Here is a 69,653-nt window from a genome sequence, read left to right as displayed (position 1 = left end):
CCCAGAGATACCTCTCTGATACACGGAGTGACAAGTCCTAATCTCGATCTATGCCAACTCGACAAACACCATCGGAGACACCTATAGAGCATCTTTATAATCACCCAGTTACGTTGTGACGTTTGATAGCACACAAGGTGTTCCTCCGGTATTCGGGAGTTGCATAATCTCATAGTCTGAGGAACATGTACAAGTCATGAAGAAAGCAATAGCAGAAAAACTAAACGATCATTATCCTAAGCTAACGGATGAGTCTTGCCCATCACATCATTCTCTAATGATGTGATCTTGTTCATCAAATGACAACACATGTCTATGGCTAGGAAACTTAACCATCGTTGATTAACGAGCTAGCCAAGTAGAGGCACACTAGGGACACTTTGTTTGTCTATGTATCCACACATGTACTAAGTTTCCGGTTAATAAAATTCTAGCATGAATAATAAACATTTATCATGATATAAGAAAATATAAATAACAACTTTGTTATTGCCTCTAGGGCATATTTCCTTCAAGTGCTTTAACTTTTCGAAAGATGAGATGCTTAATATATTTGATGATTGCAACTTGAGTGAGTATATTCATCGTCCTTATGAACCCTCCATTGATCCCTTGCACCCAACCCCTAAAGAACCTAACATGCTTTGTAATTTGAGAACCGTAAATCTTTTTGTTAGAGGTCTTCCTAATCGTGCTCTTCATAGTATGAAAAAACTTGTATGTGCTTATACTTTGTAGAATGACTTAGAAAAACGACATCCAAATTATTCTCTTAAGAGATTCGATGAGAATCTACACAAGATTACCGTTTTCCGTAAGATCATCAAGCCCGATGATCCCAACTTTGATAAGTACTTTTTTGTACTTAGAGATCTTATTCTTGTTAGAGAAAATCCTACCACCCTTGCTAATATTATCACCAAAGCTATTCATATTCATTCTCTTGAAAAATGTCATGTTCATGCAACTAATGAGAATAATGATTTACGTGATCAAGAAGATGATGACATTGGTGAACATTGTTATTGTGATAAGAGCATTGACGATGATGATAAGGAGTATGAAAAGATATTGAGAAATCTTAGTCTCATGGTGAATGTTCGTAGAGATTATATGTTCGGTGGAAAGGAATGGATTCTTGGTTGTGGTTGCACCGATCACATGGCCGGCGACAAAGACATGTTCCGTGAGCTTGCTAACAATGATTGTCCACGCCAGTATGTGACTTTTAGAGACAACTCCAAGTACAACGTGCATGGCCTTGGTAAGGTGGGCATATCACATGATAGCTCACTCAAAAATGTTACATTGTCGAATCTCTTGGATACAGTCTACTTTTTGTATATAAACTTGCCGACTTTGATTTTAATGTTCTATTTACTAAAGTAGACTGTCAAGTTTTTTGTCGAGATAATAATATATGGTTTTCATCGATGTGCGCGTAGAGATGATTTATACATTGTTGATTTCACTAAAAAAAAAGAAACCTCACACATGTCTTATTGTAAAATATTCTAAAGGATGGTTATGATATAGAAAACTAGGACATGTTGGGACCTTGCAAATAATCTAATCAAAAGGTGATCATATTCTTGGTGTTAAAAATGTTACCTTTGACAAAAAATAGACTTTATAGTGTTTTTCAAGCAGAAAAAGTTGCCAATGAAAAATATCAATGCTACGAGGAGACCACTTAAACTAATCTTTTTGGTCCAAATGCTTACACTGGTACTCGCATTTTCCTGCATTTATTTCAGGCCTTTCGGTGTTGTGCGTTTAATGGGAGGAGACGTTCTCGTTGATCACAAATGTGTACGTGGCCACTTTGTCATACCAGGCCGTTTTCTCGAAGATGCTCATAGGGATATGATGTATGTATATGCGTTTATACTTTATATAGAGATAGATGTACGTGCGTATGTTTTTTATAGGGATGAGTGGATGTGCGTATGTATTGGGTTGAGAAAAAACGAGATGATTTTTATGAGACGACTGATAGTCGGCCCAATTACCGTTGATGAAGCTCAGTTGGCAGATACAACCAGATCAACGGGTGTGATCTCTTCTCTGCATTCCCAAATGTCCCTCGTCCGCCGCCGCCTCCTCTCCACCGCGGCGGCGGTTGCCGCTGCTCGCGGCCCACCGCCGGTTCGCGTCGCCTTGACGGACTCAGCCGGCCGTGGAGTCTTCGCTACCCGCCCCATCGCCAACGGCGAGGTCCTCCACTCGGCGCAGCCTCTCGTCACCCATCCGTCCCGCTCTCTCTTCCACGAGGTGAGCGCGCCCCCACTTGCTTCATATTGGCTACGAATGGAGCGAACTATATCGGATTGGTCTCCTCAGGTGTGCTACCGCTGCCTCAGGAGGAAAGCGGGGAAGGGCGGCGACTCCAGAGGGGACTGCTACTTCTGCAGCGACGCGTGTCGGGAGCATGCCGAGGTGAGGATGCCTTTGCACTGTTCCTCCTGCAGATTCAGTAGGTTTTAGTGGTTTGTACAGTTCCAGTAAGGACAGTCTATGCTACCTTGTTCTTCTGTGAGCAATGACTTTAGTCTTCACATTATTCTGAATAAAGAGATTGAGATATGCCATGACCGCTTAACTTTATTTTATGATGCTTCTTCGACTGTCAGACGGATAAAAGATACCATTGCTAATTCCGCTTCTTTCGGAAGAGCAAAATTACTGTCTCTTTTAGCGGCTAAGATGTGTGGTTTCATCCTGTTTAGGGATTCCATGGCATTGAAAAGAAGGCGGATTGGTCTTTGTTAGATGACCACTGTAGGTATGTTTGTTACTACATTTCATCTTGATGTTGATGTGCATCTCCTGACTTCTCTCTAATAACGTTGTCAGTTATATTCGTTTTGTTATTGTTACGATATTGCCGTTTTGCTTGACATTCGATTGTCAGTGTAGCATCCTGGCTTATCTGTCTTTATTCTTGTGTGCTCTGAAGTTCACGTGGTCTCAAGTACCCATACATGGTCAAGCGGCTAGCTTGCATGGTTATATCAGGAGATGTTGGTGCAGATTGTCTTGACATTCTTCAGCCAGCCCAATTGCACCAGGGTACACTTATTGAGGTAGCCCTTTTTTGCGAGCTGTCGAGCTAGTTTTTTTTACTGAGAATGGAGTTGATTTTTTCTTATGCTTCATATGTCCATCTTCACAGCTGTAACTATTATCATCGCAGAAAAAAGAATGTCATAGCATTCACATGTTTCTTTCCCTATGTTGTTGTACGGTTGGTCCTGACATGGATATAATTGGAATATAATAGATGGAAGAGGAGTTTGAATTGTTGAAGTCCACTTTTAGGAAGGCAGGGTTTCAGGAAGAACTCACAACTTGTATCCTTTTATATCTTATTTCACCCTCTCTATCATTTGGTTTTCCTGGAGTTTCTTTGACAGTATTAGTTTTGACCAAACAATGGTACATCAATGTACTTGCAAGAATACGTGTAAATGCATTCCGTATTGAATTGGTTGCAAGTTCATATGAGGATCTTCTATCCTCAGCAGTAGCGTCGGTAACATGTGATGCATCAGTTGGCAATGCTGTATATATGCTCCCCTCGTTCTACAACCATGACTGTGGTATGGCTCTTCACATGCTCCTGTTAACGGGAAAAGGGGATATTAATATTTACCATAATGGCTCTCATTATGACTTCTGAAGTTTTTATTTGAAAGCAAGGATATGACTTCTAAAGTTCTTATTTGAAAGCAAGGATTTAACTGCTGCATTTCCTTGTGACGTAGAATTTGTTGTTGTCTGTTGTGGCATATGAAGTGTTGATTGTGCTGTCTGAGTTTTCAGTATTATTTCAGTACTATGCAACTCCAAGTTATATCCACTAATCACTAATGTACTACTACCTCCGATCCATAATAAGTGTCGCAGTTTTGAACTAACCTTAGTTTAAAACTGCGACACTTATTTTGGATCGGATGGAGTATTTGTTTGCTTTCATTGCACTCGATGATGAAATACCTATATTGTTTTACATTCGAAACAAGATGAATTATCTTCCAATTGATGCATTAGAAAGAAGATTGCTAGTATAATGGTGACACACAACAATGGATGTAATTCCATCCTATAAGCAGCGATTTTTCTACTTGCTTGGGTATCACTTCCCTTTCTTTTCAAATTCAAATCCAAATATTCATATTCTTTTCCTGTCAACTTGCAGATCCAAATACTCACATAGTTTGGCTTGAAAACGCAGACGCTAAATTGACGACCCTTCGTGATATTGACGAAGGTATAGATAGGTGTAGCAGTACCTATGTAGCCTTTGTTCTCTTGACAACAGTTAAAGCAAAAACACTGATGGGTACCAATATCTTAATGCTGCTCTTTTGCATCTGTCATAGGTGAAGAGCTGCGCATCTGCTACATTGATACAAGCATGGATGTGAACGCCAGGCAGAAGATTCTCACTGAAGGATTTGGCTTCCAGTGCCGTTGCCAACGGTGCTTATCTGGGGACTAAAATTCATCGTTTACCTTAATGGTCGCTTCCCTCGACGTGCGTGACATCAGTTTCTGCTATGGTTCATTTAATTCACATAAGGTCGCCGACCATGAGGACTGCACCTCTGCATCTGATGAAGCCAGTAGGCGCCAACACTTGCAGGTTCCTGTATCAAGATATGCCCCCAGTGTGAAGTGAACTGGTAGAGTCCAAATACTAAACATTATTGATTAATACTACTTAATAGACAGTTTTATAGGTTGCCGTTGACCAAGTGCTAAAGATTGTAAGTTGACATTGTAAGATCATTAGGTCTTTGTTTAATGCCATTGTTGAAGTTTCACACATGTATTCAATCTTGATGCATTCGCTATATACTTCTGTCAAAGCTACCATGAGTTTTTCTTTTTTCAAAGGAAAGCTACCATCAGTTGTTTCTGAAAGAAATCTGTCTTCACATCCTCATTTCTTATGCAGGTTAAACATGAACAGTGAACCTGTTGAGCTATCTATGATGTGGAGAAAGAAGAATCAGTTAAAACATAATAAGTTCAGTTCCCTGGATAATAGGCAAACATAATATTTTAACTTCAACTGTACAGTGTCCTTTTGATTTGTAATGTTAAGATAGTTCAATCACTATCCTTCCAATTTGCAGAGAGCAGCTTCATCGTCGCTCCTGTTTTCAGTTTAATTTAATGATCAGTTGATGAATGGAATTGATTTTCATATTAACAGTTCTGTAGCTCCCACTCTCTACATACTTTTAGAGTTTCATTGACCCCGACAAACTGAGACATTGGGGAAACATGGGCCGCCTGCACATTTTCTAGTTATGCTTTCTGGGAAGATGTACTCGTCGAACTGAGGATGTCCGGCTCATACCGTGCCGAATTTTGTACACCAACAGTTGATACATACAGGTCTTTAAAAATGGTCAGTATAGTCCTAGTTAAGCAAGTTCAGCAATCTTATACGACACAGCAAGTCACTCAGAGAAGCACCAGAACATTGCAGCTATTTTACTCGAAATACCTCAAGACTCCGCAAAAGAAAGGCTTGCATAATGTTTATTTATTTAATTATTTTTATGGTAACATTATTCCCTTGATGATTGTGTCACCAACTTATTTTGTTTCTCTGTTTACATGATTCAGAAATAATTTGCAAGGATCAACAACCAAGCTTGTCCCAGTTGCATGCTCAGTTCAGGAGTCCAGATGCTCGGTAGGATTCGACGCTGTCCCCCAGGGTCTTCTCTACAGGCCTGAAGGTCCACCCTAGCTTCTGAAGTTTCTCTGAACTATAAACAAGATTTCCTTCCACTTCCGTAAAGCTACATAGAAATTTGGAGAGAAAAATAAGTTTCATCCAAGCTAAGCATGGAAAAGCAGGGGTGAAGGACACACATCGAGCAGCATTTGGTGATATGGTGAAACAACATTGGTTCATTAAAATTTTAAAGTCCATATCACAAACTACATGCTCACTGGCATGGATATGATTCTAGGAATGTGAATCTCTATTAGGCTTTAGTCAATTTGTCAATCCCCGTTCAAGTACTTGAATTCTACAATTAGTAATATCAGGAAAGACAAATGGATGTTGAATTCTTCTAGTACCTTTTCGAAGTGAACTGAAGGTTATTTATCCTTCCTTCTTAGGCAGTGCCAACTAACTCATGATATGTAGAACTAAAATAGCCATAGCGCTGGTAAGGTAAAAAAAGTTGCCTGCTGAGGAAGGCGCTTACCTTTTGGGATATGTGTAGGTTGGATACAAGGTCTTCAGTATGTTAACCATATCACAGACTTTTATTGCAGGTGCATTACATATGTACCGTCCGGACATCTCTGGATTCTCATACGCCAGAAGAATAGCATCAGCAACATCACGAACATCCACTATATCCCTGCTTTTATTTTCTACAGTATCATGTTCTCCTGCAAAAAGATAAGTGTTTTAGTAATACAGAAACAGAATTATAATCCTAAACTAGTTTGGTGAACAGCTTCATTTTTTTTGAGGGATGGTGAACAGCTTTATTTTAATGATATGCAGTTATTTTTTGCAATTTAGTATCTTTTTTTACCATGTGACACATGTGGTAACAATTCAAACAATTCAAATAAATAAGTAGTATCCTTTTTTTCAGTTGGAAAATGTGCAACCGAGTGCAGAGATCCTTTTTGATGTCCATAATTTTTATAGTATAATGAAAGCAAAGAGAAGACAGACATAACAACATAACACACCCACCTTTCAAATAGTTAAGGAGAATTTTACTGCTTGAATTTATTGTAGACTGCATCAAGGGTCCAATTACCAATGATGGGCATATAGTTACAATGTCCAACCCAGTTTTTGCTGCATAAGCAAAAGCCTCGCGCTCCGCCAGTGTTTTGGAAAGGTAATACCAATCCTGTCAAATAACAACACATGTTTGTTTTGAATGGGTGATCCAGAAAAAAATTATCTTTTATAAGAATAACAAGACAGGAGCAGTATCTTGTGTGGTTAGCGGAAGAATTTTGTATTAACCTAAAGTTGTGTTATGACCGGCATATTAGGGGCTTAGCCCAGTGGGTTGTGGCTCAAGTTATCTTATTGTTATTAGGGGTTTAGCCCAATTATCTTATCGTTATTAGGGTCGTTTGCTTAGGAGTCAAGTAAACCTCTTTATATAAGGAGAGGAGATGTATCAATCTAATCAAGCAAGAAGCAATCATTATTTGCTCGGCTTCCCTTAGGGAGCCGGGAGACCTAACCCTAGCCGCCTCTTGCGCCGCCGCCGCCTCTTCTCCACCACGCAAGGACGGCACCCAGCCGCCGGCCGCCGCGCCCTCGTCCTCGTCTTCCTCCATCTTTTCCCTACAATCTCCGCCCTAGAACCGGCAGAACCTAGCTCCTAACACCTTGGTATCAGGTAGCTCAGTTTCGATCATGTCTTCGCCGCCGCCCATCCCGTCGCTTCCGCTGCCGACCGTCACCACCACGCCGCTGGCCTTCTCCACCGCGCCGCTGGTCGCATCCTCCGGCGCCGCCACCACCCAGATGACGGCGCCCTCCACCGCACCACCGACCGCCGCCTACACTCCGGAGGAGATCACCGGGGTCCTCAACGATCTCGTCACCGTTGTCAAGGGGATACAACTATACCTAGCCGGCACCTACGGGCCGCCGCCGCCCTTGCCGCCGGCCGCCGCGACCTGGCCAGCCGCCCTGCCGTGGTATTCGGCACCCGCAGCGCCGACCGGTCCTCTACACCACCACTGGCCGCTTCAGCCGCCGTCCGCCGTCGCGCCCCAATGGCCGCAGTGGCCGGCGCCGGCCCTCGCTGCGTCACCCACGCCACCCGGGTCCTCGCCGCCACCGCCCTGGTAGCCCTGGCAGCCGCCGCACCCCGGGGCCACCGCGACGCTGGTCGGGCCGCTGCAACTACAGCCAGCCCCCCCCCCCCACCGCCCCGATCTGGCCACAATGGCCGACCGTTTCCAGGCAGCAGCAGCTGCCGCTGCCGGCGCCTCCGCCGCCCAGCACCGGGCTGACTACAACCGCGCCGGCGGGCGTGCCGATTCAGCAAGTGCGGTTCCCGCCCTCGCTGTCCCAGCTTCCGGCCTGGTTGGCCGGGACGTCACCGCCGTCAGTCTACACCATGGTCGCGGACCAGCCGGCGCCCTCCCTGTCGTACGACGGGCCCTCCGGCTCCGCAGGTTTCCACACTGGCTTCGACGGGCCACCGCTTTCCTGGGGACCACCTGTGCACACCGGACCAACGCCATCCTCTTCGCTACTCCGTACCGCCGAGCCGTACACTCACGTCGGTCATGCTCAGACACCGTCGCGCTTCGCCAAGCTCGCCTTCGCCACCTATGACGGTGCCGAGGACCCCCTCAACTGGCTCAACCAGTGCGAGCAGTTCTTCCGGGGGCAACGGACGCTCGCATCGGACCGCACCTGGCTCGCCTCTTATCACCTCCGCGGCGCCGCACAAACGTGGTACTACGCCCTCGAGCAGGACGAGGGCGGCATGCCCTCATGGGAGCTTTTTCGTGAGTTCTGCCTCCTTCGCTTCGGACTGCCGATACGTGGGAGCCGGCTGGCGGAGTTGGGCCGCCTTCCCTTCACCTCTACTGTGCAGGACTACACCGACCGCTTTCAGGCCCTGGCGTGCCACGCGTCCGGCGTGACGGCTCACCAGCGGGCCGAACTCTTCGTCGGTGGTCTGCCAGATCATATCCACATGGACGTCGAGCTGCAGGGACCTCAGGACCTCTAGACGGCCATGTACTACGCCCGCGCGTTCGAGCGCCGCGCGGTGGCCATCCAGCAGGCATCACCGTCCCGGGCTGCTGGGCCGCCACCCTCGCCGGATGTTCCCGCGCAGGATCGGCCTGCTCAGGCTTTCGCGGCACCCCTTGCCACGACCGTGGCGCGCCCGTTCCGCCGGCTCACCTCGGTCGAGCTACTCGAGCGTCGCCGCCAAGGGTTGTGCTTCAACTGCGACGAGACCTACATGCCTGGCCACGTCTGCCCCGACTCTTCTACTTGGAGGCGGCAGACTACATTGAGGAGGATGCCGTCGCCGCCGGGCTCAGCGACCTGGCCGCCCCAGCTGTCGCGGAGGTGTTTGACGCTGGTTGATCACCTCAAGGAGTTTAGCAAGCGCTTCCCCGCCTTACAGCTCGAGGACGAGCTGTTTGTGCGGGCGGGGAGAAGTGTTATGACTGGCATATTAAGGGCTTAGCCCAGTGGGCTGTGGCCCAAGTTATCTTATTGTTATTAGGGGTTTAGCCCAATTATCTTATCGTTATTAGGGTCGTTTGCTTAGGAGTCAAGTAAACCTCTTTATATAAGGAGAGGAGATGTATCAATCTAATCAAGCAAGAAGCAATCATTATTTGCTCGGCTTCCCTTAGGGAGCCGGGAGACCTAACCCTAGCCGCCTCTTGCGCCACCGCCGCCTCTTCTCCACCACGTAAGGACGGCGCCCAGCCGCCGGCCGCCGCGCCCTCGTCCTCGTCTGTTAGCGGCTAGGGTTCTGCCCGGTCTTGGCCGGAGACAGTAGGGAAAGGAGGGGGAAGGGCGAGGGCTTGAGCGCGGCGGCCGGCGGCGGGGCGCCGTCCTGGCGCGGTGCGGCGGTGGCGAGAGAAGGAGCCGGGCAATAGAAAGTCTTATTGCTTAATTCCCAAAATAGTCTTACAGCTCGTATATATAACCATAATCTGAAAATAAAACTAAGATAACTTGCGGGCGTAAGCCTGCCTGTTGGGCCTGCGGCCATAGACCTGGCCGGTCATAACATCTCTCCCCGCCTGCGCAAACAGCTCGTCCTCGAGTTGAAAGTCGGGGTAGTGCTGGCGGAACTCCTCGCCCTGCTCCCAAGTAGCGTCCTCCGCTGGTAGTCTAGTCCACCGGATCAACACGTACAGGAGCCTCGGCGCAGCTGAGCCTTCAGCGCCTTCTCTGGCTCAGGCGTCTCCTGTCCGTGATCGGTGGAAGGGCCGGCGGCGCCACGGGTGGCTCGCCGCGGAATGGCTTGAGCAGCCCGACATGGAAGACATCATGGATCCGCGCGCCTGTCGGAAGCTGCAGACGGTAAGCCACTTTCCCAATGCGTTCCAGGATCGCAAAGGGACCGGCATAGTGAGGACCGAGCTTCTTCCTCGCGCGTGGGTCCAAGGACTGCGTAGAGCGGTGAAGTAGACGCAGCCATACCCAATCACCCACCGCGTACTCCGCCTTGCGATGGTGGCCATCATAGTAACGTTTGGCCAACTGCTGGGCCTGCAGGAGTCGTTGCTGGACCTCCGCGAGCATCTCATCACGGCTCCTCAGAAGAGCCCGGCTACCTTGGTCCGTGCCGAGGCCGGATCAACCGGAAGGATCGGCGGGGGTGGCCGGCCATACACCACCTCAAAGGGCGTAGCACGGAGGGCGGAGTGATAAGAGGTGTTGTAGCAGTACTCCGCCCACGAAAGCCAGTCCACCCATGCGCGAGGGCGATCACCTGTAACACAACGCAAATACATGGCAATCACCTTGTTAACGATCTCAGACTGGCCGTCCGTCTGAGGGTGGAAGGCGGTGCTCAAGTGTAGCTTCACGCCCGCCAGCCGGAAAAGGTCACGCCACACGTGTCCCGTGAACACGGGGTCCCGATCACTGACGATCGAAGAAGGGAACCCGTGGAGACGGACAATGCCATCGAAGAAGGCCCGTGCGATAGATGCCGCTGAATATGGATGGCCAAGTGCGATGAAATGAGCATACTTGGAGAAGCGGTCGACCACCGTGAGAATGACGGACTTGCCGCCCACCTTGGGGAGGCCCTCGATGAAGTCCATGGAGATGTCCGCCCAAACCTGAGATGGGACCTCCAAGGGCTGAAGCATGCCAGCCGGCCGTAGAGTCTCCGTCTTGTTGCGCTGGCACGTCACACACGACCGAACCCAATCACGGACCAGGGCCCGATCACCAGGAATGTAGAAGTCAGCGCGGAGACGATGGAGCGTCTTCTGCACTCCCTCATGGCCCGCCGAGTGAGCGAGGCGCAGCACCTGCTAGCGAAGATCGTCGTGCGCCGGAACGAAGACCCGGCGCCCATGGAGAAGCAGGCCATCGGCGAGGCGCCACGGCTCCTCCAGCTCTCCCGCCGCTAGCTGCTGCTGCAGAAGGAGGGAGTTGGCCGCGGCAGCGGTCGCCCGGCGGATGTCGGCGTAGAGGGCGAAGGAGGGCCCGGTGATGATGTAGAAGGCCGCCCCCTCCGCCGCACCGTCGTCCACATTGCGTCACGCCGAGATAGGGCGTCGGCGACGGTGTTAAGGCGACCCGGCCGGTACTCGACGGTGAAGTCAAAGCCAAAGAGTTTACTGATCCATTGGTGTTGGGGCACCGTCGAGAGCCTCTGATCCAGCATGAACTTGAGGCTGTAATGGTCCGTGCGGATCCGGAAAGAGCGACCCCAAAGATAGGGCCGCCAATTGCGTACTGCCTGCACCAACCCAATGAGCGAGCTCATACGCCGCCAACTTGAGATGGCGTGCGGCAAAGGGGCGGCTGAAGAAAGCGAGGGGTCCCTCGCCCTGGTGTAGGACCGCATCGAACCCCGCACCGGAAGCGTCGCAGTCGACGATGAAGGGAAGGTCGAAATCCAGCATGAACTTGAGGCTGTAATGGTCCGTGCGGATCCGGAAAGAGCGACCCCAAAGATAGGGCCGCCAATGGCGTACTGCCTGCACCAACCCAATGAGCTCACGCTCATACGCTGCCAACTTGAGATGGCGTGCGGCAAAGGGGCGGCTGAAGAAAGCGAGGGGTCCCTCGCCCTGGTGTAGGACCGCATCGAACCCCGCACCGGAAGCGTCGCAGTCGACGATGAAGGGAAGGTCGAAATCCGGCATCTGCAGTACGGGTCCCGTTGTGAGGGCCCCCTTGAGGGCCTCGAATGCTGAAGTGGCCTCCGCATCCCAAGAGAAGGCGTCGCGACGGAGGAGACGCGTGAGCAGGGCCGCGATGAGGCCAAATTCCCGGATGAACTTCCGGTAGTACCCCGCGAGGCCAAGGAACCCGCGAAGAGCCCGCGGAGACTGCGGGATCGGCCAGGCGGCGACGGCCGCCACCTTGTCGGCGTCCATGGCCACTCCCTTGGCCGAGATGACGTGGCCGAGGTAAGCGACCGAAGGTGTCCCGAACGAGCACTTCGAGCGCTTAAGATGAAGATGATGCGCCCGAAGCTCGTTGAAGACGATGGCCACATGCTGGAGGTGCTCTGCCCAGGAGGCGCTGTAGATAAGAATGTCGTCAAAGAAAATGAGCACAAACCGACGTAAGTAGGGCCGGAGGACATCGTTCATCAAGGCCTGAAATGTCGCCGGGGCGTTGGAGAGGCCAAAGGGCATCACCAAGAACTCGAAGTGGCCGTGATGAGTCCGAAACGCCGTCTTGGCGATGTCGTCTGGATGCATGCGCACCTGATGATACCCCGACCAGAGGTCCAGCTTGGTGAAGAAGCGCGCCCCGTGTAGCTCGTCGAGAACCTCATCGACAACCGGAATAGGAAACTTGTCCTTCAATGTGAGAGCATTAAGGGCGCGGTAGTCGATGCAGAAACGCCACGTGCCATCCGACTTACGAACGAGGAGGATCGGTGTTGTAAACGGGGACGTGGAGATGCGGATGATGCCGGCGGCAAGCATGAGTGCACACTGTCGCTCCAACTCGTCCTTTTGCAGTTGTGGATACCGGTAAGGCCGTACGGCCACAGGGGCCGATCCCGGAAGGAGGTGAATATGGTGGTCGTAGATCCGGGCCGGTGGCAGACCCTGTGGCTCCTCAAAGAGATCCCGGTGCTGCTGCAGGAGTCCGTCCAACAGCGGATGCTCGGCCTCCGTGGTTGTCGCGGCCAGCTGAAGAGGGGGTGCGGGTGCGGCCCCCCTAATGCCCTCCCACCGAATGTGACGACCCAAACGCCAGAAGGTCATCGTCAGCGCGTCGAAGTCCCAAAGAATAGGACCCAACGTGCGCAAGAAGTCGACGCCGAGGATGAAGTCGAAGCAGCCCAAATCGATGCCGGCGTAGGTGATGGTGAAGTGCTCATCGCCGATAGTGATGGGCACGTCGCGGGCGAGCCCGTGGCAGCGTAGGCGGTCGCCATTAGCGACAGTGACCCGCAACTGCTCCCCTCCGGCCGGCTGGAGCGCAAGACGCCGCATGGTGGCCTCCGGCAGGAAATTATGCGTGGAACCTGTGTCCAGGAGGGCCACCAGGCGCTTGCCATGGATCATGACCGGTAAAAGCAGCGTCCGTTCATCACGGATGCCGGCCAGCGCATGAAGGGACACCACGAGGGCGGTAGCCGGGGCCGGGGCCGGTGCCGCTGCGGGCTCCGCAAGAGTCGGGGCGCCGAGGTCAGCCTCCGAGGTGTCATCCTCGGTCTCGTCCGTCGTTTCCAGGTAGAAGAGGCGCGGGCAAACATGGCCCGGCGCATAGGGCGCATCGCAGTTGAAGCACAGGCCCAAGCGCCTGCGTTCCAGCTGCTCCGCCTGAGTAAGGCGCCGAAACGGCCGCGTCGGGGCCGGGGTAGTGGCCGGGGCGGTGGTCGAGGACGACGGCGCTGCCGGGGAGGCGGACGACCCCCACGTGGCGCGGATGGCCGCGTCGACGTCAAAGCCTGGGCACGCTGCTCGAATGCCCGCGCATAGTACATGGCCGTCTGAAGGTCTTGTGGTCCCTTCATCTCGACGTCCACGCGGATGTGGTCGGGAAGGCCGCTGACGAAGAGCTCCGCCAGCTGTAAGGCTGTCACACCCGGCGCGTGGCACGCTAGAGCCTGGAAGCGGTCGGCGAAATCCTGCACTGTGGAGGTGAACGGTAGGCGGCCTAACTCGGCCAAGCGGCTCCCGCGTACCGGTGGTCCGAATCGAAGAAGACATAGCTCGCGGAAGCGATCCCATGGTGGCATGCCGCCCTCGTCCTGCTCGAGGGCGTAGTACCATGTCTGGGCGGCCCCGCGGAGATGGTAGGAAGCCAGCCACGTGCGCTCGGACGCGGGCGTGCGCTGTCCACGGAAGAACTGGTCACATTGGTTGAGCCAGTTAAGCGGGTCGTCCGAACCGTCGTACGTGGCGAAGTCGATTTTTGCGAACCGGGGCGGTTGCTGGTGTGGCGCGCCTGGGCCCACTGCCTCGGCGGTACGGAGGGCGGATGACGGCGCCCGGTCCAGGGTGGAAGGCTCGGCGTAGTGCCCTGTGACGCCCGACGCCTCGGGCTGCCACTGGACCCCTGACGGCGGCCGGGCCTCCGTGGGAGCCGACGGCGGCCCGTGGAGCCAGTCGGGAAGTGGCGATGGTGACGAAGGAAAGCGGACCTCCTGGATCGGAAGGCCGCTCGGCGAGGACCCGCCCGGGCCAGGGTTGGGCGGTGGCGGTGGTGGAACTGGCACCGTGGCCGCCGGAAGGGACGGCGCGGTGGAGGGTGGCGCGGACGGCGGGGTCCAGGTCGGCCACTGCGGTCCCTGGACGGTGGCGGGGGGCGCGGTTGGCGCCGAGAACGGCGTCGGCCACTGCGGCCAAGGCGGCGTCGAAGCCGCCGGGGCGGGAAGCGCCGGGAAGCCGCCGGTGAGGGCCGCCGGTACTGAGTACCACGGCAGCGCCTGCTGTCCCGCGGCCGCGGCCTGATGCAGCGGTGGAGGCGGTCCATACGGGTTGGCCAAGTAGAGGCAGATGCCCTGGACTGCCACGACTAGGTCATTGAGCACGCCGGCCATAGCCTACGGTGTGAATTGCGGCGGCGCTGGGGAAGGCGGCGGCGATGGTTGCTGGATGGGGAGGTGCGGCTGGCCCTGGCCCGGCGTGGTGCCGGGGGCGGAGGAGAGCGGCGCTGATAGGGAGGCCGTAGTACCCGGCGATGCGGTGGCGGTGGTGGAGGAATCGGTGGCAGCGGCGGTGGGGGAGGCGTGGTGGATCGGCGGCGGCGGTGGTGGGATTGGCGGGGAAGACATGGTCGAAACCCGGGTACCTGATACCAAAGTGTTAGCGGCTAGGGTTCTGCCCGGTCTTGGCCGGAGACAGTAGGGAAAGGAGGGGGGAGGGCGAGGGCTTGAGCGCGGCGGCCGGCGGCGAGGCGCCGCCCTGGCGCGGTGCGGCGGCGGCGAGAGAAGAAGGCGGCTAGGGTTTAGGGTTTCCGACTCCTCTGGGAGCCGAGCAATAGAAATAGTCTTATTGCTTAATTCCCAAAATAGTCTTACAGCTTGTATATATAACCATAATCTGAAAATAAAACTAAGATAACTTGCGGGCCTAAGCCTGCCTGTTGGGCCTCCTGTGGCCATAGACCTGGCCGGTCATAACATCGTCTTCCTCCATCTTTTCCCTACAATCTCCGCCCTAGAAACGGCAGAACCCTGGCTCCTAACAAGCTGAAAGCCAACTATTGCTGATGCTTCCCATTTGGAAAATCCTCTCTTGTGTGGTCTAGAGACATGGACGAGCTGAACCATGGTTCAGCAAATCCTCTCTCTTCCAAAACAAAGCGAAAAATAGAAATAGAGTGCATGAATAAAAAGTGACTTTGAGTCAAAACCAAATTTTGGCTTGTTTTAAGTCAGAGCCAGCCTATGAGTCAAAACTGAATTTTCGGTCAATGCCAACTATCAATAGAGTTTGCTGTGTTTGGCTTTTTCCCGCCTTCTTCGTACTCCCTCCGTCCGAAAATACTTGTCATCAAAATAAATAAAAAGAGATGTATCTAGAACTAAAATACATTTAGATATATCCCCTTTTATCCATTCTGATGACGAGTATTTCCGGACGGAGGGAGTATTTGGTTAGTTTGTTGGTATCGGCTAGCCTAGGCCTTGTTTTCTTTTCTTCCTAGTTTTGTCAGGTTTGCTTTGTAACTTTTGCGCCTTCTTTGCTGCCTCAAGATGATTAAGAGGCAATTGCAAGGATTTAATTCAATCGTGAGGTGCTGATGAGACATGTATGCAATGCTCAGATCAACAGTATCCCATCAACACAAAGAACAGGGTGAACTCAAGACATAAAAAGGAGTTCCATGAACGAAATATTTAACCGGAAAAGACAGTAAGTGTTCAAATGGGCTCTAGACACAGGGTGGACCCAATCTCGCTAAAAGATACAGATCTAGGGAGGATCAAGTCCAGCGAGCTAGTGAATGATTAGATAAGATCCTTTATGGACATTTGTTCTCAAGCTGGGATGTGGTGTTGCAATAGGCATGTGAGCGTAACGGGGTTTTTTGCAGCTAAATGCTTGCGTTCTACATTGAGCTTAGTGGCTTCTCTCGAATCAAAAAGTTTGATCTAAAACAGAGGTAAATGTCAACCTTAAACATTGACTCTTAATCCTATATATACATTCGAAGTGAAACATTGAGCCAAAAAACAGGAGTCTGTAATGTAATACTCCCTCCGTCCAAGAATACTTGTCATCAAGATGAATAAAAGGGGATGTATCTAGATGTATTTTAGTTCTGGATACACCCTTTTTTATCCATTTTGATGACAAATATTTCCGGACGGAGGGAGTATGATATATCACATAGGCTAAACAATCATACAACCACACAGGTGTTGCCTTACCCCATTCTTTCTGCAGTAGTCCTCGTCTGACCAGCTCTCTTCATCAAAGGCTTTGCCCTTGGGCCAGTTAGGATTAGCGACCACTGCAACACCTGAAGACACCATGACTACTCGCTTAACTTTCGCCTCATGGCAGGCCTTCAGCACATTCAGTGTGCCTGTTACAGCAGGAGCTATGATCTCTGCCTACAAAGCAGCAAGATTACATCATCAGAATAGATGATTATTTCTATAAATTAACTATGTGGTTACATGTAGATGATGGCACTGGTAAAAGAAAAGGAGTAATGTATGGCAGGTGAGCCTCAAACCAGATAACTATGTCTGCTAGACTGCTACCATAACAATGTTGCAGATCTCACACTTTATGGAGTATACATTCAGAATGTCTCCTGCCAGTCAGAGATCGTCCTTCCAGGGGATCTTTGGGCAACATCGTTGAGAAGATTTCTGTCTAAGGTCAAGTAGAGATACTTATGCTGGCAGACTGCATTCTACTAAGCCACTGTGTTGAACAGTTGTATGTTCATATTCGCCTCAGAATCACACAAATTATGCGATGCATGTTCTTGAGAATTCACCTCTGGGTCGGTTGATCGGCCAGAGGGGACAGGACAGGCGACATGGAAGACGCCCTCACAGCCGGCAATCGCCGCCGCTACACTGTCGTAGTCCAAAAGGTCGGCCTTGACCAGCTGCAACCTTTCCTCGGCACCGCCTAGCCCCTTGAGATGAGCATTCTTAGCATCACCTGCAGCAAAAATAAAAATAAAAATGGGAGCTTAGCCAGAGCTGCAAAACCACGAATAACAAGTATGCTCAACTTCTTCAAGTTTTCAGAATTACGAATGTAGGATCTTCTAACGCTTGTGATTCGTTCTAAGTTTTGCTCTGTGAGAACAGATTAAAGACAGAAATTGCCGGAGGATCAAACTTTAGGATCTCAAAATGGCAAAATTGCTTCAGCTGACTTCAAGTTCCAACAACCACGTATGGTCGGCTCGGCTGGCCTGCTTCGCCGCATTTCGTATCAACAGCAACCATCTACCGATCTGATCGTCGAGCGGTCGAGGGCAAGCCAAGGGAAATTAAAATGGGAGCGACGGGGAAGGAAGGCCAGGGCGCGCTCTTACCGGGATCGCGCGCCGTGCCGCGGACGGTGTAGCGGGCCTTGGGGTCGGAGAGGAGGAGCTTGACGAGCCACGAGGCGACGAAGCCCCCTGCGCCGGTCACGCACACAACGCTCGTCGTCTTCGCCGCCGCCGCCTCCATGCTCCCGTCCCTCTCTCTCTCTCTCTCTCTCTCTCTCTGCGCGCCTCTACAGCTCTACTGCTCACTCTCTCTGCCGTGCGCTGTTTGCTTGTTCCTTCCGCGTCTCGCCGCGCGCCGCGCTGGCCTCGTGCGGGGTTTTATATTTTTGATGAAACAAGATCAGAGTCTTTCGGCTTTGGTCCTTGGTTTTGCGAATTTTATGTGTGTAGTCCTCGACCTTTCCTGTATTTGTGTGTCCGCAACCTCGCTGTCGATCGATGGCATGGGATGGGAGCGTCGTCTCCCGTGATAAAAATATTCCACTGTACAACCACGCCTAATCATCCGGCCGCATACCGATTCTTCATGATCTAATTTTCCTTTTAAAAAATGCAACGTCTTAAAAAGGAACACCAAGTACAACGTAACGTGTTGTGCACACGCTACCACACGCACAAGTTAAACGATGGCACCCATTTTTCTCTTACCTAAAAAAACTTGGTATCAACACCGACACATAAGTTTGGCTTCTGGGTGCACATGCACCAGCCAAAAACATTAACATCAGATTTTTAAAAAAAATGAACAATTCTATTTTTTAACAAACATAGTCAAATATTTGACTCACATGTAAATTTTCATGAAGAAGTGTTTTGGACAAAGGGACAAAGTGCATGCTCTAAAAAACCCATTGTTCAAGCATATTTTAGGCCCACTTTTGTTTTCTCGCCTTAATCACCACGGATGTGATTTTTTCACGAAGTTCACATGTGAGACAAAGAACCTCTTGCATGAAGGTCGTGAGTTTTGCTTAGTACTCTCTTTGTTTCGAATTACTTGTCGCAGGTATGAATGTATTTAGATGTATTTTAGTTCTAGATACATCCATTTTTACGACGAGTAATTTGGAATGGAGGGAGTATATGTAAAGCGTAGTCTGAATGCTGCTGCTCACTTGATGGCTCAGCTAGGTCGCATGTCGCGGCGTACTGCTACCTGGCTAGGCTCAAGACCAATTGATTTGTGTAATCTCTGTCAAAACGAGTGTAAGACTGCTGCTTAATTAATATATACACTTGTTGACCCGCAAAAAAAAAGAGTAGAACACCCGGCCATGTTTTCAAATCGGAATTGCTTAACTTTTTGTTGTTGCTATTTTTAGTTTTTTATGAAGTGTCTGGTTACTTTCTCGGTGGAACCTGTCTCAATGGAGCCTTTTTCGGTGTATACAGGCTCCGGGCCATCATCTGCATGTCGTTTGGTAGGCTGCATCAAGCACAACTCGCATCATTCCCATAGTGTAAATTGCAATAGGCTGAGTCTGCATCTGGAAAAACTGCCGATCTAGGCGTTCCCTGCGGGCTTGGCTGAGAGCGCTTTAAGTTCCGTGCAAGCCAGTTTCTGCATGTAGGTCAGGCAACCAAACAGGTGAGTACTTAGCCTGCCAGAGCCTAGTTGGGCTTGATGCAGCCTACCAAACACGTCCTTGATGTTTTTGGATGCACTTGGATCCATCATAACATTTGTCGGCATCAGGCATCTATCCTCTATTCCTAAATTGTTGTGACTGATTATTTTTCTTATATCCATACAATTATGTCACAATAACAAGTTATACATGGCAGCTATTAGTTACAATTTTCATTAATTTATCCATGCAACCAAGCCACATCATCAAGTCATCCATGTTAGCCATAATTGTTTTTCTATATTAATTTTTATTTTGATATGAACGATATATGTATTGGAAGCTTGGAGCATACCTCTCAAGTTCATGCTTCACATTATTGGTAGAAACTAATATCTTGTTAACCTCAACCCAAAAGTTTTCTCTTTTTTTTTTGCTACATCATGTTTAGATGCTCCATATATTATATTGCTTTTAAAGTGTAAACCCACAACACACTTACATTTGCTTTTGCATTAGCTTTAGTTACTTTATACCACATATTCATATATTCCTTTTATCTAGCACAAAAATATATATTCCTTTTAGTAAGATTCCCGCAGCAACACATGGGATATCATCTAGCATAACTAAATAGGCGATCTCCACTAACATAATTGAAACATGCCACATCCACATGCAACCATGCACATGAAAGGCTCTGTTGTTAGCATTCTATAATACTACTTATATTCAATAAATGTTTTGTATATATATACTCAAATACAGTACAACATAGGAATTTTTTGTTTCGGTCTCATATTATTATCCAAATATTCATGTTCCATATGACTAAATCCCATTGAAATATATTACAACCAATTCCTTGAGCAATGCGTGCATATATATAGGAATCCTAAACTAAGTGTGAGCATAAAAAGGCTATTAATGTCAGTTTCATGCATGTTAATAGTAGGATTTAATCCGTTGTTAACAAAAAGAAGTCTAATTCAAGATTCCAAATGAATTCAAAAAAGTATGCCATCCATTTGATTTTTTATATGTTTTATGGATAGGAGCTAAAAAAATAAGCATTTTTTTCATTTGGAGGCTTTTTTGGTACATTAACTTCAATTCTGAATTGTATATGGTAAATAGGTAGAAATTCATTTAATACATAAATTATACCAAATTATACCTTTGATGTACACATATATAATGTAGTATGTTATATGTAGAGAAAGTTGTGAAGTTTTCAGTGATTTGTTTTGGAAGGTACTACATGCTTAACTTGGTATCAAAATATAAAACATAAAAGATGGACATAAAAGTATATTTATGCATAATAGTGTAAAATCAAGTTGTTATCTAAATCTCTCCCTCAAAAAGAGTTGTAATCTAAATCTCAAGTGAAAAAGATAAAGAAATGTTCTGTGAAGTTCAAACTTCCAAATTTTACCTTTCAATGATATGATTCTTACTCCAAGATGCATGTGCTATAAAAGCAATGTACGATCCAAGATTTGTGAAATTGTAAGACATTTTAAACAATATCTTATGAGATCATGACGCCATTCCAATTTTAGTATTTTTCATATCACATTTAAACTGTATAAAAATGAAAAAAATATCAACATTACACATGTGGAGGTTTGAACTTTTCCAAGGATACTTTTTGTTTAGAAAAAATTTGGAGAGGAGCTAAAAAGTTACGGAGGTACTTAAATATGAATTATTATTTTTATTTGTTGAACAATTTTTGATACATATAGTTCAAATGTGGATTATATCGAATGATAGCTAGAATTTTATTTAATACATGAATAATAGCAAATGAATTAAAGAGATACTAACTTTGACATGAACCAATATCCTCCGATCCAAATTAATTGTCGCAACATTAGTGCAACTTTGTACTAAAGTTGTAGTAAAGCTGCGACAATTAATTTGAATCGTAGGGAGTAGTATTTTCCATGTAGAAAATGTTCGTAGCATTTTAGATAAATATTTTTTGAAGAGACTACAAAAGGAACCTTAACTTGGTATTCTAAAATAGAATATAAAATATAAAATAACAAGAGTAACATAAAGGTATATTCATGCATAATAGCATAAAATCAAATTGCTTTCTAAAATCTCAAACTTTTGTAGTGGTATGTGAGGCCAACTCCACCGCGCGACCCTATCCTGTCCGCCCCCGTCCGTTTGGGGGTAAAAGGGACAAACGAGACGGCCCAGCGCGTGGGCGCAAACGGACTTTTGTCCGCTTTGTGTCCGTTTTTGACCCATCCCCGGCCCAAAGTTGCGCCGGTTTTAGGGTGAAACGGACAGCGCGCGGACGGGCGGGACGCGCGCGCTTGTCCTCCCCTGGCCCGCCTGTCGGTGGGAGAAACCACCCCCCTCCCCCCGCCCATTTGGCGCCATTTCCCCCAAATCCTCCCACGTCCCTCCCGCCGCCCCCTCTCTCCCCCGTCCATGGCCGACGCCCCGCCGAGTTCCGGCGGCCTGGCCGTCGACCCGACCGCAAAGGTGAAGAAGAAGGCGCCAAGGAAGCTGCGGTCGGAGTGCACGCTGGAGGAGATCGCCAAGTTGGACGCGGAATCGGCGAAGAGGAGGAAACGGAGAGCAGCCGTTCTTTTTGGAGGCTGGCATGAGTGCCGCCCGCCCGCTGGGCCGCTGGCAGTGTGCCGGCGAAAAAACATTCACTTTGGAGGGCGGCTGTGTTGCCGGCGAGGACAACTATTCATTTTGGAGGCTGGCTGTGTTGCCGGCCGCTGGCTGTGTTGCCGGCGATAGTCGTGTAGGCCGCTGGCTTTGTTGCCGGCGTGATGAACTGGGGTCGTGAACTGGGGCTTGGCATTTGAAACGTCCTTTTTTTTTAGAATAGACGCGGACAGGATGGGGCAAAAGGATGCGTCCGCGCGGTGGGCGCACGGCCACCGCATCCCAGGACAGGCCCGGACACGACCCCAAATCCCTACCCAAAGGGACAAAACAGGACAAAACAGACGTCCGTTTGGGGTCGCGCGGTGGAGTTGGCCTAATGGATTGGGACCATCATGTTTCAACAGATTTCTTGTAGTGCCTTATGCTTATCCTGTTTTTTTTTTAAATATCATTGTCGAATTTTTCCAACTAAACTCTTCAAAATCTCTTCATTTTTCTTCAAAAAATTTCTTTGTACCTTGCTATCTATGAAAACCATCGCCACATCATTCTAAACCGTGCTGAAATAGTCTTATGGAGTAAATATGTCCAGATTTGATTGTTGACGTGATGTTTTTGGTTTAAGAGCTAAGGAATTAAATATAGGCAATTGCAAGAGTTGAGAGGTGATAGAGAAAAAGAGGATTGTTTTTATTTTTAGTTGTGCTAGTGAATACTGAATGTTGTGAGTCCAACATCTGAACCATAAAGCTAGTCATAGCATGTTTTTGATGACTATTGTCCCATCAAAGGGAAGTAAAAATATACATACAAATTTGGAATTCAGCGTTTTCAAAAGATTAAACATTTATTTGGGAATCACTTTAGTTTGCACAGAAAAATGGTGTATCACTAAACTATAGCAATGCCATTAATATATGAAGAGTAAATTAAGTGCAAGAACATACTTTGCCCGGACTGATTTCTACATTGTGCACATGAAGGAGCGTCTCCTAGTACTATACCATTTTGATGCCGATAGCTAAATTTTGTTCAAACGAAGCTCAAAACAACCAAGGCTGACATCAACTTACAAAATGAACAAAAGCCAGACTTGTTGCCACCGGCATCTCAAGCTTATGAAAGAAAATGCATAAATATTGTTGGCTTAATCCAGGACAGATGCAACCTTGTATGATTCGACACTGTCCCTGAGGGTCTCCTCAAGTGGCTTGATTTTCCAGCCCAGCATCTCAAGCTTCGTTGAACTAAATGAGGGCTCGTCATCCACTTGGACAAACCTGCCATTGGTTTCGAGCAGAAATACGCATTAGGCTACAGTAGTCATGTCATGGCATCATTGTCATGCCACCATTACCAATTTGCCTATGCAAGAAAGATGGACTTATATGCACCAATAAGAGACTGATCATCATTAATTCAGTGCTTCCACAAGGCACAAAGCACCGTGTATCAAATATGCAGAAACATCATTTTTGTTTCATTCTAATATCAGAAATTAGCTTAAGAAATCAGAGGAAGCGTTGTACGGATCACCAAGTTGCATTTATAAGCTCAACCATATGTATATCAATTAATGACAGGCTTACTTGTTGGCAAATTTGTAAGCAGGATACATGCCCTTCAGCAGGTCAATGACATCAGAGACCTTGCTTGCATGTGAACTGCATACATAACGTCCGGAGACCTCTGGGGTTTCATACACCAAGATGAGAGAATCGGCAACGTCTCGAACATCCACGAAGTTTCTGATTTTGCTCTTTACCTCATTATCACCTGCAAAGAGTCAGAGGATAAAACCATTTCAATCGAATATACTAATGTATGAAGCAGGTATTGGACCTAATGCAGTCATGGAAACATAGGCAAAGAATTCAGCCTTCGGCGATGACTATTTCAGATCGGTGTGGCAAAGCGAGGCAACCTTTCAAGAAAACAACTATGACCGAACTGCTCGCGTTCACCGTAGGTTGCAGCAAGGGCCCGATCACCAAGGACGGGCAGACTGTCACGACATCTAGTCCGCTTCTCTTTGCGTAATCCAAGGCCTGAAGCTCTGCCAGTGTTTTGGAAAGGTAGTACCAATTCTGGATTTTTTGTCCAAAAGGACCCCCTGCCGAACGCTATTGTCAAAAAGGACTATCTGCAGATAAAAACGTCAAAAAGGACCCCCTAACTAGTGGCGGCAGGTGCGGCAGGCGACACGTGGCACCTGCCGCCACTAGGTGAGGCGGCGGGCCCCGCCGCCACCGCAGGAGGCGGCCGCGCGGTGCACAACGGAATCTTCCACCGTGCAGTAGCTGTGACGGAACGGGCCAGGAGAGGCGGGCCCGGCCGCCACTAGGTGAGGCGGCGAGCTCTGCCGCTGTCACCTCCCCGTCCGACAGCCTCAGCTGCGCGCGGGCCGAGGCGTGGGCCAGGCCGCCACCGGAGGAGGCGGCATCTCTCTTCACGCCCGACGCATTTTCCTATTGCAGATGGCGCTGATTCCCGTGTGCAACAGCGACCTGACGGCGGTGATTCCCACGAGCGGGAAAATGCACGCTGATGCTTCTTTCGCCCAAGAATCAGTCTGGCTATTGCTTGAGAGGATGCGACGGCATCAGTCACTCGCTGCGGGAATCCAATACTGCGGGAAGCTATTGTGCCGACACTACAGGGATCCTAAATTTTACTGCTTAATTTTCTCGCCATTATTTATCGTCCGGGCTTATAAAAGGAGACACCGAGGCTCTCGTCCAGCCATCCTTGAAATCGCCACTGCGCAAAGTGTATAACACATTTTTTTTCAGTCGGTATGAGTTTGCCTTGCTCGGATCAAAGCATTAGGCCGAGGAAAATGAAGAACACAAGTTTGCCTCCTGGGGTGGCAGTCCTGCGATGTTGGTGTGGCGATCTTTGCAAGGTGAAGGAGGTGACGGATTTTTCAGATTGGTTGGGCATGAAGTTTTTCATGTGCGCCAATTATGAGGAAGATCCTGCCGTAGCTATTTCAGAGTACGACAAGCCTCCGGTATGCTTTAACCATCACAAATAGATATTGTTGGTATTTTCATTGATTCTTTAGTAACATTCTTGTTTGTTGTTGTAGTCTCCTCCGCCTCTGTGCATGTACTATCATTGGATTGACACGGAGAAGCCGGCTTGGGCAGTGACTGAGATTCGTGAAAGAAGTCGCCGTGCGTGGAATAGTTTATTTGCGGAAGAGCGACGCGAGAAGGCGGAAGCTGAGGAGAAAGCAGAGCAAGAGAGAGAGTTAAAAGAATACTATGCGGAGCAACACCGTTTTTTTGAGGAAATGGGAAAGAAAAACAGGGAAGAGGCTCGTCGCATGGAGGAGCAGGAACGACAGCGAAAGGAGGCTCGTGAGGCAGAGAGGCAGAGAAAGAAAGAAAGGGCTCGTCAGGCTAAGGCAACAGAAGAAGCTGGCGATGGAAAAGGAAAATATCCACGCTGGACTCAGTAGATTCCTGTGGTAGTATTTAAAATTCCGCAATCATTTGTATCTTTATTTCTGCACTTTAATGTAGCTTTATTTCAGGAGTTAAATGTAGGTATATTCCTACAATGTATCTTATTTTCAGTTGTGCCGTGTCGTAATGGAAAAAAATATAGTTTAAGAATAAAGTAGTGGCATTTTCTTTCCCTCCACTAATATCGAACATCGTGCAACAACTACAAAATAAATTTAAGATAGAACATAATGCCCTACAATAACAGAGTACAAACTAATAATGCAAGTACATCCGAATTAAACGGTAGAACTGGAATAAAACTACATGAAGACATCATCGTCATCCTCCATCGATGCAGAACTCTTGCCCTTCGAGGATGTAGAACTCTTACCCTTGGACGATGCAGAACTCTTGCTCTTCGAGGATGCAGTACTCTTGCCCTTTGACGATGCAGAACTCTTGCCCTGTGATGATGCAGCACCCGAAAGCGGCGGCATGAAGATATCATCTTCATCCTCGCTCTCCTCAGTCCATAAAAATGGATGCATTTCTGCAGTCCTTCTGAAAGTTTCACTCTTCGGCTCCACTACATTCTTCCACCTTGCATGCAACCTAAGAAGTTCTTTACGTACCTCCTCATAGGTCCTTTCAGGCCACCCAGACCTACGTAATTGGTGAGCCAACTCATTCATTATGGTGTCACTACCGGTGAGTTCGTCCCATGGAACTATCCTATTGTCCATCCTGAAATCGGTAGCTAGCCTCAAAAGAGTCCTGCTCATCCCAGGGTGAAAACTACGATCGAAAGGATAATGGGACATCTCGACTACACTACACTCGAATGCTTATCCACCTCCGTCTGAAGGGGGTTTTATAGGTAGAGAGGAGAAAATGGCGGGAAAGAACGAGTGCAGTATGGCGGGAAAGGGTTGGCGGGAACATATGACGGGAAACGAGTGGCAGGAAGATATGGCGGGAAGGGGTTGGCGGGAAACGGGTGGCGGAACATATGGAGGGAAAGCGTTGGCGGGAAAATATTGAGGGGAAAGCGTTGCCTGAAAATATTGAGGGGAAAGCATTGACTGGTGCATTTTTATTTCAGCAAACATAGATGTTCAAATCGAAAAGTCTGATACACACATATATAGATACAATGGGTCGCGCATGTGCATAGATGAATCACCGTACTTAACGACGACCACCTGGCCTTTCCTTACGACCGGAAGGCGACAAGCGATTAGGTGGCCGGGTCACACGAAGACCGCGGCCGTACTCCACTTCGGCTTCATGTGTCTGCGAGTCCTGCGTAGGTGGTGGAGTCGCGAATCCTTGTTGCGAACCTGAAGCGTAATTGTAGGCGTATGGTTGTGACTCCGGGGGGATAAAAGATGGGCCAATAACATCCCCTCCGAAGAACTCTGTAACTAATGATGTAACCGTGTCGCCAAGATCATGTGATGCTCCCCAGAGGCCTGTGTTGACGCCATGATCATGTGATGCTCCCCGAAGGCCTGTGTTGACGCCGCGTTGGGTGTTCTCATCGCCCCAATTAACATCAGGTGTGTCCTGCACATAGAAACATTTTAAACAAACTGTTAGAGGATAATATATGATATCATTGTAAATGCATTGAAATCTAAACATGACTACCTGAGCATATCCCTCTCCTATACTGTCTGGCCATTGTACTTGGTGCTGGTTTAAATCTGGTACACGAGTCTCCTCGGGCATGGGGATCCCTCGCGTGGAGAGAAACGGCTGAGATCCCTCACCTTGGGTGTATGCATCATATCCTGTGTACGCATATGGGTTAGGGGAAAGAAACTGCTCGGGCATCGAATCCAAGCCCGTGCCATGGTCCTGAGATGTTTGCCCCTGACGAAGCTGCATCGAAGAAGAGCGATGCAGTGGCAGAGATGAGTCATGTCGTGGCAATGTCGTTCTAGTACTCGGACCCTCCCCCCATTGCTCATGGCTCGTACGCGCCTCGCTCGGTCTGGACGACGGTGCCGCACTCGGTCTGGCTGACCTCGCTACCGGCATGTATGCTCCAGTGGCAACGTCGTCGCCTCTACCGCATCTGAACTTTTTTGCCACGAATTGTTGCAAAAGTTTCTGGAATGTCTTGCGATATGGGCCCTGGGCCGGCATGCTATCCGTAGCCATCTGCCCTACTTCGTTGACATTTTCAAGCTGAACAATATTTGGATGTTATTTAGTTCCAATGATTATGAAATGATGGACCTAAAAAAGTTACAAGTGATTACCAGGTGGTCACGATAGTAAGCTGCATGCAGCTCAACATGTCTCCGCGCCTGCTCCTCTTGTGTGAGATGTGTTGGTATAGTAGCTGGCTGACTGGCCAGGCTAGCACGTGTGTTCATGCAGTACCACTGCTTGTACGCTTGATCTGTACTTCCATCGTACGGCCTGCAAAATTAAATAATTACATAAACCTTTGTGATGAAAGCAAAGCATCTTCACGCATCGTATGATCATCGTAAAAAAATAATGTACATAAAATATACCTAAGTTCACGCACTATATCTGCTAGCGCTTCATTTGTCCACTTGTGTACCCATTCACTGTTCTCTTCCCTCCAATCGTATAAACTCCAACCCCTGCCCATATTGGTTAGCCTGCAAATATGTAACAAAGTGTGAGTTTAGTAAATTAAAAATGACACTAACTATTTAGGGATGTCACATCTTACTTATGTGTTTCCTCATCGATACGTCTGGGAAAAGGTGGTGGAATTTCTTGATAGAGACCGAACTGTCTCATTACACGCTCTGGGTTGTAAGGTTCAACACACCACAGGAACAATAAGTTGCTGCGAGTCAGCCAGAATGCACTATCGGTCAACATGCCTGGTGTGAAGTGTCGAGCATCAAAGACCAATTTTAGCTGGTCCTGAGTCCACGGGTTCCATGTGACTTCTGCCTCATCAAGTATCTCAAACTGCTGGTGGTACATAGGGTAACAATTTTTCGCAATATCTGGAGACCAACGTTTCCGTGCCTTTGTCCACCTGGTGGCCATAGTTGCGCTAGCACCCTCGCCAAAGTCATATGGGTATATGGGTTGTACTATACGAGGTCGTCCTACAGGGAGGTATTCCCAGGACCACAACTGTAGAAACTCATAGGCGACACAAAGTAATGGAGCTTTTTGTGCGAAAGAGGTTTTTTGCGTGGCATCACACAAGCCTCTGTATGTATGAGATAGCATGGCAGAACCGAAGCTGTATTTTGGCTGCTCGGGTAAAGGTTCATCTACCATATTCTCTGCAATGTAGATGAGACCAGGGACAACAACGTCCCCATGTGAATTTGGAAATAGATTCCCGAGGAGCCACAACAAATATGCAAACAGATGTCTTTTTCTCGTCTCCTCATTGGCGAAGCTAGATAAATTAAGAAAGTTATCACGAAGCCAGACGAGTGGGATGCCCCGAGGGTTACCAGAACGTTGTGATTCTGGCATTTCCATCCCAAGACGGGCTGCTATATCTAATGCCCAAGATGGAGACACTCGTGGAGAGACTACCGGCTCACCTCTAATTGGTAGAGCAGTGATCATAGAAACATCTTTCAGTGTAGGTGCAAGCTCCCCAAAACGAAAGTGAAAGGTGTGGGTTTCAGGTCTCCACCGGTCAACGAGGGATGTCAAAAGGGATGGGTCCGAACGTACTTGGTCGTCGCATGATGTGAGCCTAGCAAAACCTTGTAGTCCATAAGCGTCAAGGTGAGCAAGGAAATGATTGTGTATTGGCCATGTTTTCTTTATGGTTCGAAGTCTGAAAGACCGATAATCATGCTTAGTATTTGGTTTCAAAAATAGGTGGCAACGGTGCCCGGCGTCATGGGGCCCCTGCAAAAGCACTGGCACTTCACCCATAACCTGCACACAAACATACAAATATAAATTACGAGGAAGACAGAAATACAAATGCAAATCTAAATTAACTTAAAAAATACAAAGAGATACGATTTACATTAATTATCTGAAGTTAACATCAGGAGTACAATAATACAAAGAGAATGAATTTAAATTCAATATAAGTACACATAACGAGTAGAAATATAAATAGACATGGCGAGTACATATATATCAACATCATGCGTTGTTGTTGGCTCGATACGGGCAGTCTTTGCGTGAATGTCCAGGACACCTGCAAACGCGGCATCGCCTTGGTTCTCCCATCTGGCTATGGTCCATGTCATTGCGATGACGCCTAGACTGACGTCGTCCCTTTGCGGTTCTCATCAAGTCGGTGTTCGGAACCCATTTCGGCCCATCTGGCCACAACATTTTGTAGTTCATATCAATGCCCCAAGCCCAGAACTCACCGTTCCAAGTGTTGTATAGATTGTACATGTTAAAGTACGGCGATATGTATGGCTCGACGCTGATTTTTTGAACAGCAGCCGCCCGGAGCACATGACTGCAAGGGTAGCCCTCAAGCTTGGGCTTGTTACAAGTGCACTCACAGGAGGTTGAGCCAAGGGTGACAGCTTGCTTTTTTGATCCTCTGTGGTGACCCTTAACGTACTTGGCTCGCACATTGACCTCCCACTTATTCCTAAGTGCGTCCACTTTCCTGCAGCCATGACTTTGGGACTTCTTTGCTTTCTCGTCCAGATGTCTTTGCATCTTCTCGGACCATGGCTTGTTCAATTCAACTTGTGCTTTGGCGACGGTGACCCTGTCTGCAAAGTATGACAGGGTCCGGTTCCAAGTTTCTTCAATTAGGGCTGTGATAGGCAGTGCTCGCACCCCTTTAAGAACACCATTGTACACCTCTGACATGTTGCTGGTCATTATTCCATACCGAGCCCCGGTGTCGTGAGCCTGTGCCCACTTCTCCAAATGAGGGCAATTCTCGGTGATCCACTGGCTCAAATTTATGACCGTCCTACGACCCCTCCGGTCTTCTCTCTGCGGCAAGGCCGCGCGGTCGATCTCACCATTGATACCTGCCCATATCGCATTCATTTTGGCTACAGTTTTTTGCATGCACATCCTCTTGAATAACTTGAACCAATCCTTGTTTTTGAATTTGGAGTAAAAGTTTGCTGCCAAATGCCTCATGCACCACCTTCCCTCTAGATCGGGCCAGCCCCACTCTTCTTCCGACGCCTTAATTATTTCAAGAGCGCTTAATAATCCAGTGTTGCGATCAGAAATGATGCAAACACCTTTACGCTCTTTCACGACACCCATCTTCACGCAGCTCAGGAACCACAACCAGCTATCTTTGTTCTCGCTCTCGACCAATGCATATGCAATAGGAAGAAGCTGATTATTTGCATCCGCTGCAATCGCCACCAATAGTGTGCCCTTGTACTTTCCAGTGAGAAAGGTACCATCAACAGATAATACCGGGCGACAGTGCCTGAAGGCTTGTATAGTCTGGGCGAATGCCCAGAATAAGCGGTCCAGGATTAGCTCACCCGGGTTCATTGGGTTTGGACGTTCTCTCCGCCAAACTTGAGTCCCCCTATTAGCACTTGCTATTTGATGAAGCATTCTAGGGGCATAAGAATATGCCTCCTCATAGGTACCATACAAGTTCTTAAATATATTTTCCTTCGCATGCCTAGCCTTGCTGTAGCTAACAGGGAATCCAATTAGATCCTCTGCATCTTTTTGCAGAGCCCTAACACTAATGTTGAGACTTCCCTGCACAATTGTTTCCATCGTCTGTGCCACAAATTTTGCTGTCACATTGCAGTGATCTGAAAGAGTCCCAGTTTGCTCACAGGTATGCTCCACTATTTTTGTGATATGCCATGACTGACATACCCCAGGCTTCAGTCTAGCGAGAACTCTTCCGCGGCAACCTTTCGCGGTGTGGATGCATATGACCTTCAACTCTTTTTTATCAGACTGCTTCACTCTATGCTGGCGGTGGATGCCGATTGCATAGCTACCCATTGCCTGGTAAGCAGACTTCTTATCTGGGAAAACTTGCCCAACCTCCAGGCTTCCCGCTCCTAGGCCAGAAGCAGAGTGAAATTCGTTGGTGATGCTCATATCCTGTAAAAACCCAGGTTGCAGTGCCGCCGCGACCGCCCTCTGAGGAGGAACATCTTCTTCTCCGCTTGACTCCGAAGACGCAGAAGAATGATCATCATCATCTAGCGCCTCCGGCAATCCCTCCACGTGTTCGCTCATGTCAACGGCCGCCGACCAATATCCTGTGTCATACACAGGCTGGCCGCCCGTCGGTTCCGATGGGCCGATGCTAGGGGCTGATGTGATGGCCAACTCGACCTCACCACCCCTGCTACTGCATCCGGCAACATCAGTGACTGAAATGAACTCCACATACACCATCGGCTGACCATACATTGAGTTATTGGGATTGCTTGCAAACCTCATGTACGACCCCCACGACCGATCACCTGTGACAGGCCGCAAACCCCAACGGGCAACTGTCCCATCATTTCCTCCGTCAATGACGAAGGCCTCCATTGTCATTTTTTTTCCTGCATCACTGGGCCAAACACCGCTCGGATGCACCTTCTAACAGCTGCGTAACCCACGTTGACCATGTCTCTCACCACTACTGTAGTCGACTCGCAGAAGGACACATCCACCCCGCATGGACCGTCGCGTAAGACGTTCCCATAGTACACTACTAAATTTTCCATAGTACCTAACCAACATACATGTTTACATTTCAAATAATTAATAACTGAACATTTAGTAACGATGACAACATTTACATATCTTACGACTAAAATAATAATTGTATTTTCATTAGAAATATTCGGTTTGTTTTTAGAATCATTTGCTTAGACTTTAAGGGGTTGTTTGGTTAACGGGTATTTAAAGATCTATTTTTCTCAAACTTGTCTACGAGCGTAACAAACTAAAACTTTGTTTGCTTTTCTCTAACTACCCCAAAAATATCCTAAAATAGTTCTCGTAACATGCAAAAACTTAGCTTCTGGAAAAACGACTATTAGTAAAATGTGGTTTTCTACATAATTTCCTTACAACAGGTTATGACAAAACTGAGGGTAAGTACAACCACTAAACATAATATTACGATAATAACATTTAAATATCATATGAGTAAAATATCTAATTTCTTCCGGCATGATATAATGTTTTTCATATCATACGATAAAATTCATTTATTTACAAATAATAATATTTACAGCGGCATGACAGTACATCAATATAAAAAATATTAACAAAATTACGGCGTCATTTTATACCCATGTTATGACAAAACTCATGCTAATTACTCGCTATCCAAACAACCAGTAAACATAATAATACGATAATAACATTTTCATATCATATGAGTAAAACATTTAATTTCTTTCGGCTTTATATAATTTTTTTCACATCATACGATAACAATCATTTATCTACAAATAATAATATTTGCAGCAGCATGCACATTATTCACAATACTACATCAATACAAAAAATATTAACAAAATTACAGTGTCATTTTTTACCTTAGCTGCAATATGGATATGCTTGCGAATGCAATATCCGTCGCCGGTACTATATGAACCTCGTCAACCTATTATCACATTAACAACAATATTACACACGGATTTTTCTTCCTGCTAACAAAAGTATGAAAATAGCACTTTCATGTATGTGTTCATCACCTCAAAATGGGACAGCGAAAATGGAAACACAATTTCTTCAATCACGTCTTCTCCTCCTTGTTTGATACTAAGATGAATTATTTTACCTAATTACATACATCATACATTAGCACCTAATCTTAACATATAAAATTTAGATTATTGTGACTTATTAATAAACATACCACATAAAATAACATACCACATAAAATAACATACCGCATGCAATAAACAATTAGAGTGCAATTTTTTCTTAATTACCGTATTAAGATTTCCCGCATGTCAATACTAATGGACGCACCTAACATTGATGCAACATCTTCAACCTACTATTTCAAAAAAATAGTTTAAATGCTACATCTCTCGTCTGAAATTATTTCTAACCTCTAAGCACTACCATCACATAGCTAATAACGAGCTAAAGGGTGAACTAATTACCACCCTGCATGCATAAATAAATAAATGTATTGCAAAGCTCATACCTTGATCTTCAACTTCGTAGTTCACTTTGCACGGCTATTCCTACTACAGAAACTCCAAATGACTCCTCCAAGTGCTGAAATAATGCCTAAAGCAACATAAAATACACACTTAGGAACTAATCAAATAGAATAAAAACATCGTGCATGCGAATGAAACCAACAAAAATGGATAGATCTTACCTTAATCTATCTTTTCTTCAACTTCATCATCCTCAAAATCCAACTCTAAATCGCCCTAAATCACGAGTGAAAGTGCTTACTGAGCTTTCTTTTCTCTCTGTACTTAGAGACTTAGAGAGCAAAGGAGAGGAACGAGGTTACAGAGTGCTTGCGCACGGAGCTGAAGCATGGCATATAAAAGGGAGAGGATCCCTGTAGTGTCGGCAGCCTCGGATTCCCGCGCGTGAAAATCAACATCATCAGCAACAGCATGCAAGGAGCAAAAGCAAAGCAACAAGCCACTCGTGAAATTCGTCGTTTGCCGCGCGTGGGAATCAGCAAAAGCAACAACAATCAGTGCCAGAGTGATTCCCGCCCCGCCAGTTTTCGCGCGTGGGAATCAGTGCCATGAGAATCAGTGCCAGGACATCGCCTTCCGTGCTGCTGTCGACAGGGGTGGCCGCCTCAGCCAGCGGCGGCGTGGCCCACCTGCGGGGCCCGCTCGCATCAGGGCCTGTCGCCCAGGCAGCGACCGCGCCAGGGCTGGCCGCCTCACCCGGTGGCGGCCGGGCCCACCTGGCCCGCCCCGTTCCGTCGCGGCGCGACGCAGAGGGAAGATTCCGTTGTGCACCGCGCGGCCGCCTCCTGCGGTGGCGGCGGGGCCCGCCGCCTCACCTAGTGGCGGCAAGTGCCACGTGTCGCCTGCCGCACCTGCCGCCACTAGTTAGGGGGTCCTTTTTGACGTTTTTATCTGCAGATAGTCCTTTTTGACAATAGCGTTCGGCAGGGGGTCCTTTTGGACAAAAAATCCTTTTGGACAAAAAATCCCAATTCTGACAGAATGATAGGAGGCAGGATTAGAAACTGCGAAGACTGAAGCCACATTTCTGCATAACTAAGGGGACTGAAATGATGTTTGAAACGCATTTCACTGGAGACAATCCAATTCTTCATAATCCCTGTACACTTTCTAGCACAAGTGTCACATCACACTGCAGTGAGTTGTGTCATGTCAAGAAATTAATCACGCCGTACTTACAGGGACGATCATGATTCGTGATTTGGTTGGTGGTCTCACCTCTGTGGTTCTGCAGTAGTCGACGTCAGACCAGCAGTCTTCATCCATGGGCTTGCCTTCCGGCCAGCTGGGGTTCACCATGACGGCAGCGACGGAGGACACCATCACAACCCTCTTGACCTTAGCTTCGGAGCAAGCTTTCAGGACGTTCATCGTGCCAGTCACAGCAGGGGCAATTAAATCAGCCTGCAGAAACACGGAGGCGCTTGCTGGATTACAAGAACAGAACAGGACGTGTTCCCCTGTACCCGTTTATTGACTGAATTTCGGAGAAGAAAACGAGAGAGGGAAAGGGGAAAGGGGAAAAGGTACCTCGGGGTTGGGGGTGTGGTTGGCGAGGACGGGGCAGGCGACGTGGAAGACGGCGTCGCAGCCGGCAATGGCCGCCGCCATGCTGCCGTAGTCCAGCAGGTCGGCCTTGAACAGCCGCAGCCTCTCCGCGGCGCCGTCCAGCGCCGCCAGGTGCGCGTTCTTGGCGTCGCCTTCCGGCAGCAACAGGAGACCGAATCTTCGTTCAGCATCGGTCACGGTCACGGAAGAATCCAACGGTTCGAGAACTCACCGGGGTCACGGACGGTGCCGTGGACGGCGTAGCGGCCGCCGCCGCGGGAGAGGAGCAGCTTGACGAGCCACGAGGCCACGAAGCCGCCCGCGCCGGTCACGCACGCCGTCGTCGTCCTCCTCCTCCTCCCGGCGCCGTCCATCGTTGCTATGGCAGGAGGGAAGAGTGTCGGAGGTACTACCAGCGGTCAACGAGCGCACGCAGCTACGTATTTGATGGCGCGCTGGGTTGGACCACTATTAGAGCACGTGGAAATCGCATGAGTTGACGAAACACTTTGATGGTACTCTACTGTTTAATTATGCAGTGGATGGATAGAGCTGGCAAATTTGGGTCGGACTAGAAAAAGGTGAAGTAGGGCTGAAATAGTAGGAGCATCTGTAGACGTAGAAATCCGAAATATTCCTTCAGTTCCTAAATGTAAGTCCTTTTAAAGGTTTAAAATGGACTACAATACATGGATGTATATGAATATAATATTTCAGAGCATAGATTTACTCATTTTGTTTCATACGTATGTAGTTTTTTATTGAAATTTCTAAAAAAACTTATATTCGGGAACCGAGGAAGTATACATCAACAAGGCCCATCCCATCAACAGATCATGTACATGAAAAAAAATCTCAAATACATCCGCAAGTGATACAAATATACATCCCTTAGCACCAAAGCAAAACCCAATTAAACCCGGCAATGCGAGAAGAACTGCAGCGGCGGCGGCGGTCCTCCTACACGAATCAATCAAGGTTCCCCGCAAAAAAAAATCAATCAAGGTCCCTCTGCTTCCTCGATTTCGGTGAGATCCGCGCGCCCTGCCCATCCCAGGCACCTAGCAGCAGCCAGGATGAGGCCGTTGGCATCGCCGCGGAGGCGCTGGAACCAGGAGCGTTTCTTATATTATGGGATAGAGGAAGTAAAATAGAAACAATATAATATTATGTATAGCTCAGATAACGTTCTATATGCTCAAGTTCATGTATATTCAAATATATACATTTTTTCCAGCCTAGATCAGGTTCAGTTTAGCTCAAGTTGTTGTTTTGTTTGTTTTTATGGTTGATTTGAGATGATTTTGACAGTTCATCTCCGGTTGGGCTCCGTTTTTAATTGTCTCTTTAGATTTTGTTAGGATTTGTGTCCTATTCATGAAGGCGAGACGGTGGGCTTCATGAAGATGGAATAAGGTTCTAATCACTTAGCCCCGTTCCGGGCGTGTCTAGCATTGTCGGTGGACATGTGTCTTTGGTGGATCTGTTTCTGGATCAGATCACCGTTCATCAACATTCGTGTGCTTTCAGGTTGGATCCTTCTGATCTACACTACTCTTCATCGGCGGCGATTGTTGTTCTAGTGCGCTGGTCCTATGAGGTCTTAACACGATGACTTCCCGACTGTCTATTATACAAATTTTACCCGGCTCAAGCAAGGGAGGGGCTATGATGGTGCACTTTCGGGTCGTTTCAGTGCATGTAGTCGTCGCTAGGTGGCCTACATATCTGGATGTAACTTTTATTACTTTTGATGTTCGTGTACTGTCATGATTGAAGACAAATAGATCGAAAGTTTTTCTATAAAAAAAATATGAAATTGCGGATTAGCTGTCGCGCACCTAGACTATTTTACATCTTCCGTTGGAGCGGCCCGGCTACTGTATTTTACATTTACTGTTGGAGTTGGGCGTTCTTTGGTGATGTATATTTTACTCACATCATTTTTGGTGTATAAAATACATTATCTATTGGAGATCTCTAAGAGCAGATTTGTTGCTCACCGGCTCCAGGGAAGCCTGGTTGTCAAAAAATACCATTTGAATTTTTGAAAAATTTCCTGAAAAATGAAACATAAGTATGGATGTTTATGTTTCTGTAGGTGCAGTATTTGCCTTTATACACACAAAAACAAAATCATTGAATTTTATAGTGAACAGTGCATGTGCTAGAGATACATGATTTTATTTTTTAGATCACACCAGAATGTTTTTGTCATGAAAATTTATAGAAATGTAGTATACATTCCTACGTATGCGTGTTATTTTTTGTTTCAGTTTTTTTCTTTGGAACTTTGAAGTGTGATTTTGTATTTTTCAAACGTGTCCGGGTTCCAAAAGCATATTCCATGATTATTTAAGTTTTCTTTTAGACAATGATTTTTTTTAGTGATATACAATTTCCGTGAAATAGTGTGACTCAGTTAACATCATAGGCCTGTTAATTATTACAGGCAACAAGCCCATGATCCGCGTGTGAGCCCGTACTGGAAGCCAGCCCGCGTCCAGACTCGCTAGCCCAGAGACCTCCAGTCAGCGCACACCCGTCCGCTCCAAAAAAAAAAAAAGGCCGAGGGCGGCAGGCACATCGCCGGCGACCCCATCCGGCCGCCGCGGCTGGAGGATGCGGGACTGGAGGACTGCGCGCTCCCGCAAGAGTCCATCGCCGAGGCTTTCTCCCTTGCAGCGTTGGCCGTTTCCTCCCGCCTCCCTCACCTCTCCCTCTCTGATGACGAGGACGAGGGGGACGACCCGCTCGCGCCTCGTGGAGGCTGCGTGGAGGCGGGACCCACCTGCGGGGCCATTCCCGAATCCCTTGTTGGCGGAGGGCGCGGCAGTGAATGCCACGCCGACGAGGTCATGGTCGTCGCCGGGCGCGGAGACGAGGAAGATAGGGTTGTTGTGGTCGTCGGCCAAGAGCTGGGACAGGAGAAGGGTTGCGCCGAGGGGACCAGAGAAGGAGAGCAGCGGAAGGTGGAGGATGGGATTGTGGAGAAGGCCATCTTGGTGAAAGATTTCGCGTGAGCTTTTCTTCTAGCTTGATGAGAAGACATCTCCCTAGTATTTGTTGTTTCTTTGACTTGCAATGTATACCTTGATTTTAAGATCAGATGACATTATGCTAATCTCTTTGGTACGGTGGCAAGTTACTTAGCATCAACGGTATTCGACTCGGTGCATTGCTGATGATTGCTGTTGTTTCCTGCTTGATTTGTGCTCGAATTAGCGACATGCTCTTGTTCAAAGAAGTTCGTGACAAGCTAGTGGTTTTGGCAAGCTGCAAATGCAACTGATATTTATTGGCTGTCCTAAGGGTAAGGGGAAATGATGCAAATGTGATTGTGTCTGACATACAATGTGTCTTAGTAGAGCTTGCAAACAGAGAAATGCCACAAGAAACCACTGGATTTGACTTGGCATCAAATCTTTGCAGAAGATTATATTCAGAAACATGCTTTACCATTTCAGGGGAAAAGATTTCTTGCAGAAACCTTCCTCGATGGATTCAGTGGGAAATAATAAAAGGCACCACTCATAAAAAAAATCAATAGAACAGAGCAGACTTCTTGTTGATTATGAACATGATATGGATCATGTACCTTTTCAACAGGAACTGAAATTGGATTACGGACAAACTAACACCATTGCAATACACAGTGCCACTGGCGAGCAAAACTAGTGGAAGATTTTCTTATAAACTAATTAGATGTGCTAAGCTCACTAGCAGGTTAGTGTGCCGATATCCTGGCGTAGCAGCAGATTATTGTGTCAAAGTGAATGGAAGTGTTGAAAAGGATGTTTGTGTGGAGACTTGAGAGTAGATATGTATAGCTGAGTAACTAGTTAAATAGCTTGAAGGATTTTTCGACGTGTAACATGATCGAGGTCATTGCATCTCTTTGTTCTGCCCATATATTTGCAGCCCTGCAGGTAGCTTTTATGCTTAAGTGTCTTTTCTGCAACAAGATGAACTCTATGATTCAATTAATTTCTGAAAAAACTAAGGCTAGATGGTTTCAGCTAAGTCATCTAACAATCTGCGTAACAGAGTCTTTTTGTGACTGGTATTTTTGATTGGCCAGTCACGCTTCCTGGTAGGATGGCTGCAAAAAGGTCATTATGATAGCATGTTTCTCAAAGTTCAACAGATATATTTTGATTGGGGTAAGAGATTCATAAAAATACTATTCGCAATTGTTAATATCTCTGAAATATGATCGTATATCATGTGTCCCATCTAGTCCAGGTTTATCAGCTCTGCATTTTGAGGTACTCATGTGCTTCAGTATTCCAACTGTACTCAAGTGCTTAAGTGCTTCAGTGCTTTAGGTACATCTACTTGATTGCTTCATTTGGTTTAGGGAAGTATTAAGAATTCCCACTTTCGGATGCTTCATTCATGTTTGTTGTGCATGAGCCAAGGGGAAAATGAAGCTGGCCAGAATCTGTTGCAAAGAAAGGAAGCCAGATACATCAGGTTTCAGCATTTTCATCTGTTTCAATTTAAGATCATTGTAGCTTTAATTGATGAGTTCTTCTCATTTTTGGCATGCTATCCAGGTAAAAAAAAAATTGGTATGCTTTTGATTTTCTATCACCTCTTCTCATCCTCATTACTACGTGATTACACGAGCACCGCCATGCAAGGCATCTTTCCTGAGTTATATGAATTCATGATTTAAAAAGGCAACAACTTAACCTTCTTTGCAGACCCCCCCCCCCCCCCATTGCCAGGAGGGTGTCTCTTGAGCGCTTCCTGGAGAAAATGCTACACATGTTATCACGAACAAAGGATAGCAGTAGGCAGCAGCTCTCTATTTTCTTCTGGAGCATATTATTAATTCCACTTGCGGATATTTCAGATTAGTTTTTCTACATGCTGTACATGTGTACCACAATATTCAGAAATGCATTATGCATGTGGCCAAGTCTTCAGAACGTGGTCTTTTACTGCTGGCCCCTTTCATAACCACGTCCAATCGATTTATTTCGCCTTTCAACTGTATTTGGATAATTTTCCATTTTAGACTTAATGATTTAGCATGAGAGGTTTGGTATATGACACACATATTTTCCTGTGATGTAGTCATTGACTATGTGAGAAAAGTCTGAAAATGGGTATGTGAGACGCTGCATGAGTTGGAAATAAGCCAGGCAGTAGATGAGATAATATCAATTTAAGAAGCATAGTGATATTCAGTGTAAGTAATGCTGTTTTCAGAGGTAAAAAATAAAAAACCGAGGATGGATTGTGCTCTTCAACCGGAAAGATGAACATGAACTTTTGGGGAAAATAGATAGTATTGAACTTTTCATTTTGTTAAATCCTTCGATTAATAGTCCTCCTGTGTTTAAGTTTTTTTTCCTGGCCAGCAGGCCGCGGCAATGCACGGCTTCCCTTCTAGTTTTCATTAAACCTTCAAAATATTCACCATAGTTTGGCAAGACTAAGATAATCAGGGCACAGTGTTGTCGCCGGAAAATGCTCCAAGTATGAATTCCCTTATAGTTTTCATTAAACCTCCAAAATATTCACCATAATTTGGCGAGACTAAGATAATCAGGGCACACCCTATTCAGGAGGCCGATCTTTTTTTAAGTGTTTTTTAAATAGACGCTCATATAAATGCACATACACTCATCTTGTGAACGCATGCACACCCTATCGCTATGAGCATCTCCAAGAGCTGGCACGCCATCTTAAGATTGACGAAATCGCGACAGGCGCCTCGTAGTCGGCATGAATGTCTCCTCCTTGGTGTGCTGGTTTCATCACAAGGAACCTAACCAGCTGAGCTATGCTCAGTTCGTCATGAGGCTGATCTTTTATCTATACAGTTACTAAGCTCCCAAGATTTTTGATGCTCCCGGTACGTCGTGGTTTTTGAGTCGGTTGTAGGCTTGCCTATGAAGTTGTGTATCGGCTGTTACTTGTATATGAGCTTAATTCATGAAGACTATTTGAAATCCCTAAATATTTTAAAAATTTACAAACATTGTATAAAATCATGTTTTTCTCAGGCGGAAGATTTTTTAGAATCCAAGATTAAAAAAATCATGAACATCTTTTGATTTAGCAAAAAATTTGAAAACAAAAAAAATTGATAGCATGTCTCTTCTAAGGTAGCAGCGGAGCGAGTAGGAAAAAAAGGTAAGCAAGCGAGTGAGGCAGTGGGCCGAGGTGAGCGAGCGCGAGCTTCACTGGACGACCCGACGGGCTCACACAATTACCATTGATTGACAATAAAGCCGGAACATGCAAGGAACCACGCTAGAACAAGTCCACTCTCCTTTCAAAACAAATACCATCTCCAACGGTATCCCAATACAATATATGAATGAAAAAATACCACCAAAATATAGTTAAAAACTAAGCCAACACAGATAAAGTCAAAATGAAACAATGAACTACAATAATCTACGAGAGAGATTAATCCCACGAGTGAATAACAGCGCAACAAAGTGCACGATAGCCTATAGTACATGATTGATAGCACCAAGAAATTGCACGCCAGGGAGTTCAGTATAATGCCGAGAAAAGTAGAGATGCAACATGACAACCAGTTTTTCTTCCCAGGAACTTTTTATGTTGACAATTTAATGATGGAGACCCAAAGTGGTCGGACCCTTCCCTGGACCCTGCGCAAGCGGGAGCTACATGCACCAGGTTGCCCTTTTTTTAATTTAATGATGGAGCAAACTACCTTTTGAAATTTGTAGGCCAAAAACTTGTTATCTCAATTCAAATAGTTTTCCATACCGCTTACAAAAATTATTTATTCTCATTAGTACATGTTTATTATATCCAAAAATACTATCCACCCAGTTGGTCATCACTTAGTTCACGGGGCTAAAGGAGATGAGGTTGCGTGTGTTGCTCCTAATCTCCTCAACCAAAAACGCTTCGTATCTAACAGGTTTGTTGTTGCTGTTGAATGCTTTGATGATGAGGTGATATTTCACACCGGCATCGGGCGCCTTTTCACCGCTCATCACCTTGATGAACTTGAGCCCATCGTGCGCCTGCTTGACGTGCTCCGCCACTGCCCACTTGCCGAGCTCTTGGACGTGCGGTTCATTGACGCCCCCAATTGGATACCAGGCTACTTGGGCGAATGTGGCAACGGGATAAGCCACTGCAACAGTGGCGGCAATGAGGAGAAGGAGACTGCAAGTCCTCATGGTGACAGATTTATGGTGGTACGACTTTGGGTTGATGGATGCGCTTATGTAGCTTGGGGATCAATCAAGTTTCTTGTTGTTGTGCTGGTTAGGTGAATGAGGTGCATGACATCTAAATATATATGGCCATTGCAAGGTAGATATTAATTGCATACATATCCACCACAAGCAATTCAGTAGTATCAATCAATTAGATGCATATCCAAATTGTTGTACTAAAGTACTTCCTAAAATGAAGTGTGGTCATTAAGAAATTCACATGATATCATTGATGGATTATTTTCTGCTGTTTCAAGGCTTGGATTCTATTGGTATATTCATAGACCAAGTTACTTTTCAAAATAAGACGACATCGACCTATTCCAACGGTGTACATTGGCCAATTGTGCACCGACCTAGAATCCACAAATGGCGTTGGTCGATGAAGACAACGCGATTGTTGGAAATATGACCTAAAGGTAATAATATTATATTATATTATTTTATATATTCATAATTACGAACTTATATTGTATGCTATAACTGCTATGATCTTGGAATATACGATTCAGTAGAAAACTCATATGCACGTGCGGAATGACAAGCGGTAAAATAAGATTCCTAGTGTATAATGTATCCATGGCAAAAAAAAAAAAAGGAATCACAAGGATAGTAATGTTAGGAGCTCGGGTACATCTGCACCAAGTGAAGTAATTCAAAAAGACAACCCGTTTAAAAAAAGCTAAAGAAAACTACACATGAAAGATGAGAGATTCTTCTAGGTGGTTGCAAAGTTTCACGCTCACATGACATCTGAGGAGCTTGGCACAAAGAAAACAATATAAAAGCTCAAAAAATGCCCAAAGCTGCAAAAAAATTGATCTCTGATTATGTTTGTTTTGTACTGAGCTCCTCGGATGCCGTCTCGGTGTGAAAATTTGCACGCACTTACAAGAGTCTTTCATCTTCGATGCGTAATTCTTTTTAGATTTTTTTGGATTTGTTTGATATTTTATTTCCTTTACCTTTCCAACGCGTTTGGCAATATTTGGGAAGGGGGATGGGAGTTTAGTGTAGGGAATTGTATTGAGATTAGATATGGTATGAGTCATTTTATTCTCAATCCTCGGTTTGGCCATGATAGGAATTATTTTTGAGAATTTGAGAATTTGAGGGTATTTGTATTCCTTTGTTTGGTTCATGAGAATTGACAAGGGACTAGACCAGGAAAGTGAACATAAAGTTATGACGAAGGGTTAAGATTGACTCACTAAAATAATTCCCTCTCAACTGCCAACCCCTTCCTCTCCCCTGTTAATAAAACGGTGAGAGTTAGAGTCTCAAGTCCTAGACCTATTCCTTTATAAATTCTCAATCCCCCTAACCAAACAAATGATTTAAAGTCTGGTACCCCTTTAATTTCCATTCCGTGACTTTAATTACCCTCAATCAGACACCCTTTTCATACCGGGGAGCATGAGCTTGGGGTCAGAGTTGGATTTCCGGAACATGAGTAACTTTTTTGTAGGAAAAAAACATGAGTAATTGAAAGGACGTTTCAGTTCACAGTTACCTCCATTAAAAAAAGTTCACAGCGATCTGCTTCTGGGCTAAGCCCAGCCCGTTTGAGAGCTGCTACCATTCCACAGCCCAGAGTTCCATTTCTTCTACGCTTATCTCCATTCCTATTCAGAAAAATCTCCATTCCGACTCTCTCTCCACCGAAACAGAAACACCAACCTCCCCTCGGCCGGCGACCATGGCGGAGGCCGCGGCCGCAGGAGCGACGCCTCTCCTCCGCAACCTCCCCGATGAGATCGTGCTCTGGGAGATCCTCGCCCGCCTTGACCCCAGATCGCTCATCCGCTGCCGCGCCGTCCGCCGCGCCTGGCGCCGCGCCACCTCCACCCGTCGCTTCCTCCTGGCCCACCACGCACGCCAGCCCGCATTCCCCATCGCCGCCGACAACAGGTACCGTAACTTCCTCGCCTTCGACCACCGGTCCGCCGCCACCGCCGACGCCCAGTTCCACACCGTCGCCCGGCTTGGCGGGTCCTTCAGTCTGGAGCTCTGCTGCGACGGCCTCCTCCTCGTCGCCAAGTCTGGCATGCTTGGCAATCGCGCCCGCCTCGCCGTCTGCAACCCGGTAACGCGTCAGCACGCCTCCCTCCCGCCCCTGCCGGACTTCAACATCCTGGGGATGTACCTACACGGACCTACCGACGAGTACCGGCTGTTACTGCAATGGAGGGGCGCAATGGACTGGGGGGACGACAGTGACTTTGACTCGCCTACAGGCAAAAATGGCTGCTATGTCTTTGCGCTGGGATCCGACCAGCCACCGAGGTACATCGGGTTGTCGGAGCCCAAATTCTCGTCGGCTTACTTCCACGGACCTGCCCGGGTGCGTGATAGCCTGCATTGGTGCCTGTTTTATCGCCCAGGCGAGACCCCACTGGAGGATTGTGAGGCTGGATGGGAACTGGTGGTATTTGACACCATAGCTGAGTCATTTCGGCAGATGCATGCTCCAGTTGATCCCACCAAGTCATGCATCCTTGAGATGGATGACATGCTTGGCATCTATTGCTGTAACAAGGCTGCGGAAGTTGTTGATATATGGGTGTTGCCGAACTACGACAGTGAGGTTTGGGACTTGAAGTACCGGGTTGCATTGCCGATCGCAGAAATCAGGGGAAAGCTTGAAGGCCATGATGGTGAGTGCTATTGGTATGTGACCGTTGCTTCGGGTGGTGGTGACGAGCTCTTGCTGGCCAGTTTTGGTCGTTCGCTGTTTTACATTGACACTCATGGCAAACTGGTTGCTAGCTTCCAAGACATCTTTCCCTCTAGGCATCGGCTCAAACAAACTCTTGTTCCGCATGATTTCTTCAGAACAGTAAAAGGTCAGGCTGTCGACGCTTCACCTTTCATCTGACGGATGTTGAGAGAGGCGGTGCTTCTTAACAGGCTAGTTTTCATATCCTCGTGAGTTGTAATGTCTATGTATTGGATCAAGTATGGGCCTGCTGATTTCTTCTTTTTGTGTCAATCAGAAGTGACTGTCATGTGGTTGCATGAAACCTATGCTTGTTTCACACTTTAGATACCATTTCGGGATGAAGTGACTACTGCTTGTGTTGATGCTAAATTTACCAAGCCGTTTTGTTCTGCTTTTGAAATATTGTCGAACTCATCCGCCTCATGTCTCTATTTTCTTGGGCTGAGGACATGCTTTATTCTATATTCATCTAGTGTTCTTCTCCATACTTGATATTAAGCATTCTTTATGCCTCACATCACTGTTTCTTGAACTGAAGAATTGATCGATTTACCTCTTGATCTAGTGGTCTTCTTAATAGTCAATTTTTTTGTGTGTTTGCTGTTTGTACCCTTTGTTGTAGCTGGCAATGAGAAGAGGCAGGTTTTACTCCTTGCCGACTTGAAGCTGCACCTGACTTCTAGAATACCTTGGAGCACAACTAATTTAATTAAATGCTTGCATGTTGCATCATAGTCAACTTCTCAATGAATTGTTCTGTTATAATTCAGTTTTCTTCATGCATCTATCTATCACATCTACCACCGTCAACTGTGGCTGTCTGTTGCTGGTTATAAGTTAACTAGTATATGAGCTCAGTTGATGTGATCCTCTCGTAAATTAAACTTGGCTTATGCAGGATCATGTATTGGATTGTAGGCTTGCAGCAATGTGCATTTGTGGGAGATGATTGATGGTCATAGAGCCATCTTATGTGTGTCTGTCTTGATAGCTTCGAGCAGATCTATTTATTGCAGGATTTAGACATGTTTTACTTTAACAAATGATTCCAAATCCTTTTGATTTCTTGTGTATAAGATTTTAGGCTAGGTTTCAATGTCATATTTACACCCTTTGCTCAATAGCTAATAAAATAATAAGAGAAATGATGGACATGGTTAGTTAGGTCTTACGGAGACTAAGCTCACCACTATATCGAGAATTGGACATGTCTGTAGTAGCATTGTTCTAGAAAAGTCTGGTACCGCAGTCCTGAAAATCTATGAATATCTTGTTGCATTTTTCTGTTGCACAGTTTGCAATTATTACCTATTATTATTTCAATTCAATTGTTAACCATTTTGATAGATGCTTCATGCGAAGCTTGTAGCACAATTGTTGTTAATAACTTCTTTGGTGGTGCTGTGCATATAAAAGTTCCGGGCACAATTTGTTTTTTGTTGTTTCTACATGCGTTTGGTAGATTCAGATGTTAACATATTTCTGCTGGCAGGTGCTGTACTTTACAGATTTTTTTGCGGGTGTACTTTACAGTTAGTAACATCATGTTCAGAGCGCACAGACATGCTGTTTGGACTTCGGATCATACTATGAAACAGAAGTTGTTTAGGATTGAGGGCATGCTTCATTCTGTTTATCTAGTGTTCTTCTCTTGCTGGTCAGTTTTGGTCATTGGCTGTTTTACGTTGACACTGATGGCAAACTGGTTGCTAGCATCCAAGACATCTAGGCACCGGCTCAAACAAACTCTTGTTCCGCATGATCTTTTCACAACACTAGAAGGTTACGCTGTGGATGCTTCACCTTTAATCTGAGGGCTGTTGAGTGAGTCGTTGCTTCTTAATGGCCTAGTTTTCATATACTCGTGAGTTGCAGTGTTTATGTATTGGATCAAGTATGAGCCTGCTGATTTCTTCTTTTTGTGTTGATCAGAAGTGGCTGTCATGTGGTTGCACGAAAGCTATGCTTGTTTCAGACTTTAGATACCATTTCGGGATGAAGTGACTACTGCTTGTATTGATGCTAAATACCAAGCCGGTTTGCTCTGCTTTTGAAATATTTTCGAACTGATCCACCTCATGTCTCTATTTTCTTGGGCTGAGGGCATGCTTCATTCTGTTTATCTAGTGTTCTTCTCCGTACTTGATATTAAGCATTCTTTATGCCTCATATCATTATTTCTTGAACTGAAGAATTGATTGATTTACCTCTTGATCTAGTGGTCTTCTTAATTGTCAATTTTTAGTGTGTTTCCTGTTTGTTCCCTTTGCTGTAGCTGACAATGAGAAGAGGCAGATTTTACTCTTTTCTGACTTAAAGCTGCACTTAACTCCTAGGATACCTTGGAGCATTACTGATTAAATTAAATGATTGCATGCTACTCCCTCTGTCTGGAAATACTTGTCATCAAAATGAATAAAATGGGATGTATGTAGATGTATTTTAGTTCTAGATGCATCCATTTTTGTCCATTTTGATGACAAGTATTTTCGGACGGAGGGAGTACATCATAGTCAACTTCTCAATGAAGTGTTCTGTTATAATTTAGTTTTCTTGATGCATCTGTCTATTGCATCTACCACCTTCTACTGTGACTGTATGTATGCTGGTTGTAACTAGGATATGAGTGCAGATTGTGATGCTCTCGTAAAATCAAATTTGGCTGTTGATTGTAGCAATGTGCATTTGTGGGAGCTGATTGATGGTCAAATGTGGGGCCATCTTACGTGTGTCTGCCATGATAGGTTGGAACAGTGTTATTTCTTGCAGGATTTAGACTTGTTTTATTCTAGTGAATGATTCCAAATCATCTTGATTCCTTGCATAAAGAATGAGATTTTGGCTGAGTTTCAATGTCATATTTCTGGCCCTTTGGCCAGTAGCTAATAATCAGAGAAACGATGGAGATGGTTAGGTAGGTCTTATGGAGACTAAGCTCACCACTATATTGAAAATTGGACATGGTTGTGGTAGTATTGTTCTAGAAAAGACTGGTACTGCAGTCCTAAAAATCTTGTTACATTTTTCCGTCGCATGATTTGCCATTACTACCTTTTATTATTTCAATTCAACTGTTAACCATTTTGGATAGATGCTTCATGCGATGTTTGTAGCACAGTTGCTGTTAATAACTTCTTTAGTTGCGCCGTGCATATAAAAGTTTCAGGCACAATTAGTTTTTTGTTGTTTCTACATGCATTTTGTAGATTGGGATGTTAACATATTTCTGAGGGCAGGTGCTGTACTTTACAGTTAGTAACATTCTGTTCTGAAGCATTCTTTATGCCTCATATTACTACTAGTAAGTTATACGTGCATAGCACGTGAGAGCTCATATAGTCAAACTACAACCAAAGATAGACATATTGTTACTGTAAAATATATTGTGCCTGTTTTATCTAGGTATCCTTTTTGGCTAGTTATGCCGGCAAATGAAATTGTGAGGCACATGCATGAAGTATAACATACAAAAATCACGTAAAATATACTGAGCGTGTTTTATCTAGGTATCTTTTTTGGCTATCTCAAAGCTAATGTTCTACAGTATCTGTAAAGATAAATATGATTTATGAAGGTACATAGACTTGAATACGAAGTAAAATGAATGATAGTTTTGATAGAAAAAGAAGTTAGGAGAGTCTGAGTATGGAAGAGTCTAGAATAAAGTAGAAGTGTGCTTTAAATTTTGTGCAAAATGTCCATATGGCTTTAGCCCAACCATAGAATCTTCTAGATAGTACACGTGGAAGAATCCAGTGAAGTAATGAGAAGATCCAACGGTCAATAACACTCGGATTTGCCACGTCTCCACCGTTAGATCGGCTTCATCCAATGGTTGTTATTCAAAGTTATTCGCACACTATATAGTGGTATAGATTTCTTGAACTGAAGAATTGATTGATTTTACCTCTTGATAGCTGTTTCCTGTTTGTAACTGATAATAGTTGTTTCCTGTTTGTAACTGATAATGAGAAGAGGCAGATTTTACTTTTTGCCTACTTGAAGCTGCACCTGCCTTCAAGAATATCTTAAGCACAACTAATTAAAATAAATGCTTGAATGTTGCATCATAGTCAACTTCTCCATGAAGTGTTCTGTTATAATGCAGTTTTCTTCATGCATCTATCTATTGCATCTACCACCGTCAACTATTGCTGTCTGTTGCTGGTTATAACTAGTATATGAGCGCAGTTGATGTGATGCTCTCGTAAAATCTAACTTGGCTTATGTAGGATTCTGTATTGGATTGTTGGAATGTGTATTTGTGGGAGCTGGTTGATGGTCAAATGTGGGGCCATCTTATGTGTGTCTGTGGTGATAGGTTGGAACAGTTTTATTTCCTGCAGGATTTAGACATGTTTTACTCTAATAAATGATTCCAAATCTTCTTGATTTCTTGTGTAAAGAATGAGATTTTGGGTTGAGTTTCAATGTTATATTTCAGGCCCTTTGCCCAATAGCTAATAGTTAACCACTATATTGAGAATTTGACATGGTTCTAGTAGTAGTAGTATTGTTCTAGAAAATAATGGTACAGCAGTCCTGAAAATCTTGTTGCATTTTTCTGTTGCACGGTTTGCAATTGTTGCTGCTTATTATTTCATTCAACTGTTTGTAGCACAATTGCTGTTAATAACATCTTTAGCTGTGCTGTGCACTTAGAAGTTCCGGGCACATACATTTTTGTTGTTGTTGTTGTTGTTTCTGAGGGCGGGCGTTGTAGTTTACAATTACTATATCCTGTTCAGAGTGTAAAGACGCATTGTTTGGACTTCGGATCATACTATGAAATGTGAGTGGTTTAGGATTGAACTCGATCTGAAGAGTTCGAGATGTGCTTGTGATGCTGCAGCAGAAGCGGGTGCGCTTGCACAACTACTGAAAAGCAGCATGCTAGCGTGTGAGGCGAACAGTATTGAAAGAGATCATTGTTTTCGGTCTTGCATAGTACGTGCTACCTGGTACTAGTGTTATTTCACCGACCAAACGTAATTACCAGGCTACCTGTGCCTGTATTTTAAGCAAAAATTTAGTACTCCCTTCGTAAAGGAATATAAGAATGTTTAGAACATTAAAATAGTGATATAAATGTTTTTATATTTTTTTACGGAGGAAGTATTTGTGATGCTCGTAAAAAAAATGAGCGTAGAAACCGGTATGTTGGTCAGTGAAGATCAATTTTATAGCGAGCTCAGTTAGTGAGAAGTGGTAAGAACAAAAAATGGCGGCCAGAATTTGTTATGCCCGGCATGGTTGCCGTAGTGGAGCAGCTAAGAGCATCTTCAGCCGTTCGCCCCCCCCCCCCCTCCTCCCCCCAAGGGCGCCCAAAAAGAACCGTCTGGGGGCGAGCCGGCGCTAAATTGGGGCGTGGGGATGACTTTGTTCCCAGTCGTCGGCCCACAGATCGTTCCGGGTTCAGCGATATTTCATACAAATATATGCAAACTCGACGATTTTGGCACGAACTCGGTGAAATTTCATTGAAATTTGTACAGAAAATATGAAAACAACGCCTAAACTACGCCTAGCCGCCGTCACCATCGCCGTCGCCGTCGTCTACATGTCGAGAAGCCTGCAAAAGCGGGTGTAGTCGCTGCCGTCGCCATCATCGTAGTCGTCGTCGCGTGCCTCGCCTGTGCCGTCGCCGTCCCTGCTGCAGCCCTGGCCAGGGTCGCTGACGCGCGATGGGGCGCTGGACGGCCCAGCCTTGTCCTCCTCATCGCTATCGAGGACGATGACACCGCCCTCCTCGCACCCGCAGCGCCGGGCCTGAAGCTCCGTGTACGCCCGGCGCTGGCGGTGCACCTGCTCCCGGATGTATTCCTCCTTCGCCCACTTGAGGGCGGACTCATCGTCGGGGGCCACCATCTCGACGTGCTCCGACTTCACCGGGAGCAGCCCTGGCTCGAGCTTCGGTCGGACCTGAGGGAGCTGCGCGGGGAGGGCCGGGCACCCTCGTTGATGATGAGGGCACCGCCCTGGGTGCGGCGCCCGAGCGGCGTCTCCTCCGGCTCCATCCGCCGTGGCGTCCAGGAGCTACCCCGGCGGCGAGAAAAGGACGGCCGCGGCGGGTACTCGAGGCGCGACACGTTTCCGGTCTCGATGTGGTTGAGGACGGCCTCGAGGGTGCGGCCTGGCACGCCCCACCACTTGCGTCGCCCGTCGGCATTGAGGTGGCCGCGGGGGATGACGCCGTTGGTGGAGGCGATCTGCTCCTCGCAGCGGCATTGGAAGTACATGGCCCAGAGGGTGTGGCTGTCGGCGGCGTAGCGCGGCTCGTTCCGCTGCTCCTCCGTCAGGGACGAGCTGATGCGGGCGATCTCGGCCCGCCGTGCCGCCCCTTCGGGCACCGGGACGCCGCCGGCGCTCAGCCTCCACGCCCCCGACACTCGCATGTCTGAGGGCGCCGGGTACTCGGCATCGTAGAGCAGGCGCGCCTCCGGCTCTTGGAGGTTACGGCGGCCGAAGCCGTTCGCCGCCGCGCCATCGCCTGGGAACCTCTCGGCCATCTGTTCGTCGGCGGGAAGAGGGGAGAGTGTTGCTTTCTGCGGCAGAGATGGGGGAAATGAGAGCTGTGGCGGCCACTGGCGGGGAGGTCGCCTTTTATAGCCGTAGCTGGGGGCGGCGACGGGCTGCATGCCGGGCGACGCATGGCGGGAGAGGGCGGGACGCGCGTCACGGCGCCTTCATCACTGTGCCGCCCGTGAGGCACCAATGGAGGCTAACCGACGCGGCAGCCTTCGCATTGATTTTTGCGGGAACCGAGACGATGAGGACGACGAAGGGGCGTCTCGCTGACTCGGCGGGCCCATTCTCTTTCGCGCCAAAAACGCTCGTCCCGGCGCCCTCCAGCGCGCCGGGTTCGGCCTGGGTCCGCCGGCGGCAGTTTGGGCCTAAACCGACGAAAACGGATTTTTAGAGACGCGACTGAGCCAATTTTTAGGCGCCGGCCGTCAACAGAGGGGCTTGTTGAGGGCGCGGCTGGATATGCTCTAAGAGGGGCCAATAATGGTGTGCCATCGGAGTGGAGAGCGGTAAGGCGACGCCGGCACACTCTTCCTCTGTGCCCATCGACACGCCGCAGAAGGCGGGGAGCACATCGGCGGCCCGACGAGGTTAAAATTCAACTATGCGTATTCGGGCACCTAGTTGTTGGATGGAGGCTGATCTTCTGTCTGGAACAGCGACGAGGCTTGGCCGCTCCTGATGTTGGATCAGCGCCTGTACTGTACTGTACTGTACTGTCAGTGTTGTCCGTCATCATTACGTGAAGTAGTAAGTTGTTGGAGTCATTTCAGAACTCACATCTCAATACCTACTCCTGTGGCATTGCGCACATAAGCTACGAACGGCACGCATCTCCAAGGCATTGCTTAAGTTATCCTCATCGGCTAGCGTGATCTGCCGACGGTGTCGGCTAGAGTGGCATCAGTGCAGTAGAACAAACAGCGCTTTTACATAAAACAAATCAGCACGGCATTGCCCGTCCGCCGAATGAGGTGCATGCAGTCTTAACCAATGGAGCCCGGCGGTTCGCGCCCGGCCCAGTGAAATGATCCCCCCCCCCCTGCTCGAATCCGTCCAAGCGCGCCCTTTTCGCATCACAGCGCAGCACGCCCAGCCCCGGCCGATCCGCACACATGATCGCCAGTGCGCGGGCCATTTTAAATACGCCTCCCGGCCAGTGGAATCACAGGCTCGCAGCGTGCTGACCTTAGGGAACTCGACAAACCCGCCATGGGATCCCATAGTCGGCCCCGGCTAACCCCGCGACGTGTCCCGGCGAGGAGTATTATAGTGGCCGCAGCGGCGCCGTGCCGTGCCGCGGGGGCGAAGCCCATGTGCGCGCCACCGGTCCGGGGATCATTAGAGCCCGTCCAGGTGCACCGCGCCCCGACAAAGGCGTGGCCTGGAAAAGCGCCTTAAGCCGGGGGATCGGGGGCTAATCTTCGCTGTCATTGGTGGGTTAGTTTAATTGCTTTGCTCTTATCCTCGGCGCCGCTGTTGGAGCTGGCCGTTTGGCAGCTTGGAGGAAGGAAGGAGGGCGTGGGGGTTATCTTGAGGTTGGATATGGGCTAAATCGACCCATTGGATGTTCACAAACCCTCAAGATTTTATATGTGCGTACGAAAGGTCATACAAAAGATTTTCTCAATTCTCTCCAGGCCTCTCTCTCAACCCTAACCGCCGCCAAGTTTCTCCCATATGACGTCACATCGGTGCCCCTTCGCATCCCCGTTAGATGGCCTTGTCGATGAGAAGAGGAGTGGGGGGCGTCTGTTCGTTTTTTTCTCCTTCAGTATTGTTTCTCAGCGACATCGACGACGTGGCGGCGGCAGCGATGACGTATTTGAATGAGGTCTCTCCGGTCACTTCCTGCCTCGACGACGTCCGATCGGGCGTCAGTCAAGGGCATATGAGAGTTTGTCTCTCTAGATCTCTCGGCTCTCTTCAAATCTTGATAGTTAGTGTGTCCCTAATGGAGAGCAATTGATTGGCTATTAATGCGACGACTTCGACATCTTATTATGTGTTGTTTTGCGACATGGCCTGGTTTCTCCAATCATCTGCACCCGATGGTGATGAACTGCAAACCTATTTTGCGTGGGATGATGCTCCAACCAATGCTTCTTCATCAACTTCTAAAGGATGAGTGGTTATTGCGGCCTTTATGTCAAAGGCGTTTGCAGATGTCCATTTATTTACTGTTGGTTTGGTGTAATTTTCAATCTCCCATGGGTGGTGTATCATCGAAGGAAGAAGAAGGCGAATATGTTTTTATTTTGTACTGGTTGATCTGTGTTTTTAGTTGTTTCCCATTGTACTAGCAATTATTTTCCTTAATAAATATCACATATAAAATGCTTGTTAGTGTTTCTTAAAAATAGATTTAATCAGCGAACTGAGCCTAGCTCAGATGGTTAGGTTCTTTGCGGTGGAAACAACCCAACAGGGTTCAAGTCCTACACTTGGCATTGGCGCTCACATTTTCTGGATCTATTTCAGACTTACTGGCGATATTCGTTCAATGGGAGAAGACATTTCCAATGACTACAAAGAAGCATGTGGTGACTTTATCAATCAATTAGAGAAACAGATATACGCCCTATTTTGGCAATTAGATGACAACCTTCAACTACGAAACTGTGTAATTTACAACCCTTGACTTTCAATACTGAAAAACAACCTTCAGGTGGTTTTTTACATGTGTTGACTTGTTTTGACCTGTCAACGTCCTAGTCATCCGCCATGTCACCATCTCCTGAATATGAAATTTGCTTGTATTTTTACCATTCAACAATACTTCTTCAAACTTTCATAGATTGAATCTAAGGGTTGTGTAGATTTTTGAGGATATTTTCAATTTTTTCTGAAAACTGTTTATGCCAAAATTTAATCCAGAATGACTGAATGTGAATTTTAGCTCTCATTTTTTTCTCCTGGTTGGAACTTTCCCTGATTTATTATAACATTTGTGTTGATTTTTGAGATGTTTTCCATAATTTTCTGGAAACTTTGTTCTTGACCAAAATTTGACCCCAAATGGCTCTGAATTTGAGTTTTCTCTCATTTTTTATACTTGGAAAAACGGGTTTAAAATTTCTCAGATTCAATATAATGGTTGTTTAAAAGTTTGAGAAATTTTCAAATTTTTTTCTGGAAACTTTTTATTTCGACCAAAATTTGACCCAAAATGGCTCAGAATTTGAATTTTCGCTCTCATTTGTTTTGCACTTAGCAAAACTGGTTGAAACTTTCCTAGATTGAATAATAATGGTTGTGTTAATTTTTGAGTTTTTTTCAATTTTTTCTACAAACTTTTTTTGGCATAACTTGACCCCAAATGGCGATGGCTAGGACGCTGACCAGTCAAACCGGTCAAAAGTCACCTAAAGGTTGTTTTTTGCCCGATATTAAAAGTTGTGGGTTGTTAGATAGTTTCGTAGTTTAGGGTTGTGTTTTTGGACTTTGCTGATAGTTTGACGTTGTAATATGGACTTCTCTCTACATGTTTTGATACTAATCATATGTGTTTGATTCAAAAATGATGAAAAGATTATGTCATGCTAGATCTAGTAACGTGGAATTCACATTATATTGGTACTCTTTTCTGCTGGCAATCAATATCTTAAGAATATAATAGTTCATTTTAATACATGAGTGATACTATTTCATTTCTACATGTTCTTGAGATTAAGATGGAGGTGAGATTTTCAACCAATTCATGGGTGTGGGGTGAGTTAAAAAATCTGCACATATAACTATTTATACTAAACTTTGTTACCTCGTTATAACACACCTAGTTGTATGTTGTTTTTATTGATACATTTTTTATATATTATACATACAACACTTTTTTATTGGCGGTATTAACAACTCAAAATGTCTATTAATACTAGGGTTTCAGTTCCCCATACAATGCCCATATATAGCACTATATATTTGTAGTGATAAACCAAACATGTGTTTTGTTACAACAAGTGATTTAATTATTTAGTTTGGGGTACTTAATCAAACTAATATTTTGACATTATTTTGCCAATGTAGTTATGCCATTGATGTATTATAATGTATATATATGTATCATTTTTTCATGGTATTGTTAAATGCATGTATAGTTGGAGGATTGCTTTTAGAACATGTGGATACAGAAAACTTGAAGAGATATCTGGAGTTCAAGACTAGAGAGTTTAGGTGTACTTAAATAGATATTTCTAGAGTGTGTGAAGTGTAAATTAGTAATGTGCCATCACGGAAATCTGCTACTGATCACGAGCTCATATGCCCATGGATGAACAATAAATTTGAATAAAGCAAAACATATATACATGAAATATCTATTTAGGTTCCCGAATCTAATGATCTGACTTGGGACAGAATTTTCGATCTGGCCGAGGTGGCCAGTCAAATCGGTGTGATGCTACCGAAGACAAAGAGTGGTCCTGGGAAGAAAGTCATGCCGCAACCGACGCTATTGTCGATCTGGAGGCGAGCCATCGAGCCGCTTCGGCTACGTAGAGGGACTTGTATGGGCCACCAATGACTAAGTCCAATCCGGTAGATCTCGGGTAGGGGTCCCTGAAAGTGCGTTATATCGACTAGAGGGGGTGAATAGGCGAATTTTACAAATTCTTCACTTAGGAATTTCAGGGTGAGGAAATTCCTAAGTCACGAACTACTTAGCAGCGGAATAAGTACTCAGATGCAAGCATAACAGAGTAGTAGCATAGTCATCATGAAGAAATGAAAACACACTCAGAGTACTAAAAGCGTAAACACAAGATAAGCAGGCTGGAGACAAACTGACTGAAGAAATAGGATTGAGGAAATTGAGAAAGTCTTCAGTCAAAGTCTTCAAGCAGTAACAACCAAGTACAACAACATAATAATGAGGAAATGAAAGGGTTGAGGAAATAGAACCAGTTAGCTCGGTGAAGACAACGATTTGGTAGACCAGTTCCAACTGCTGTGACAGTCGTACGTCTGGTTGGAGCGGCTAGGTATTTAAACCTGAGGACACAGTCCTGGACACACAATCCTCACCATATTCTCTTTTAGCTAAGGTCACATAGACCTCGCTCAATCACTTGTGGTAAGTCTTCAAGTGACTTCCAAACCTTCACAGACTCGGTCACTCGGTGATCCATAATTTCCTCTTGGATGCTCTAGACCATGATGCCTAACCATCTAGAGGATGCACAATCCTCAAAGGTAACAAGCATCGGTTCCACATAGTAACAATCTCTTCAGTGATACTCAATCACTTTGGGTTTGTAGGTGTTTGGTTTGGGTTTTGGGTTTTTCCTTACTTGATGATTTTCACTCAAAGTCCTCGGAGGATAGGATGCTCTCAATGACAAGTGTCAGTTTCTAGCGGAGCAGCCAACCAACTAGTGGTTGTAGGGGGGCGGCTATTTATAGCTAGGGAGCAGCCCGACATGGTAAGACATAAATGCCCTTCAATGATATGACCGTTAGGTGGGTAGATATTTTGGGACAGTTGGCGCATAGCACAACAACGGTCGGAAATTTGACTATCAAAGTCCTCAGGGCTATCATGTTCCTCACTTGTAGGCAATCTGCACTGGCGAATTCCTAACTCCTCAGTCAGAACAAATTCCTCAGAGACCAGAAGATCTTCGTCTTTGTCACTGAAGAAATTGACTGAACTGTATGAGATTTCCAATGGCTTCACTCGAAGGATTGGTATGTGTAGGATTTTGAGATGAGCATCACTTGGAAACTTTTCCTTAGTTTTACCTTGGCCCCCTTTAACAATACGGTGTTTCCTATGACTCAAGAAACAGAAAAATGAAACTATGAAAACAAAAGTCTTCGAGCTTCATATTCCTCGCATGAATATCAAGTCTTCAGGATCACACCAATTTCTTCACTTTCAAAGTCTTCAGAAAGCCAAAGTCTTCAATTGAAGACATTCATTTTTAGGGGTCGAATTTCTCTATAAATATCAAACTCCTCATAGACTTATAGACCTGTGTACACTCACAAACTCATTAGTCCCTTAACCTATAGGTATTCAATACACCAAAATCACTAAGGGGCACTAGATGCACTTACAATATCCCCCTTTTTGGTGATTGATGACAATATAGGACAAGTTTTCAACGGGTATAATCATATGAAGTGTAAATACTGATAATGAGGATTTTGATTGCAAGATATAGAAGAACTCCCCCCGAAGATGTGCATATGTGAGGAGTTTGCTTTTGAGAAGCAATGCACATTGAAGAGTAGAATCATGGAGATCTTCCCCTATATCTTGTAATTCATACACGCATTTAACATATGATATGAAGAATTTGAAATGCATGATGAAATGTGGTGACTGATGTAATTTAGCATGCATGCATTAACATACATGAGGAAATAGCATGCAGAAGAACATAGCAAAAGTATCAGACCACCATCGGACTTAAGTTTATAACTCGATCTAACAAATCTTTAGAAGAACGAGAGTTGTAACTTAGCAAAAAACACCCATATAGATAGACCCGCTTGAAGACTAACTCAAATTTCTCCCCCTTTGTCATCGAATGACCAAAAGGGATGAAAAATGAGGACTAACGCCCCTGAAGAACACATCATGAGGTCGATGGAGGAGCGCCAGCGTTGTTGGGGTCGTCCGTTGGAGTAGGGCCTGCCGCAGTGTCGTTCAATGTTGGGGGTTTGATGCGACATATGCCAAAGGATGGCTAATCATGATGGGGGCTAGTAGGACGTCGCCGATGCCAGGAAACGGGATGAGGCGAAGACATGCACGCCGGCAAATCTTACCCAGGTTCGGGGCTCTCCTAGGAGATAACACCCCTGGTCCTGCTCTGTGGGGTCTCCGCATGATCACTAAGGACCTAGTGAGTACAATGGTTCTCCTCGAGTTGTATGCTGGAGGTAGAAGAAAGGAGGGCTAGCTCTCTCCTCCCTCTATGGGTGTGTCTAGGTCTAACAGGTTGGGAACCCCTTGCATGGGTTGTTGGGTTTCGTAGTAATTTCAAAAAAATTCCTACGCACACGCAAGATCATGGTGATGCATAACAACAAGAGGGGAGAGTGTTGTCTACGTACCCACGCAGACCGACTGCGGAAGCGTTGACACAACGTAGAGGTAGTAGTCGTACGTCTTCACGATCCAACCGATCAAGCACCGAAACTACGGCACCTCCGAGTTCGAGCACACGTTCAGCTCGATGACGATCCCCGGACTCCGATCCAGCAAAGTGTCGGGGAAGAGTTCCGTCAGCACGACGGCGTGGTGACGATCTTGATGTACTACAGCAGCAGGGCTTCGCCTAAACTCCGCTACAGTATTATCGAGGAATATGGTGGCAGGGGGCACCGCACACGGCTAAGGAATAGATCACGTGGATCAACTTGTGTGTTTCTGGGGTGCCTCTACCTCAGTATATAAAGGACTAGAGGGGGGAGGCTGGCCGGCCAAGGTGTGGCGCGCCAGGAGAGTCCTACTCCCTCTGGGAGTAGGATTCCCCCCCCCCCCCAATCCTAGTTGGAATATGACTCCTTGAGGGGGGAAAGAGAGAGAGGGGGCCGACCACCTCTCCTAGTCCTAATAGGACTAGGGGAAGGGGGGAGGCGCACAGCCACCTTGGGCTGCCCCTTTCTCCTTTCCACTAAAGCCCACTAAGGCCCATATAGCTCCCGGGGGGTTCCGGTAACCTCCCGGTACTCCGGTAAAATCCCGATTTCACCCGGAACACTTCCGATATCCAAACATAGGCTTCCAATATATCAATCTTTATGTCTCGACCATTTCGAGACTCCTTGTCATGTCCGTGATCACATCCGGGACTCCGAACAACCTTCGGTATATCAAAATGCATAAACTCATAATATAACTGTCATCGTAACCTTAAGCGTGCGGACCCTACGGGTTCGAGAACAATGTAGACATGACCGAGACACGTCTCCGGTCAATAACCAATAGCGGGACCTGGATGCCCATATTGGCTCCTACATATTCTACGAAGATCTTTATCGGTCAGACCGCATAACAACATACGTTGTTCCCGTTGTCATCGGTATGTTTACTTGCCCGAGATTCGATCGTCGGTATCCAATACCTAGTTCAATCTCGTTACCGGCAAGTCTCTTTACTCGTTCCGTAATACATCATCTCGCAACTAACATATTAGTTACAATGCTTGCAAGGCTTATGTGATGTGCATTACCGAGAGGGCCCAGAGATACCTCTCCGACAATCGGAGTGACAAATCCTAATCTCGAAATACGCCAACCCAACATCTACCTTTGGAGACACCTGTAATGCTCCTTTATAATCACCTAGTTACGTTGTGACGTTTGGTAGCACCCAAAGTGTTCCTCCGGCAAACGGGAGTTGCATAATCTCATAGTCATAGGAACATGTATAAGTCATGAAGAAAGCAATAGCAACATACTAAACGATTGGGTGCTAAGCTAATGGAATGGGTCATGTCAATCAGATTATTCAACTAATGATGTGATCCCGTTAATCAAATAACAACTCCTTTGTCTATGGTTAGGAAACATAACCATCTTTGATTAACGAGCTAGTCAAGTAGAGGCATACTAGTGACACTCTGTTTGTCTATGTATTCACACATGTATTATGTTTCCGGTTAATACAATTCTAGCATGAATAATAAACATTTATCATGAAATAAGGAAATAAATAATAACTTTATTATTGCCTCTAGGCATATTTCCTTCAGTCTCCCACTTGCACTAGAGTCAATAATCTAGATCATATCACTATGTGATTAACATCGATAGTTCACATCATCATGTGATTAACACCCATAGTTCACATCGCCATGTGACCAACACCCAAAGGGTTTACTAGATTCGGTAATCTAGTTCACATCGCTATGCGATTAACGCCCAAAGAGTACTAAGGTGTGATCATGTTTTGCTTGTGAGAGAATCTTAGTCAACGGTCTTTCACATTCAGATCCGTTATGTATTTTGCAATTTTCTATGTCTACAATGCTCTGCACGGAGCTACTCTAGCTAATTGCTCCTACTTTCAATATGTATCTAGATCGAGACTTAGAGTCATCCAGATCAGTGTCAAAACTTGCATCGACGTAACCCTTTACAGCGAACCTTTTTGTCATGTCCATAATCGAGAAACATATCCTTATTTCACTAAGGATAATTCTGACCGCTGTCCAGTGATCTACTCCTAGATCACTATTGTACTCCCTTGCCAAATCAGTGCAGGGTACACAATAGATCTGGTATACAGCATGGCATACTTTATAGAACCTATGGCCAAGGCATAGGGAATGACTTTCATTCTCTTTCTATCTTCTGTCGTGGTCGGGCTTTGAGTCTTACTCAACTTCACACCTTGTAATACAGGCAAGAACTCTTTCTTTGACTGCTCCATTTTGAACTACTTCAAAATCTTGTCAAGGTATGTACTCATTGAAAAAACTTATCAAGCGTCTTGATCTATCTCTATAGATCTTGAAGCTCAATATGTAAGCAGCTTCACCGAAGTCTTTCTTTGAAAAACTCCTTTCAAACACTCCTTTATGCTTTACAGAATAATTCTATATTATTTCCGATCAACAATATGTCATTCACATATACTTATCAGAAATGCTGTAGTGCTCCCACTCACTTTCTTATAAATACAGGCTTCACCGCAAGTCTGTATAAAACTATATGCTTTGATCACACTATCAAAGCGTTTATTCCAACTCCGAGAGGCTTGTACCAGTCCATAAATGGATCGCTGGAGCTTGCACATTTTGTTAGCATCTTTCGGATTGACAAAATCTTCTGGTTGCATCATATACAACTCTTCTTTAATAAATCCATTAAGGAATGCAGTTTTGTTTATCCATTTGCCAGATTTCATAAAATGCGGCAATTACTAACATGATTCAGACAGACTTTAAGCATAGATACGAGTGAGAAAATCTCATCATAGTCAACACCTTGAATTTGTCGAATACCTTTTGCGACAATTCTAGCTTTGTAGATAGTAACACTACTATCAGCGTCCGTCTTCCTCTTGAAGATCCATTTATTCTCAATTGCTTGCCGATCATCGGGCAAGTCAACCAAAGTCCAAACTTTGTTCTCATACATGGATCATATCTCAGATTTCATGGCCTCAAACCATTTCGCGGAATCTGGGCTCACCATCGCTTCCTCATAGTTCATAGGTTCATCATGGTCAAGTAACATGACCTCCAGAACAGGATTACCGTACCACTCTGGTGAGGATCTCACTCTGGTTTACCTATGAGATTCGGTAGTAACTTGATCATTAGATTCCTCACTAATTGGTGTAGTAGTCACAGGAACAGATTTCTGTGATGAACTATTTTCCAATAAGGGAGAAGGTACAATTACCTTATCAAGTTTTCTACTTTCCTCCCACTCACTTCTTTCGAGAGAAACTCCTTCTCTAGAAAGGATCCATTCTTAGCAACGAATGTCTTGCCTTCGGATCTGTGATAGAAGGTGTACCCAACAGTCTCCTTTGGGTATCCTATGAAGACACATTTCTCCGATTTGGGTTCGAGCTTATCAGGTTGAAGCTTTTTCACATAAGCATCGCAGCCCCAAACTTTAAGAAACGACAACTTTGGTTTCTTGCCAAACCACAGTTCATAAGGCGTTGTCTCAACGGATTTTGATGGTGCCCTATTTAACGTGAATGCAGCTGTCTCTAATGCATAACCCCAAAACGATAGTGGTAGATCGGTAAGATACATCATAGATTGCACTATATCCAATAAAGTACGGTTATGATGTTCGGACACACCATTATGCTATGGTGTTTCAGGTGGCGTGAGTAGTGAAACTATTTCACATTGTTTTAACTGAAGACCAAACTCGTAACTCAAATATTTTACCTCTGCGATCATATCGTAGAAACTTTTATTTTCTTGTCACGATGATTTTCCACTTCACTCTGAAATTCTTTGAACTGTTCAAATGTTTCAGACTTATGTTTCATCAAGTAGATATCCCCATATCTGCTTAAATCATCTTGTGAAGGTCAGAAAATAATGATACCTGCTGCAAGCCTTAATATTCATCGGACCACATACATCAGTATTTATGATTTCCAACAAATCTATTGCTTGCTACATTGTTCCAGAGAACGGCGTTTTAGTCATCTTGCCCATAAGGCATGGTTCGCAAGCATCAAGTGATTCATAATCAAGTGATTCCAAAATCCCATCAGCATGGAGTTTCTTCATGCGCTTTACACCAATATGACCTAAACGGCAGTGCCACAAATAAGTTGCACTATCATTATTAACTTCACATCTTTTGGTTTCAATATTATGAATATGTGTATCACTAAGATCGAGATCCAATGAACTATTTTCATTGGGTGTGTAACCATATAAGGTTTTATTCATGTAAACAGAACAACAATTTATTCTTTTACTTAAATGAATAACTGTGTTACAATAAACATGATCAAATCATATTCATGCTCAACGCAAACACCAAATAACGCTTATTTAGGTTCAACACTAATCCCGAAAGTATAGGGAGTGTGCGATGATGATCATATCAATCTTGGAACCACTTCCAACACACATCATCACTTCACCCTTAACTAGTCTCTGTTTATTCTGCAACTCCTGTTTCGAGTTACTAATCTTAGCAACTAGTATCAAATACTGAGGGGTTGCTATAAACACTAGTAAAGTACACATCAATAAGATGTATATCAAATATACTTATGTTCACTTTGCCATCCTTCTCATCCGCCAATCACTTGGGGTAGTTCCGCTTCCAGTGACCAGTCCCTTCGCAGTATAAGCACTTAGTCTCAGGCTTAGGATCAGACTTGGGTTTCTTCACTTGAGCAGCAACTTGCTTTCCGTTCTTCTTGAAGTTCCCCTTCTTCCCTTTGCCCTTTTCTTGAAACTAGTGGTCTTGTCAACCATCAACACTTGATGTTTTTCTTGATTTCTACCTTCGTTGATTTCAGCATCACGAAGAGCTTGGGAGTTGTTTCCGTTATCCCTTGCATATTATAGTTCATCACGAAGTTCTACTAACTTGGTGATGGTGACTAGAGAATTCTGTCAATCACTATCTTATCTGGAAGATTAACTCCCACTTGATTCAAGCGATTGTAGTACCCAGACAATCTGAGCACATGCTCACTAGTTGAGCGATTCTCCTCCATCTTTTAGCTATAGAACTTGTTGGAGACTTCATATCTCTCAACTCGGGTATTTGCTTGAAATATTAACTTCAACTCCTGGAACACCTCATATGGTCCATGACGTTCAAAACGTCTTTGAAGTCCCGATTCTAAGTCGTTAAGCATGGTGCACTTAAACTATCAAGTAGTCATCATATTGAGCTAGCCAAACGTTCATAACGTCTGCATCTGCTCCTGCAATAGGTCTGTCACCTAGCGGTGCATCAAGGACATAATTCTTCTGTGCAGCAATGAGGATAAACCTCAGATCACGGATCCAATCCGCATCATTGCTACTAACATCTTTCAACACAATTTTCTCTAGGAACATATCAAAATAAACACAGGGAAGCAACAACGCGAGCTATTGATCTACAACATAATTTGCAAAATACTACCAGGACTAAGTTCATGATAAATTTAAGTTCAATTTAATCATATTACTTAAGAACTCCCACTTAGATAGATATCCCTCTAATCCTCTAAGTGATCACGTGATCCAAATCAACTAAACCATAACCGATCATCACGTGAAATGGATTAGTTTTCAATGGTGAACATCATTATGTTGATCATATCTACTATATGATTCACGCTCGACCTTTCGGTCTCCGTGTTCCGAGGCCATATCTGCATATGCTAGGCTCGTCAAGTTTAACCTGAGTATTCTGCGTGTGCAAAACTGGCTTGCACCCGTTGTAGATGGACGTAGAGCTTATCACACCCGATCATCATGTGGTGTCTGGGCACGACGAACTTTGGCAATGGTGCATACTCAGGGAGAACACTTCTTGATAATTTAGTGAGAGTGAGAGATCATCTTATAATGCTACCGTCAATCAAAGCAAGATAAGATGCATAAAAAGATAAATATCACATGCAATCAATATAAGTGATATGATATGGCCATCATCATCTTGTGCTTGTGATCTCCATCTCCGAAGCACCGTCGTGATCACCATCGTCACCGGCGTGACACCTTGATCTCCATCGTAGCATCGTTGTCGTCTCACCAAGCTTATGCTTCTACGACTATCACTACCGCTTAGTAATAAAGTAAAGCATTACATCGCGATTGCATTGCATACAATAAAGCGACAACCATATGGCTCCTGCCAGTTGCCGATAACTCGGTTACAAAACATGATCATCTCATACAATAAAATTCAGCATCATGTCTTGACCATATCACATCACAACATGCCCTGCAAAAACAAGTTAGACGTCCTCTACTTTGTTGTTGCAAGTTTTACGTGGCTGCTACGGGCTTAGGCAAGAACCAATCTCACCTACGCATCAAAACCACAGCGATAGTTTGTCAAATAGACTCCGTTTTAACCTTCGCAAGGACCGGGCGTAGCCATACTTGGTTCAACTAAAGTTGGAGAGACAGTTGCCCGCAAGCCACCTATGTGCAAAGCACGTCGGGGGAACCAGTCTCGCGTAAGCGTACGCGTAATGTTGGTCTGGGTCGTCTCGTCCAACAATGCCGCCGAACCAAAGTATGACATGCTGGTAGGCAGTATGACTTATATCGCCCACAACTCACTTGTGTTCTACTCCTGCATATAACATCAACAGAAATTACCTAGGCTCTGATACCACTGTTGGGTTTCGTAGTAATTTCAAAAAATTTCCTATGCACACGCAAGATTATGGTGATGCATAACAACAAGAGGGGAGAGTGTTGTCTACGTACCCATGCAGACCGACTGCGGAAGCATTGACACAACATAGAGGAAGTAGTCGTATGTCTTCACGATCCAACCGATCAAGCACTGAAACTACGGCACCTCCGAATTCGAGCACACATTCAGCTCGATGACGATCCCTGGACTCCGATCCAGCAAAGTGTCGGGGAAGAGTTCCGTCAGCATGATGGCGTGGTGACGATCTTGATGTACTACAGCAGCAGGGCTTTGCCTAAACTCCGCTACAGTATTATCGAGGAATATGGTGGCAGGGGGCACCGCACACGGCTAAGGAATAGATCACGTGGATCAACTTGTGTGTTTCTGGGGTGCCTCTACCTCAGTATATAAAGGACTAGAGGGGGGAGGCTGGCCGGCCAAGGTGTGGCGCGCCAGGAGAGTCCTACTCCCTCTGGGAGTAGGATTCCCCCCCCCCCCAATCCTAGTTGGAATAGGACTCCTTGAGGGGGGAAAGAGAGAGAGGGGGCCGGCCACCTCTCCTAGTCCTAATAGGACTAGGGGAAGGGGGGAGGCGCACAGCCACCTTGGGCTGCCCCTTTCTCCTTTCCACTAAAGCCCACTAAGGCCCATATAGCTCCCGGGGGGTTCCGGTAACCTCCCGGTACTCCGGTAAAATCCCGATTTCACCCGGAACACTTCCGATATCCAAACATAGGCTTCCAATATATCAATCTTTATGTCTCGACCATTTCGAGACTCCTCGTCATGTCCGTGATCACATCCAGGACTCCGAACAACCTTCGGTATATCAAAATGCATAAACTCATAATATAACTGTCATCGTAACCTTAAGCGTGCGGACCCTACGGGTTCGAGAACAATGTAGACATGACCGAGACACGTCTCCGGTCAATAACCAATAGCGGGACCTGGATGCCCATATTGGCTCCTACATATTCTACGAAGATCTTTATCGGTCAGACCACATAACAACATACATTGTTCCCTTTGTCATCGGTATGTTTACTTGCCCGAGATTCGATCATCGGTATCCAATACCTAGTTCAATCTCGTTACCGGCAAGTCTCTTTACTCGTTCCGTAATACATCATCTCGCAACTAACATATTAGTTACAATGCTTGCAAGGCTTATGTGATGTGCATTACCGAGAGGGCCCAGAGATACCTCTCCGACAATCGGAGTGACAAATCCTAATCTTGAAATACGCCAACCCAACATCTACCTTTGGAGACACCTGTAATGCTCCTTTACAATCACCCAGTTACGTTGTGACGCTTGGTAGCACCCAAAGTGTTCCTCCGACAAACAGGAGTTGCATAATCTCGTAGTCATAGGAACATGTATAAGTCATGAAGAAAGCAATAGCAACATACTAAACGATCGGGTGCTAAGCTAATGGAATGGGTCATGTCAATCAGATCATTCAACTAATGATGTGACCCCGTTAATCAAATAACAACTCCTTTGTCTATGGTTAGGAAACATAACCATCTTTGATTAACGAGCTAGTCAAGTAGAGGCATACTAGTGACACTCTGTTTGTCTATGTATTCACACATGTATTATGTTTCCGGTTAATACAATTCTAGCATGAATAATAAACATTTATCATGACATAAGGAAATAAATAATAACTTTATTATTGCCTCTAGGGCATATTTCCTTCATGGGTGCCCCGGGGGGTTTATATAGGCCTACCCCCAGGGGTACAATGGTAATAGGCCGGGTGTAGGGCCCGACTGTCAGTGTCTCCTGTCGCCGGCTCCTCCGCCGACCGTTGGGGCCCGCCACCTAGTGGGCCCTGCCGCCTGGTCTGGTACGGAGCCAACAGGCCGCCTCCGCCGCTTGCGGGTCTGGCCGGCTGCTTGTTACTGCAGCCGTAATGCTAATGACACATGCTTGGTCGGGGGGGGGCATGGCTACAGTCCCGCCGTCTGGTGGGAGATCAATGTAGCCACACCGTGTCTCGTCGGGTTAATGGCGCGTGGACTCCGACGGAAGAGTGGGCCGCCTGCTAGAGGCCGGCCTCCCTCGGGTCCGACTAGTCAGGTGATGCCGCCCTCTGGGCTCTCGCTGCCTGGTAGGGCCCGCCGCCTGCAGGCCGTATCGATAGGCCGTCGCGGGAATAGGGTTTCGCCTAATAGGGGTGACGTCAAGGGTAGAATGGCAACAGTGCCGTGCCGTGCTGAGATCTGGCCGGTACGGGTCACTGTGGCCGCCCCCGCCCTAGATACGAGGGTGATGGGCTACACTGTAGCCACATCCTGTCTTGTCTTCTTTATGGGGGCGCAGACTTTGAGGGCGCCGTGGGCCGCCTCCAGGAGGCAGCCTCTCTTGAGGCCGCCTGCTGGGAGTCGGCTCGTCTTGGGGCCGCATTCTGGTTCTTGGCCATCCTCTGGTAGTCGGCTGCTTGAGCCATCCGGCTACTAGAAGGCGGTGCTTTATCCTTGACGCTTGAGGGGCGCAGCCGGCTCAATGTCTTGAAATGCTCAGGGACTCGGGTTAGGCTACCCGTGGCCCATTACTCCGATAGTAGTCCCCGAAGCTGGTGAGGCGTCGCGGCTGACAAGCTGAGGTGCCTCAGCAGTTTCCTTCTCCGAATGCTCTTGCTGAATGCTTCATTCATCTTCTGGTATGCCGCCCGCTAGGAGTCGGCCATGACCAGGCGGATTCGTCTGGTGATTTTGAAATGTCAAGGCGGGAATCAGATGGCGTGCCTTCTAAGCCTCTAGCCCGCCGCCAGTTGCAAGCACGCCACACGGCGCCAGCTAGCCGGGCCAGCCTGCCAGCCCACGCACGCGATGGGACGTGACAGCAGGCTGGGCCCGCCGCAACCAGGCCTCGGCGCGCGGGCGCATCCGCTGCGGCCGAGGCAGACCATTGTGATTCCGTGTGGAGTTACTACACGCAGTAACTCGCGCAATAATCATGGGGACGTGGGGTCATGGGCACAGTTAATCCCATGATCCCATGCCCCGCCCCCTCGGCTTTGTAGCCCAGGGGCTATAAGTAGGGGGAAAAGGGGGGAGCGGTGGAGCACGCGCGCCCTCCTCCCCTTTGCCAATTTTGACGTTCTCCTCCTCTCCCTGCCGTCGCACTTCTTCGCGCCGCCGAAATGCTGTCGCAGCTCGTCGCCGTCAGTCTCCACCGCATCAAGCCTCTTGCTCCCGCCGTGGTCCTTGCCTCTGCTACCGCGCCATTTCCTCGTCGAGCTCGGACTCCATGACGCGCGAGAAGGGAGGGGACTGGGATGGCTCGGTCATGATCGACGACCACCTCGCCTTCCTTCGCGCCACACGGCGGCTGCCCGGCGTGGGCTACATCAAGGTGCGCGTGCTGCCGGCGGTGGAGATCTCGCCGGTGCCGCAGGGAGGCGAGCGGGTTATCTTCCGCTCGCACTTCCTCCGCGGCTTCGGCCTGCCAGTGAGCAGATTCTTCCGTTCCTTCCTCAACTACTTCCATCTTCAGCCACATCATCTAACGCCCAACACCGTGACGTTGCTGTCTGCCTTCATCACAATGTGCGAGGGCTATCTTGGCATCCTCCCCACCATCGAGCTGTGGGGAGCGTTCTTCTACACCAAACTGGGCACCTCCGCCAGGGAGAAGGCGGCCCAGTGCGGCGCCTTTGTCGTGGTGCGCCGTCCGTCTGCGAAGAATGCCTTCCCCGCCATCAAGCTGTCACAGTTGGTCAAACTGTGGCAGATATCGTATTTTTACGTGGAGAATGTTGACCCCGCCGTCGACTTCATCAACCTGCCGCCCTATGAAGCCGGCACTCCGGCCGAACCTCAGGCCAACTGGGGCTACAAGCCGAAGCCCTTGTCAGCTGACACCACCGCCGCCATCAACCGTCTCCGGGTGCTGACGGACGCGGTAGGCCTCAGGGCGTCCGACCTGCTAGTCGCCTTCGTCGAGCGCCGGGTTCTCCCGCTCCAAGGCCGGCCTCATCTGATCTGTCGGATGAGCTGGCACCGGGACCCGAGCCTGATGTGCATGAGGGACATGCCGACTGCCGAGGTCGCCCGCATGGTGAACGAGATCTCCGACCTCAAGCTATCTAAAGGGTCTTGGCGGTTCGGCATGCAGCCATACTCCCGGGCCAACCCGCCGCCTGCTGTAAATTCTTCAACTCTTTCCTTTTTAGTACTTGTCTTGGTTTTGGTCTTGCCGTCTTGAATAGTCGGTCCTTTGAACACAGATCTTCATGTCTCCGGCGACGGCCGCCATCGTAGGGCCGGGTGGAGACTACCTGCCAGACCGGGCGGCGAGCGATGTGGACGACCCCGACTTGGGGGCGGCCTCCCTGGAGGA

The 69,653-nt window shown here is 46.6% G+C and overlaps 7 protein-coding genes across 11 annotated transcripts; 4 read left to right on the top strand and 3 right to left on the bottom strand.

Annotated features, from left to right (window-relative positions):
* Positions 1–2,005: 2,005 nt before the first annotated feature.
* Positions 2,006–4,859, top strand: LOC123148392 (histone-lysine N-methyltransferase ATXR4). Of its 2 annotated transcripts, none has more exons than XM_044567790.1 (8): positions 2,006–2,274; positions 2,344–2,439; positions 2,730–2,785; positions 2,960–3,086; positions 3,284–3,353; positions 3,423–3,602; positions 4,202–4,273; positions 4,386–4,859. In XM_044567790.1, exons 1-8 carry the CDS (start codon positions 2,080–2,082, stop codon positions 4,502–4,504), a joined length of 915 nt encoding a protein of 304 aa, XP_044423725.1. In that variant the 5' UTR covers positions 2,006–2,079; the 3' UTR covers positions 4,505–4,859. The 2 variants fall into 2 exon arrangements, with proteins under 2 accessions (XP_044423725.1, XP_044423724.1); XM_044567789.1 differs by having other exon boundaries at positions 3,417–3,602.
* A 686-nt stretch (positions 4,860–5,545) lies between these two features.
* Positions 5,546–17,975, bottom strand: LOC123148393 (cinnamoyl-CoA reductase 1). The gene is made up of 6 exons (XM_044567791.1): positions 17,723–17,975; positions 17,171–17,340; positions 16,590–16,775; positions 6,746–6,908; positions 6,240–6,429; positions 5,546–5,822 (listed from the first exon to the last, which is right to left on the bottom strand). Exons 1-6 carry the CDS (start codon positions 17,859–17,861, stop codon positions 5,690–5,692), a joined length of 981 nt encoding a protein of 326 aa, XP_044423726.1. The 5' UTR covers positions 17,862–17,975; the 3' UTR covers positions 5,546–5,689.
* Positions 17,976–22,752: 4,777 nt separating this feature from the next.
* On the bottom strand, positions 22,753–35,453 carry LOC123148390 (cinnamoyl-CoA reductase 1). Its single transcript, XM_044567786.1, has 6 exons — positions 35,250–35,453; positions 35,000–35,169; positions 34,688–34,873; positions 23,819–23,981; positions 23,484–23,670; positions 22,753–23,174 (listed from the first exon to the last, which is right to left on the bottom strand). The coding sequence occupies exons 1-6, from the start codon at positions 35,389–35,391 to the stop codon at positions 23,042–23,044; spliced, it is 981 nt and encodes a 326-aa protein (XP_044423721.1). The 5' UTR covers positions 35,392–35,453; the 3' UTR covers positions 22,753–23,041.
* On the top strand, positions 24,755–25,521 carry LOC123148391 (vicilin-like seed storage protein At2g18540). Its single transcript, XM_044567788.1, has 2 exons — positions 24,755–24,907; positions 24,986–25,521. Exons 1-2 carry the CDS (start codon positions 24,836–24,838, stop codon positions 25,358–25,360), a joined length of 447 nt encoding a protein of 148 aa, XP_044423723.1. The 5' UTR covers positions 24,755–24,835; the 3' UTR covers positions 25,361–25,521.
* LOC123148388 (protein MAIN-LIKE 1) lies at positions 26,424–34,000 on the bottom strand. Of its 4 annotated transcripts, XM_044567783.1 has the most exons (9): positions 33,631–33,991; positions 33,451–33,536; positions 32,990–33,075; positions 32,831–32,898; positions 28,063–29,252; positions 27,878–27,988; positions 27,617–27,779; positions 27,000–27,542; positions 26,424–26,915 (listed from the first exon to the last, which is right to left on the bottom strand). In XM_044567783.1, the coding sequence occupies exons 5-9, from the start codon at positions 29,247–29,249 to the stop codon at positions 26,538–26,540; spliced, it is 2,382 nt and encodes a 793-aa protein (XP_044423718.1). In that variant the 5' UTR covers positions 29,250–29,252; positions 32,831–32,898; positions 32,990–33,075; positions 33,451–33,536; positions 33,631–33,991; the 3' UTR covers positions 26,424–26,537. The 4 variants fall into 4 exon arrangements, 3 of the variants coding, with proteins under 3 accessions (XP_044423718.1, XP_044423720.1, XP_044423719.1); XM_044567785.1 differs by lacking the exon at positions 27,000–27,542 and having other exon boundaries at positions 33,631–34,000; XM_044567784.1 differs by lacking the exons at positions 32,831–32,898; positions 32,990–33,075; positions 33,451–33,536; positions 33,631–33,991 and having other exon boundaries at positions 28,063–29,433.
* A 489-nt stretch (positions 35,454–35,942) lies between the features above and the next one.
* On the top strand, positions 35,943–38,202 carry LOC123153503 (uncharacterized). The gene is made up of 3 exons (XM_044572601.1): positions 35,943–36,162; positions 37,119–37,123; positions 37,534–38,202. Exons 1-3 carry the CDS (start codon positions 35,943–35,945, stop codon positions 38,038–38,040), a joined length of 732 nt encoding a protein of 243 aa, XP_044428536.1. The 3' UTR covers positions 38,041–38,202.
* Positions 38,203–43,880: 5,678 nt separating this feature from the next.
* LOC123148387 (F-box only protein 8-like) lies at positions 43,881–47,033 on the top strand. Its single transcript, XM_044567782.1, has one exon. It carries the CDS (start codon positions 43,937–43,939, stop codon positions 45,113–45,115), a length of 1,179 nt encoding a protein of 392 aa, XP_044423717.1. The 5' UTR covers positions 43,881–43,936; the 3' UTR covers positions 45,116–47,033.
* Positions 47,034–69,653: the final 22,620 nt, after the last annotated feature.

This window comes from Triticum aestivum, chromosome 7A, assembly GCF_018294505.1.
Source record: "Triticum aestivum cultivar Chinese Spring chromosome 7A, IWGSC CS RefSeq v2.1, whole genome shotgun sequence".
NCBI classification, from domain to species: Eukaryota; Viridiplantae; Streptophyta; class Magnoliopsida; order Poales; family Poaceae; genus Triticum; species Triticum aestivum.
Note: the sequence above shows the minus strand (reverse complement) of the source record. Positions and strands in the feature narration are given on the sequence as shown.

Bases quoted from the DNA above. Each gene is read 5' to 3' on its own strand.
- LOC123148392 (XM_044567789.1), top strand. From the start codon at position 2,080: ATGTCCCTCGTCCGCCGCCGCCTCCTCTCCACCGCGGCGGCGGTTGCC. The intron at 2,275-2,343 runs GTGAGCGCGCCC...TGGTCTCCTCAG, and splicing joins CCCGCTCTCTCTTCCACGAG to GTGTGCTACCGCTGCCTCAG. The intron at 3,087-3,283 runs GTAGCCCTTTTT...GGAATATAATAG, and splicing joins ACCAGGGTACACTTATTGAG to ATGGAAGAGGAGTTTGAATT.
- LOC123148393 (XM_044567791.1), bottom strand. From the start codon at position 17,861: ATGGAGGCGGCGGCGGCGAAGACGACGAGCGTTGTGTGCGTGACCGGC. The intron at 6,430-6,745 runs GTGGGTGTGTTA...ATCTTTTTGCAG, and splicing joins TCTCCTTAACTATTTGAAAG to GAGAACATGATACTGTAGAA. The intron at 5,823-6,239 runs GTAAGCGCCTTC...ATTTCTATGTAG, and splicing joins ACCTACACATATCCCAAAAG to CTTTACGGAAGTGGAAGGAA.
- LOC123148391 (XM_044567788.1), top strand. From the start codon at position 24,836: ATGAAGTTTTTCATGTGCGCCAATTATGAGGAAGATCCTGCCGTAGCT. The intron at 24,908-24,985 runs GTATGCTTTAAC...TTGTTGTTGTAG, and splicing joins CAGAGTACGACAAGCCTCCG to TCTCCTCCGCCTCTGTGCAT.
- LOC123148388 (XM_044567783.1), bottom strand. From the start codon at position 29,249: ATGGGTGAAGTGCCAGTGCTTTTGCAGGGGCCCCATGACGCCGGGCAC. The intron at 27,780-27,877 runs GTATATTTTATG...TTAATTTTGCAG, and splicing joins GATATAGTGCGTGAACTTAG to GCCGTACGATGGAAGTACAG. The intron at 26,916-26,999 runs GTAGTCATGTTT...TTCTATGTGCAG, and splicing joins TAGGAGAGGGATATGCTCAG to GACACACCTGATGTTAATTG.
- LOC123148390 (XM_044567786.1), bottom strand. From the start codon at position 35,391: ATGGACGGCGCCGGGAGGAGGAGGAGGACGACGACGGCGTGCGTGACC. The intron at 35,170-35,249 runs GTGAGTTCTCGA...TGCTGCCGGAAG, and splicing joins CGGCACCGTCCGTGACCCCG to GCGACGCCAAGAACGCGCAC. The intron at 34,874-34,999 runs GTACCTTTTCCC...GTGTTTCTGCAG, and splicing joins ACCACACCCCCAACCCCGAG to GCTGATTTAATTGCCCCTGC.
- LOC123153503 (XM_044572601.1), top strand. From the start codon at position 35,943: ATGCGAGAAGAACTGCAGCGGCGGCGGCGGTCCTCCTACACGAATCAA.
- LOC123148387 (XM_044567782.1), top strand. From the start codon at position 43,937: ATGGCGGAGGCCGCGGCCGCAGGAGCGACGCCTCTCCTCCGCAACCTC.